This window comes from Sorex araneus, chromosome X, assembly GCF_027595985.1.
Source record: "Sorex araneus isolate mSorAra2 chromosome X, mSorAra2.pri, whole genome shotgun sequence".
Taxonomy (NCBI): domain Eukaryota; kingdom Metazoa; phylum Chordata; class Mammalia; order Eulipotyphla; family Soricidae; genus Sorex; species Sorex araneus.
In genome coordinates, this window is record NC_073313.1 from 98369693 (window position 1) to 98441781 (window position 72089).

At 42.2% G+C, this 72089-nt stretch overlaps 1 protein-coding gene and 1 non-coding gene across 8 annotated transcripts; one reads left to right on the forward strand and one right to left on the reverse strand.

Moving 5' to 3' along the window:
- Positions 1–22793: 22793 nt before the first annotated feature.
- On the forward strand, positions 22794–56534 carry CUL4B (cullin 4B). Of its 7 annotated transcripts, none has more exons than XM_055119961.1 (22): positions 22794–22885; positions 23634–24167; positions 26177–26292; positions 32515–32618; positions 33078–33147; positions 34010–34083; positions 34838–35000; positions 35310–35426; positions 36973–37055; positions 37734–37801; positions 38723–38841; positions 39732–39924; positions 40921–41025; positions 41200–41280; positions 41855–41965; positions 42518–42609; positions 43728–43835; positions 45510–45623; positions 46283–46388; positions 47880–48052; positions 50213–50365; positions 54363–56534. In XM_055119961.1, the coding sequence occupies exons 1-22, from the start codon at positions 22858–22860 to the stop codon at positions 54456–54458; spliced, it is 2808 nt and encodes a 935-aa protein (XP_054975936.1). In that variant the 5' UTR covers positions 22794–22857; the 3' UTR covers positions 54459–56534. The 7 variants fall into 7 exon arrangements, with proteins under 7 accessions (XP_054975936.1, XP_054975937.1, XP_054975938.1 ...); XM_055119962.1 differs by having other exon boundaries at positions 42518–42603; XM_055119963.1 differs by having other exon boundaries at positions 35337–35426.
- A 13931-nt stretch (positions 56535–70465) lies between these two features.
- LOC129400488 (U6 spliceosomal RNA) lies at positions 70466–70572 on the reverse strand. Its single transcript, XR_008627722.1, has one exon. It is a non-coding gene; the product is annotated as a U6 spliceosomal RNA (small nuclear RNA).
- Positions 70573–72089: the final 1517 nt, after the last annotated feature.

A 72089-nucleotide genomic window follows, 5' to 3' on the forward strand; every position in this document is an offset into this window, starting at 1 on the left:
TCCCAGCATCCCATATGGTCCTCTGAGCACCGCCAGGGGTGATTCCTGAGTGCAGAGTCAGGAGTAACCCCTGTGCATGGCCAGGTGTGACCCAAAAAGCAAAAAGAATAAAAAATAAAAAAAATAAAAGGACTTCTGCTCTCAGCAGGCTACAACGAGCCTCCCAGCACCACGTGACTCACCCACTTTGTACCCCCCTCGCTGCCCTGTGAAATCATGTATGAAGGTCAGGTGCAGAGTTTCCATGTCACTGCGGTGGGTGGGGGGGTCAGGCAGGAAGGGGGTTGAAATTTATGGGAAAAGAGGGCGCCCTGGGATCTATCCTGTCTTTCCCTCATTGGAAAACGAATGGAGGTGCCTGGCCTATTGGTTTTGGCTCCAACAGAAACCAACCGGCGTCAGTCGAGTGGGGAAACCCTAGACAATTGGCCAACTCTACTGTCAATCATCCCTACCAGCCGTTGGAAACCGGAAGCCCGCCCTTCGTCTCGGCGGTTGCCTTCAGTTTCTCGAGGCATCTTCTAACGGCCGTCCCGGGGCATCTCTAACGGCCATCCAGAGGAGAGGGACCCGCGCCGGTTGGTCCTACTAGGACGGTGAGTTAAACTTCTCCTGATGGTTATAAAATATACGGGAAAACAAGCCGTTTAGCATTTCCCGACTGCCCGCCAGCTTTCTGACGGGAGAACGTGAAGGGAAGACATTTGCCTCAAGCGCCTCTTAATGTCTGTGCCTTCTTTCGCCAGGACTTCCAAGGACTAGATCCACGTAAGAACTTGTTAGAAGTGCGGCCTTTGACACGTCTGCCATTTTAGGTCGGGAGTTCAGAGACACACCGCTTACAGCGGGAGTTGGGGGCCACGGTGGGATGGGGGCGGTGGCGCGGTGCGGGCGGTGGAGCACATGCCTCCCATGTGTGAAGCTCTCCATGGCTGGTGGCCGGTCTAATCCCCAACACCCTGCCGCCTGCCCCCAAAGCAGTGATTGGTGAAGCACCAGTGGGTGGTCGTCCACCGATGTGTCCAGAATTGGTGCAGCCACTCTGGTTTGAAATTGTACTTGGGCGGAAGCTCTGAAAGGTTTCCGGGATAGGGACCGGAGAGATAGTACAACTGGTAAGGTACTTAATGAGGCCAATCTGGGTTTGTTCCCTGGCACTGCATGGGACCCCTGAGCACAGAGCCAGGAGTAAGCCCTGATCACAATCGGATATGATCCAAAACCCGATCACTGTCACTGTCACCCCATTCCTCATCGATTTGCTTGAGCGGGCACCAGTCCAAAACCTGATTAAAATAAATAAAAGGTCAGGATTATTTTGAGGGGACCGGGTTTGGGTATTCGAGGAGCTAAAGCCCATGCCATTTTCGGTTTTTTTTTATTTGTTGGCTTTTGGGAGCCACATCCTGCAGTGTTAGGGAGCTACTTCAGGCTTGTGCTTCGAGATTGCGCCAGAGGTCTGGGGGAGAGAGTTTGTCTTTGCTTTTTCTTATAGTTTGCGCCTGGGAACTGGGGCTGGCTTTATGCGGTGCTGTGAATCTAGCTGGGGCTCCTACAAATCTTGTACTGGGCTGGAGCGATAGCACAGCGGGTAGGGCGTTTGCCTTGCATGTGGCCGACCCGGGTTCGATGCCCAGCATCCCATATGGTCCCCTGAGTCACCGCCAGGAGTAATTCCTGAGCATCGCCGGGTGTGACCCAAAATGCAAACAACAACAACAACAAACAAATTTTGTACTTCTAGCCTTTAGCAGTATGACTCTGGCACAAGTGATCTTTTTCTAAAAATGTTTTTCTCCATTTGATGTACTTTTTGGTATTTGAAGCACCTCACATGATTGACAATAAATACTGTTTATGATAGCAATTCATGTGTACAGTGTTCCAATACCACACCCTTCATCAGAGTGTCCATGTCCCTCCACCATTGTTTACATAATATCATTTTCTTTGGTTTTTGGGTCATATTCAGTGGTGCTCAGGGATCACCCATGGTAGGACTTGGGGAACTCCTTATGGGGTGCAAGGGATCGAACCAAGGTCAGCTGCATGCAATGCAAACACCTTAACCCACTGCACAATCTCTTCAGCACTTAAACCATGTCAATGTAAAACAGTGCTTAAGAGATTAATGGGGGACAGGTGTTTAGTTTGTGAATAGCTGATCCCCTTTTGATCTCCTCCCCCTGTTGGATCTCCTTATCCCCAGTTGCTCTTTCCATCTATGGCCCAAAAAATAGCATTAAAAACAATTGCTGAGAATATATTTAGAAAGCTTGAGTCAGTCATTAGAGTATTCATGAAATCCAACATAATGAAGTCGTAATCAGAAATTAATAGTAAAGTGGAAAGAAATTTCCGAAGACAATTGGGACCAGGATGGTGGGCAAAAGGGCACTTCTGCTTTTGCTTTGGTTGTTGTGCAGTGAAAATGAATTCATAAATTGTTTCAACAAAAGATTTAAAGTTTGGGGCTGGAGCGATAGCACAGTGGGTAGGGCGTTTGCCTTGCACGCGGCCGACCCGGGTTCGATTCCCAGCATCCCATATGGTCCCTTGAGCACCGCCAGGAGTAATTCCTGAGTGCAGAGCCAGGAATAACACCTCTGCATTGCCAGGTGTGCCCCCAAAAAAGCAAAAATAAACAAATAAATAAATAAATATAAAAAAAAAGATTTAAAGTTTAACATATTTATCTTTTGTTGATATTTGGGGGCTTGGGGGGGTTGGGGCCACACCATGTGATGCTCAGAGATGACTCCTGGCTCTGCACTCAAGAATCACTCCTGGTGGTAATCAGGGGACCATATAGGATGGGGATTAAACCTGGGTTAGCCGCATGCAAGGCATTATCTGCTGTACCATCTCTCTCACCCTTGGTTGACTTACAGTGAATAATTTTTTTCAGTTTTTGGTTCACATTTGCTTGCTTACTCCTAGTTCTACACTCGGTACCTTACTCCTGGCTCTGTAGGGCTCAGGGTACCATATGTGGTGCCTCAGATAGAACCTGGGTTAGCCTCAAGGCAAGTACCTTACCTGCTGTACTCTGGCTCCAAATACCTACAAAAATTTATATTTAATTTTTCCAGGTCTGGGGGGTGCTGGGTGCCCCATATTTGGGAATTATTCGTTCTTAAGTTGAATAATATTTAGTGCTGATAATGACATGGAACAGCAATGTTTTAGTGACCACATGCTAATTTACTAAATAGTTCTTCAAAATATTGAAACCCTAAATTGTGGCAGTGTATGCACATTTTGGGAGGATAATATGGCAATCTATACATCTTTTCAAGGTTTAAATATGCCTTCCTTGAGGCTGGAGCAATAGCATAGCGGGTAGGGCGTTTGCCTTGCATGTAGCCGACCCGGGTTCGATTCCCAGCATCCCATATGGTCCCCCAAGCACCATCAGGAGTAATTCCTGAGTGCATGACCCAGGAGTAACCCTTGTGTATCGCCAATATGACCCAAAATTAAATAAATAAATATGCATTCCTCTTGGTCCACCTCTATTACTTTAAATATATATATATGTGCACTTTTACACATGCAGAAAAATTAATGTTACAGATGTTCATTGGTTCATATTTGTAGTATCAAAGAAAGAAGGAAAGAAAGAAAGAAAGAAAGAAAGAAAGAAAGAAAGAAAGAAAGAAAGAAAGAAAGAAAGAAGGAAAGAAAGAAGGAAAGAAAGGAAGGAAGAAAAAAGAAATGGCCAAGCAGTCAAAGGTAGGGAAATGATTAAAGTGAGATTTTAGTATAAAATAATATGCAACCATTAAGAATAATGATTCAGGGTTAGGGAGATAATTCATTGGTTAGGGGCCCATGCTTTTCATGAACTGGGACTGAGTTTACTTCTTGGCACCAAGTGGTTCCCCTGGCACTGCCTATGTCACAGAGCCTGAGCAGATTCACATCGAGGTGCTCTAGGATTGAGCCAATTGACTTGATTGGCTGAGTATACTTGAAATGGCCTCAGGCCCCCTGAGCACAGCTTGGGAGTCTCCCCAACAAATGATGCAGAGCTCCAAGTACTTTTAGTGAGATATCTTTCAGTATGTTGTTTTTTATTAACTGATTGGGTTTTGCTTATTTTTGGGAGCTGCACACAACAATGTTCAGGGGTTACTCCTGGCTCTAAATTCAGGAATTAACTTCTTGTGGTCGGTGCTCAGGGAACTGTATGGAATACCAGGGATCGGACCTGGGTTGGCTGAGTGCAAAATAGGCGTCCTACTAGCTGCTGTACTGTTGCTCTGGTCCAAAGTTTTGAAAGAAAATTGTAGCCCTATTTGGGTTTTGTTTGTTGGTTGGTTCTTGGTTTGGTTTTATTGGCTATACCCAACAGCGTTCAGGGGTCAGAATTTGGTGTTGGGGATGGAACCTGGACCTCCTGCATGCAAAGCAAATTCTCTAGTCTGTTAACCTGTCTCTTCAGACTCCAAAATACTGTGGATAGGGCCACTCCTGGCAGTGCTCAGAGCTTATTCCTGGGGGTATTCAGAGGATCGTATCCAGTGCTGGGGATCAAACCTAAGTTAGCCAATGAATGGCAAGCCCTTTACCCACTGTACTATCTCTCTGGCCCCAACATGTTCCATTTTTCAAGTAATCTGTGGGTCTTTAGGTTTTTCCTTCCTGATCCTACAAATTATATTCATATTTATAGAACTAATAATAAAAATCACAGCAACCCAAGTCCCCATCTTGGGAACCATGGAAAATCTATTCTTCCAGTAGGTTGTAGGACACTTCTCTGAATAATTTCACAAGAAATACTTAAGTGTTCCAATAATCAGTCCTGGTTGTTTGCTATCCCTCCCAGCTGTTCTTTCTCTTAAATGCTATGCTATAATGTTCAACAGGCCACTTGCTAACTATACTTTCTGAAAAAGTACTATATAATTTTAATACATCTAAAGGAATACATGATATTATTTATGGAACATAAGAATAAAACATCCGGGGCTGGAGTGATAGCATAGCGGGTAGGGCGTTTGGCTTGCACACAGCCGACCCGGGTTCGAATCCCAGCATCCCATATGGTCCCCTGAGCACCGCCAGGAGTAATTCCTGAGTGCAGAGCCAGGAGTAACCCCTGTGCATTGCCAGGTGTGACCCAAAAACCAAAAAAAAAAAAAAAAAAGAATAAAACATCCATGAACCTATCATCAGCTTAAAAGTGAGAACATGACCAAAATTTTTTAATTTGCCTTAATTCTCTCCCTTCCATAAAGCAACCCATGCAATGGATTTTGTGTTTATTATTTCTTTTTTCATATTTATATTTAAATTTTTAAGCACTGTGATTTACAAAGTTATTCATAGTGGAGTTTCAGGTGTACAATTTTACATCTATCCTATTGTTGGTATCAATTTCCCTCTACCAATGCCCCCACTTTCCATCCCAACCCCAATCTGCCTTTTTGATGGGCAACATTTTTTGTTTGTTTGTTTTGGGGCCATACCCAGCTATGCTCAGGGCTTAATCCTGGCTCTGCATTCAGGGATCACTCCTGGCAGTTTTAGAGGTGTCATATGGAGTATCTGAGAACAAACCTGTGTTAATCACATGCAAGACAAATGCTGTACCCACTCTACTATCACTCTGGCACAACAGGCAACATTTTATGGTTTGGTTATTGTAGTTTTGACATCATGCTTTTAGTTTCATTCTATGATTCAGTTATGTCGTTAAATGACACCTCTTCACCATCAGTGTGTGCACTGTCCCTATGTCCCCCAATTCCTCCTGCCATTGCCTTCCATCTGCCTCTTCACCCCTTTCACTTTCTTTCCTTTGCTGTCTTCAGTTCCGTCATCCAAGTTCCAGGGTAATCTAGGTCAAACCCCTCGGGGGCTGGAGCAATAGCACAGCGGATAGGAAATTTGCCTTGCATGCAGCCGAACCGGGTTCAATTCCCAGCATCCCATATGGCCTCCAATTACCACCAGGAGTAACTCCTGTGCATTGCCGGGTGTGACCCAAAAAGCAAAAACAAAAATCTTAGTCTACCCCCTTTAGTGATTTGCTTGCCTTTGTACGCATATAAGTGAGTTCATTTGAAACTTGTTTTTCTTCTGTATGTTTTAATTTTTCCCACTTTCTATTACTTTCTATTTTTGTTTAGATTTACCCAAAAAGTTACCCATGATCAGTGTCTGTAGGATAACATAGCCTCAGATAGTTTAGGTTTATTGGGTTACTCCCATCACAGTGCTCCCATTCCTCTTTGCTTATTTGTAGCTTCTTTCTTAGTGTTCTGTTGACTTGTAAATACTGTTTTTCTCTTCTCCTTGAGTCCTTTGCATAGTTTATTCAGAGCAATGTCCTTTTTGTATGGACACAGGAAGACTTAGCAAATGCTATGCTTTTGTAAGCTTATGTCATTTGACTCTACATGATATTTTCCTCCTGGGCATCTGTTCTCTCAACCTAAGCCTCAGCTGCCCTTACTTCCTAGCACCCCCAAAAAGCAGGGTCTGGACGAGGGACAGACGGACCCAGGGCAAGCAGTGAGTTGTGTGCTACCCTGGCATCGAGATGGGCCTGGCCAAAGTGCCTAATGCTTAACTATAAGTTAAGAGCTTGATCATGGACAAATGCTGTCATGATCCAAACAGTAATAAGTAGATTTGGACCCTGCTAGGGTGAGGAATGATTAATCTGGCCTGAGTGCTGTGGCCTGAGCCTGTGGCAAGATGTTGCCAGGAGAGCTGCCTCCCAAGCCTCAATGTATCTCTTGCTATGTTCATACAAAAATAACTAGTATTAAGATGTTAATAAGTGTTTGGACTAAGGAAAAGATAAAAACCTTAAGAGTCAGGATAGGCTTTGGAATGCCCTGCCCTCAGGAAGGGCTTTCTTATGTTGATTTTGCTACCTGGCTGGGTGTAGCCTAGAGGGCAAGGAGGGAGAGACTAGTAGGAGGAGAGCTGAGAAGCGAGAAGTGAGGGAGGCTGCAGTAGATCCAGAGAGAGGCCGGAGCTGGGAGTGTGGGAGATGAGAAAGATGGAAGATTGAATAAACAGTAACTAATCAGCAACCAGCTTGGTCCTCGTTCTTCCTTCGCCTGTCCTTGGACAACGGCTGTCCCGATCCAGCCCACACACAGTGTTTCCAGAGCACTGAACGCGGGCGGTGAGACAGAGCCGCCCGGAGAGCCGGTGAGTGCACGCGCCCCTCGGTGAGCTTTAGTTTTTTACAAGTGTCCTTCTGTAATTTGCTTTTGTTGTGGTAGTGGTATTTCTTTCTGTGTTGTTCTGCTGTCAGAGTTGTTCTTGGTGTAATGTGCAGCATAAGAACAAGCAGTGGCAGGTTGCGCTTGAAGTGTGGTGTGATGTTAGGGCTTGAACTCGCAGCTTCACGTGTGCAAGGAAGTTAATATACTGCGTAGTCACGAGACCCCTGGATTTGTTTTATGTATTATTTCTGTGGTCAGAGAAATAGTGCATGGGTTAAAGTGCTTGCTTTCTGCCCTGCTAATCTTGATTCAAATTCCTGGTATCACATATAGTATCTCAAGTACCGCCAGGGTTCACTCATGATAGGAATAGGAATAGATAGGAATAGTCACTTGAGCATCACTGTATGAGGCCCTCCAAAAACATTATTTCTGATTTATGCAAACAGCTATAACTCACTTTTAATTGCTATATAGTATTCAACTGTATGAATATAGCACAACTTATTTATTCTCTTGGTATTCTTTGAAATATGTGTCAGTGGTGCTACAAAAAGAAAATTCGTATTTAACTTTCATTTTATTTTATTTTTAAATTTATGTTCACTGTATCACTGTTATCCTATTCATCGATTTACTCGAGTGGGTGCCAGTAATGTCTCCATTCGTCCCAGCCCTGAGATATTAGCAGCCTCTTCTTATTCGTCTTTCCCAACAATTGGAGGCTCTTTTCAGGGTCAGGGGAATGAGACTGTTATTGTTACTGTATTTGGCATATTGAATACGCCACGAGGAGCTTGCCAGGCTCTTCTGTGCAGGCAGGATACTCTTGGTAGCTTGTCGGGCTCTCAGAGAGGCAGATATATATATATATATATATACACACACACACATACATATATATACATATATGTATATACATTCCCCTTTATACATAAAGGGAAATATATAAAAAGTTATCTTATGTTTTAAATTTTACATTTCATAAAGTTGTTCACAATAATTGATTACATTCAATATTTCAACACCAATCCCACCACCATTACACCTTCCCACAACCATTATTTCGAATTTTCTCACCACCACTCAAGCCTGCCCCACAGACAGATGTTTGATAGTATATTTTGTTATGCTTGTTATGAATAGCATGAGGTGTTGTGTGGCTGCAAAAGTGGCCACAGACTCCAAACAGTATATTCTTGACATGTTTTGAATCACTTCTATTGCCACCAATAAACTTTATCCATTTTTCTATTATTTTTTAATTTATTATTGTCATTTTGTTTTGGGTGGTCAACCCAGCACTGCTCAGGGATTTCTAATAGTTTTATAGTCAGGGAACATAGTTTTGTGGTCAAGGGATTCCGGTGAGGGTTAGGGGTCTGTATGTGGTGTCGGGGATCAAACCCGGGTCAGTGGCAAGCAAGGCCAGAGCCCACTGTACTATCACTCTAGCTTCTCCAGTTCTCTGTTTTAGTGTATTTAACAGTAAGGGTTTTTCCCCTTCTGCAAATCACTAAATTAGAAATAGCTTTAGACTCTACTGTCCATATGGTTTAGTGCAATATTTGAGACTACAGAATTCTATTGTTTTAGAACAAAAGTGACCATAGACAGTGTGTAAATGAATGACTAAGGCTGTGTTCCAATAAAATGATGAAAAAATAGGCAGCTGACTGGAATTGGTGCACTGGCCCTTTTTCCCACCGCCTGCTCTAGTTCATTTGAATTTCTGTAGCAGTGCTATTTAATATCATGGTCACTCTGCATCTGTATTATCTCATCCACTGGTGACTCCTTTCCCATGCTTCAACACTAACTCTCCTCCAAACTGTATGATTCTCTGCTCCGATGTTTAAGGCTGATCCCAGGGAATAAATCTAAATCCTGAACCAGTGTGGTTCAAATAATAAATACTAGCAGTAGTCAAAGCTCCAAGAGCAGTAGGGCATAGGAATAAAAGCTGGTAAAGAGATCTAGGAGCTTCTGTATTGGATGTGAAACATGAATGTTGCCTCCTTAAAATTTCTGTTAAAGAAATTTTAGCTTTCCTTAGAATTAGTCTTCTGGCATTTAAGTGTGTGGCAGGGCCAGAAATATAGTACAGCAGGTAGATCACTGGCTTTGCATGTCACCAACCTGGGTTTGATCCCTGGCACCACATATAGTTCTCTGAGCACCACCAGAAGTGATCCCTGAGCACCACCAGATGTGTCCTCCAAACAAAAAATATGTTGTATATTTAACTTGTTTGGGGGGTGGGGGAGATTTGGGGGTCACACCTGCCGTACGGAACTCAGGGCTTACTCCAGCTCTGCACTCAGGAATTACTTCTGGCAGTGCTCAGGGGACCATATGGGGTGCTGGGGGTCCAACGTAGGATTTCTGTGAGAAAGGCAAATGCCCTACCTGCTGTATTATCGCTTCAGCCCCAATATTTACCTCTTTTATGCCCCTGTGCTCCCTTCCATCCCCCTTGCCTAATTCTCAGTTATTTGGGGGGATTTAAACTCATTCCTTTTTAAATTCCCCACCACCAGCACACCCTATCTTCCTAGGCTTCAGGTGTCTCCTTTATTTTCCTACCAAAGTCTTTTCCTCTCCTCCATGCAATTGTCTCTTTGACAGGGCCAGTTGAGAAGCGAATGAGGGAAAGGGTTGTCTTTTGCATGCTCAGTGACCAGATCTTTACGGGATTGGGGATTGTCACGCAATATAATAATATTATTACATTATATCAGTATTCGCCTGGATTTTTGCTAGGAGGTACTACTAGCTTCTATCTTGGGTGAAGATTGCCCATTGACTGAGGGCCCAGCCAGGAAAGGACTGTAGAATCAAATTGTCATTGTCTCCTTGAATGTATACATTGTTTGCTGCTGGGTCCTGTCTGCATGATGGTGGACTAAACGGAATCCAAGTTGGATCTCCATTTGGACTCTGTGATGACCTTACCTCATAAAAGGAATTATTTTTATTATTTTTCATTTTCTTTCTTCCTAGGTAGTGTGACCGAATATCTTTGCTGAACTTGTCTACTTCTGATAATTTTGTGGCATGTCACTTGCTAAATTGCACACTGTGGGAAATGCTCTACTTGGAGTTACAGGGAAAACTGGACTTGGTTTAATTGTGTGATATGTGACTCGGGCAAGTCATTTTTGGTTTTGATTTTGGTTTTGAGCCATACCTGGCTTACTCGTTGGCTCTAAGCTCAGGGGATCACTCCTAGTGGGGCTTGGGGGACCCCATGTGGTACTGGGAATGGAAAGTGAGTGGTCATGTGCAAGACAATGGCACTGTTGTCTCTTTGCTCCTGGCAAGTCCTTTTTAAATATTTATTTATTTACCTTTGTTTGGTGGCCACATCCAGTGGTGCCCAGGGCCTACACCTGGTTTTGCACTCAGGGTCACTTCTGACCATGTTTGGGAAACCATTTCAGGTACTAGGGATTGAACCCGGGTTGGCGTCATACAAGGCAAGCTCCCTACCCACTGTACTATCACTCTGACCCCTGGAAAATCACTTTTAACTTTCCCTGAGTCTGTTTCTCATCTGTAAAGTAGGGGTGCTGCCTGACCTATTTCACAGTGTGCTATGAAAACAAAATAGAATTGTGTGAAAGTGTAAAATCAGATCAACTAAAACTTTGTATTTTTAATAGTTTTTTCTGTATTCCCTTATGACATCTAGCACCAAGCCTTACCAAGAAAAGTTGCTCAATGGATTTTTGTTGAATGACCAAATATATTGGCAAGAGAAGTAATACTATTGGTGGGAATAAAGGACAGTTAATAGAGCCAGGAAAAACAGATCACTTAAAAAAGAAACATGTATATGTTAAATGATAACTTAGAAGTTGTACATTTATGAATAGCTCTAAAGCTACACAAGCTACACTCCCAAAGTCTACTCTTTGTTTTGCTTATTAAAATGCTTAAATTGGGGCTGCAGCATAGTACAGCGGGTAGGGCATTTGCCTTGCACACGGCCGACCCGGGTTTGATTCCCAGCATCCCATATGGTCCTCTGAGCACTGCCAGGGGTGATTCCTGAGTGTAGAGCCAGGAGTAACCCCTGTGCATTGCCAGGTGTGACCCAAAAAGCAAAAAAAAAGACTGCTTAAATTGGGGCCAGAGAGACAATACAGGAGTTAAGGTACTTGCCTTACACGCATCTGGTTTCTATTTGACCCTGTGATACCATATAGGGTCTCCTAGCTCTGCATCATATGGCTCCAAACAAAAAAAACATGGAGAACTACATTCCAGAGTGGCCTACATGCCCCCACTTCTCCCCATCTCTCCCCTTCCTTCAAATATCCCCTCTCCTGTCTTTCCTCATTCTTTCCCCTTCACTCCTCTTTGTTCATCTCTTCTTTTCTCTCTCCCATTTCCTTTCCTCATCTCTTCATTCCTGTCTGCTCTCCTCCCCTCTTTCCTCCTTACCTCCCCTCTGCTCTCTCCTATTCTCCCATTTCCTTACCTTTCTCCTCGCTCTATCCTTTTTTTCTGCCTGATCTCTTTCCTCTCCACTCCTTTTCTTTCCCCTCCCCTTTCACATTCTTTCTCTCCTCTCTCCACCCTCCTGTACCTCCTCTCCCCACCTCTGCCTTCTCTTGTTTCCTCGCCTCACTTTCCCTTCTCCTCACTCTTATCTCCTCTCCTCTTCCCACTCCTCTCTTTCTTCTCTCTCCTCTTTCCTTCCCACAGTCCCCTCAGTTCCACTCTCTAGTTCTTCTCTGCTGTCATGTTTCCTCTCTTCTCTCTGTCCACTGTCTTCTCTCTCACTTCCCCTCTCCTTTCCTCTTCTTTCTTCTCTCTCCTCTCTTTTACATTTCCTAAATAGAACCATGCAACTCACAAAATTACTTAAACTCTCCTTTGACATGATTTTGGCTGCAGAGTGTAGCTGCAAAACTTGGCTAGATCTTAAATATATAGTCATGGTAAAACAGAATTGGCCCCAGGCAGTCCTTTGTGAGGCCAGCAAATTGTAACTCAGAATTTTTTTCTCCCCTTGACATTAACTTCCCCTCATCATCTCCCATTGCAAAGCCTGCTTCTAGTTCTGCCTCCTTCCAGGAAGGTAGAGTTTTTTTTTAATTTATTTATATTTTAATTAGTGAGTCACAGTGAGGGTACAGTTACAGATTCACACATTTTCGTGCTTGTTTTCCCTCATGCAATGTTTAAGAGCCTATCCCTCCACCAGTGTCCATTCTCCGCCACCCATGAACCCAGTATCCCTCCCACCCCCCCAGTCCCATCCCCCACACCCCACCCAGCCTCTGTGTTGGGGCATTCCAATTTGATATCTCTCTTTCCTTTTGGGTGTTGTGGTTTGAAATAGGGGTATTGAATGGTCATCCTGTTCAGTCTCTAGTCTACTTTTGGCACGCATCTCCCTAGGAAGGTAGAGTTTTGTATTAGCCTTTCTTCCCAAGAAGCATTTACCTTATTGGTTCAGGAACTAAAAATCTCCCTGAATAATTTTATTTGAAATAAAAAAGTTTCCTGGCGATAAGGGCTATGTTTTAATGAAAGGGGTGAATAAATAATTGTAAAATATCAGGAATTAAAGGGACTACAAAGGCTAGGGTCTGTCCCTCGTTTTATACCCAGCCCCACATGGTCCCCTGAGCACTGCCAGGGTGGTCTGGGTACTCCCCAGCATTGCAGGGCCCATGAGAAGCTACATATCTTTAAGGCCAAGGGCCTCAGGTGCATGGATAGTATAGAGGAGTAGTATATCTGTATATTCAGACCGCAGAGTCAGCAACACTGAAGCAGCAGATCCAAACCACTACAAATTTAAAGATGTGCCTGTTGGGGCTGGAGAGATAGTACAGTGGGTAGGGCACCTTGCATGTGACCAGCCTGGGCTCGATCCCAGCACCCCATATGTTCCCCTGAGCCCCATGAGGAGTGATCCCTGAGCACAGAGGCAGGAATAACCCTGAACACCACTGGATGTGGCCCCAAAACTAAAAGAAAGCAAATAAAAATTGAAATTGCCTGTTGATCTGGAGTGAAAGCACCCTACAGTGGGTAGGGTGCTTGCCTTACAAGGGAGCGACCCAGTTTCAATCCCCCGCACCTCCAAATGGTCCCCCAGGCACCTCCTGGGAGATGATCCCTGAGCGCAGAGGCAAGAGTAGGTCCTGAGCACCACTGGGTGTGCCGCTCCCAGAAAAAGAACACAAGAAAAAGTAACTGTCAAGGACGCAGGCTGGGGGCTGGAGCAATAGCACAGCGGGTAGGGCGTTTGCCTTGCACACGGCCGACCCCCCGGGTTCGATTCCTAGCATCCCATATGGTCCCCTGAGCGCCGCCAGGGGTAATTCCTGAGTGCAGAGCCAGGAGCAACCCCTGTGCATCGCCGGGTGTGACCCAAAAAGCAAAAAAAAAAAAAAAAAAAAAAAAAAAAAAGGACGCAGGCTGGGGGAAGGTGTGGGCGGGCACCTGGGGACACTGGTGGAAGTTGACACTGGAGTAGGATTGGCACTGTAACATAGTATGCCTCAACTATGAATAGCTTCATAAATTACAATATCTTTAATTAAAAAGCCAAAAGAAAATTAAAGCACTGAGAACGACACTGAACTTAGGCCTGGTGGCTCCTGAGGGCCTCTCCTTAGGGCCCAAGCATGGAAAAGTCAGACATTCATTGCCCAGACCTTCCGCAGCACTTCACTGTAGCCCTAGTTTACAAACAAAGTTAGCTCTTGAGCTGGAGAGTGCAGCGGGTAAGGCACCTTGAGTGCGGCCAACCTCAGTTTAACCTCTGGCCCTGCATATGGTCCCCTGAGCCCCACTGGGTGTGGGCCCCAAAACAAAATGATATTGGGTCATCTATCAATTTCTGAAACCCTCATGGTTGAGTCCTAGTCACAAATATTCTTCTTTATTTATTTATTTATTTATTTATTTATTTATTTATTTATTTTTTTGCTTTTTGGGTCACACCCAGCGATGCTCAGGGGTTACTCCTGGCTTTGCACTCAGGAATTACTCCTGGCAGTGCTTGGGGGACCATATGGGATGCCGGGGATCGAACCCGGGTCGGCTGCGTGCAAGGCAAACGCCCTACCCGCTGTGCTATCGCTCCGGCCCCACTTCTTTATTTATTTTATGTATTTTTTTTCCTCTTGGAGAGCCCAGCAAGCTACCGAGAGTATCGAGCCCACGAGGCAGAGCCTGGCAAGCTACCCGTGCGTATTGGATATGCCAATAACAGTAACAATAAGTCTCTCAATGAGAGATGTTACTGGTGCCCACTTGAACAAATCGATGAGCAACGGGATAACAGTGACAGTGACAGTATTTTTTATTATGCATTTTAATCATTTAAAACATAGAGTGAGGAGAGTAGCTAGAGAAGATGGAGCATTATTTATGCCAACATGATTATAGTTGTGTTTATGTGTATTTATATACCAAACTACTATATCCCACCACTGCCAAATCACTGTCACTGTCACTGTCACCCCGTTGCTCATCGATTTGTTCAAGCGGGCACCAGTAACGTCTCTCATTGAGAGACTTATTGTTACTGTTTTTGGCATATCCAATATGCACGGGTAGCTTGCCAGGCTCTGCCGTGCGGGCGCGATACTCTCGGTAGCTTGCCGGGCTCTCCGAGAGGGGTGGAGGAATCGAACACGGGTCGGCAGCGTGAAAGGCGAATGTCCTACCGCTGTGCTATCACTCCAGCCCACCAAATCACAATTTTTTTATTTAGTGGACACTAAAGGCAGTGTAATTTATTTTTTATTTTCACCCAGGTGAAAACCTGGGTTTTCAGATGTTTGGGCCTTTTGTTTTTGTTTGTTTGTATGTGAGCTATTTGTGGGTCATGCTTCTCAGTGCTCTGGAAACTGTGTGGTGCTGGGGGACCAAACCTGAACCTCTAGTATGCAAAGTATGCTTTCAGTCCACCATGCTCTTTCTTACCCTTGCTTTTTATTTCCTTTTTTGGGGTCACACCCGGCATTGCACAGGAATTACTCCTGGCGGTGCTCGGGAGACCATATGGGATGCTGGGAATCGAACCCAGGTTGCACGCCCAGGTTGGCTGCATGCAAGGCAAATGCCCTACCCACTATGCTATGGCTCCAGCCCCTACCCTTGCTTTTTTTTTTAAAGAACACCTCCCTCCCATGCAGTTTAGTTGTTCTGTCCATATTGGGACTATACATTTAAACCAAAATGGGGGTTGCTTTTGAAAAAGAATCTGTGTTGGGGCTGGAGAGATAGTGTAGCAGGTAAGGCACTTATCTTGTACATCAGCTGGACAGTGGTTTAATCCCCTGAGTACAGCCCAGAGTAATTCCAAAATGCAGAGCCCGCAGTAACCCCCCCTGATTATTGCCAGCTGTGACCCCCCATCCCAGAAAAGAAAGAAAAAGAAGCAGTGTTGAATGTCATTGGAAGACAAATCTTAAAGCAGGGATAGAGGTGGGGGAACTGTAGAAGTCATTAGTAAAATGAGCAGGTTAAAAATAGGCCTGTAACTCCATAATAAGTGCTTGGCAACACTAAAGGAAGAAGTAAGTAATTTGTAGCTGATCAGGTCCCCTGTACCCTAAGCTAGGGAAAACAGCCTGGCCCTCTTAGCCCTTAAATCTGCTTTCCAGATGGTTACTGGGTTTGACAGTAGATAAAAATCTCTTGTGCTGCAGGGCTGAGTTCTTAAATAGTAGATATTCTTGGGTCAGTAAATCTTCTTTGGAGAAGATCACTTTACATAGAAGATAAATGTGTTTGCTAAAACTATGAGTTCTGTGTTAATCTTTTACATTTAAGTTAGAACACTAAGGTCAGCATTTAAGTTTCTTTGCTTACTAAAACATATCCAGGATGGACAAATAGTGATTTCATATTTGCTAAGTTTGGTCTCCTCAGCCATCCATAGAAGCTCGTTGATGTTGATAGCATAACAAAGCCCTTATTATGATGAATGCTTACTAGCTCACCACTTCTTGGTTTGCCTTACATGTATTTCCCTGTTCCAAAGAGGGTACTTAAGGAGCATGGCTAGAGAAGATGGAGCATCTTCTACTTAGCTTCTATCTCTTCTAGACACCTCCTACACAATATCTGGGGAAACATCTTTGGTAGTAACATAAGAAAACAGTATTCTGTTCTTAAAGAATATCCCATCCACAGGTCACAAAGATTCCTGAAATTTTTGTCCACCGACTGAAAAGATCCTGTTCGGAGATGGCTGAAAAGAAACCACCAGATCCCCAGCAGAAGCCCAGTAATCAAAAACAAACACCAGGTTACTTTTTTCTGTTCTAAATTGATATATGCATAAATAGAGGCCGGTATGTTCACAAATCTATTCCCCTCTCTGTACTTTTTTCTTTGCATGTGTATTTGCCTTTATAAATAGCTACAGATTTGTTTACTTGGTTAAAAGAAGACCAATAATAATAACTCATCTGACAGTGTTGTAAAATTTAATTAATGTTTCTAAGGTATGAGTTGAACTCACAAGATGAAAGATTCTGTATATGGAATTAGGTGTTAAGTGCCCAATCTTGTTTCGTCTGATAATAGCCTTAATTGTATGGTGTTCTTTATTACTGTGGTTTCAGGAGTCGAACCTTGTTGTAAAAAAAGTGTTTTAGTGTTGAGAATATCTTTAATGTTGTTTGACTAATGTTGCTTGGGTATATAAAATATATACTTATGTTTCAGCTATCTGCAATTAGTCGATTCCTGATATAAAAGATATTTTATAAAGCTAGATGAGATGACTTTTTTGTTTGCTATTGTTTTTTTTTTTTTTGTGGTACTGCAGTTAAACCTAGGGCATTGGAACATTGGAGGCCTGTGCTCTACCACCGAACAACATCCCATTTAAAAATTTTCTTTTTAGGGGGCCGGAGCGATAGCACAGCGGGTACAGCGTTTGCCTTGCACGCAGCCGACCCGGGTTCGATTCCCGGCATCCCATATGGTCCCCCAAGCATCACCAGGAGTAATTTCTGAGTGCAAAGCCAGGAGTAACCCCTGAGCATCGCTGGGTGTGACCCAAAAAGGAAAAAAAATTCTTTTTAGGGGCTGGAGGAATAGCACAGCAGGTAGGGCGTATGCCTTGCACACGGCCGACCCAGGTTCGAATCCCAGCATCCCATATGGTCCCCTGAGCACCGCCAGGGGTGATTCCTGAGTGCAGAGCCAGGAGTAACCCCTCTGCATCGCCGGGTGTGACCCAAAAATAAGCAAAAAATTTTTTTTCTTTTTAAATTGAACAGGATGCAAGAAGACACATAGTTTCTGGTCCCTACACAACATGTAGCAATATCCAAATGGGTTGTGTCTAAAAATGTAAATGTTATATTTGAAAATCACTGTTATGAACCAGAGCAATAACTCAAAGGGCAGAACATATGCTTTGCATGTAGGAGGTCCAGATTTCATCCCAAACACAGTATGATCCAACTCCACCCCACCAGAAATCATTATTTACCCATGTTATATTTACAAAAATGTACCCATGTTAGAGCATACTTCAGGCAAGGAATGAGATAGTAAAATGTCAAAAGTAATCATAAGAAAAATATTTTCCATACAAAAGTTAAAACAATGTAATGGAAGGCTTAAATAGTATGTCATTGAACTGTAGGGTCATTGATCACAAGCTAGGTAGAACTCAAGAGGTGTTTTGTCTTGTTTTTGGTGCCATGTATCAAACCCAGGGCTTCACACAAGTGAAGCATGGCCTCTTCCCACTGAGCTATACCCTTGGCCCAAATCTGTGCTTTTAGAATCAACATGTAACCTGTAAGACTGAAGGGCTTAGATAATCATGCTGGATTGAGAATGTAGTTGAATGTTTATTTATTTATTTACTTTTTTAAAATTTTTGGGTCACACCCGGCGACGCACAGGGGTTACTCCTGGCTCATGCACTCAGGAATTACTCCTGGCGGTGTTCAGGGGACCATATGGGATGCTGGGAATCGAACCCAGGTCGACTATGTGCAAGGGAAATGCCCTACCCACTGTGCTATCGCTCCAGCCCCTGTAGCTGAATGTTAACACGACTCGACTCAGCTATCCTTCATGTTAATATGAAAGTCTATCTTGATACAGCAAAAGTGGCTTTTGTCTTTATGTCCATTCCCTTTCAGTTACGCTAATATTTGTAACTTTAAAAAATAGCACTGTGGGGCTGGCACGATAGCACAGTGGATAGGGCGTTTGCCTTGCACGGGGCCAACCTGGGTTTGATTCCCAGCATCCCATATGGTCCTCTGAGCACTGCCAGGAGTGATTCCTGAGTGCAAAGCCAGGAGTAACCCCTGAGCATTGCCTGGTGTGACCCAAAAATTAAAAAATAGCACTGTGGGGGCTGGATCAATAGCACAGCGTGTAAGACATTTGCCTTGCATGCAGCTAACCCGGGTTCGATTCCCAGCATCCCATATGGTCCACCGAGCACCGCCAGGAGTAATTCCTGAGTGCAGAGCCAGGAGTAACCCCTGAGCATCGCGGGGTGTGACCCAAAAAGCAAAAAAAAAAAACAACCACTGTGGAGCCAGAGAGATAGTAGAGTGGGTAAGGCACTTGGCAACCTGGGATCATTCACTAGCATCCCATATGGTCCCCCAAGCCTGTCAGTTGTGATTCCTGAGTACAGAGCCAGGATTTACCCCTGAGCACTGCCAGGTATGACTCCAAAAAAAAAAACAAAAAATAGTACTTTTATATATCTTTCTGAGGAATATTAACTATATGAATTATAATAACACTGTTCATTAAATCCTGAAAATTATTGAAGATGTGGCAATATTTTATTCTTGTTCACTGAAATATTCAGTATTTAATAGTTTATATAGTTGTCCAGAATCTTTTAATTACTCTGCACTCAGTAATCAGTCCTGGTGGTGTTCAGGGGGTCATGTGGGATGCCAGGGATTAAACCCAGATTGACCACGTGCAATGCAGACGCCCTACTGTTTATTGGTCCAGCCCCAGTTGTTCAGAATCATGTGAAATGTGATACACAATAAAGCAGTGCTTGATGTTTTAGGATATTTTTTCCACAGCCTTCAGTTGAAGAGTTTAGTCTTTTTTTACACAGTAATAGGAATATGGTACAAGATAGGATATATAGTACAGCAGGTAAAACAATTGCCTTGCCTGTGAGTTCAATCCCTGACAGTGCATCGGACCCCAAGATTACCATCAGGAGTGATCCTGAGCACAGAGCCAGAGTAAGCACTGAACATTATGAGGTGTGGCCTCCCTCCCCCCCCAAAAGAGGAAGAGCAATATGGTAGATTTAAACTGAAAGAGCTCAGTATGCCTGCTTTCAGGACTCTCTCCCTCACGTCACAGTGATTCTGGGAACCTAAATTCCTTTGGAGTCTTGTTGTCAACCAGCTGTCATCAACACAAAGCTAATAATGGCACCGGCCTAAAGTGGTGCCTTTTCTAACCGGATTTATTTATTTATTTATTTGGAGGCCACATTTGGCAGTGCTCCAGGACCTTGAAATACTGGGGTTGAACCAGGGGCTGTAGCCTGATTAATTTTTCTTTTTGTTGTGTTTCGGGAACTCGTGGGTTGCTCCTGCCACAAGGGGCGGGACTTGAACCCAGACATCTGGCATGCAGACCATGCGCTCAGCCCCTATAGCTATCTCTTTTGGCCTTCGAATATTTAGTTTTGGTTTCTGAGTACACACACCCTGTGGTACTCAGAGCTCACTCCTGGCTCTGTGCTCAGGGATCACTTCTGGTGGGCTTAGGAGACCATATGGAGCGTCGGGGATCAAACCGTGGTCTGCCGGTCGTGTGCAAGGCAAGCACCTTACTTGCTGTACTATTGCTGTGACCACAAAGAACATTTTAGCCCAGGAGTTTTATACACTATAGGACAAAAATAAGTGGACCTGTCATTTATTCTTAGCCTTCTGATTCCGCTGTCTCAAACTATACAGTGTGGTATAAGCCTGCCTTGCCTGGAGATCCCAGAGCATGACACTGCCCACAATCATGTCACTTGCTTACATTCTTTGACAATGGGGCCATTTCCACCAATGCTGGGGCTGTGGGTTATCCCTGGGCCACTCCCACCGATGCCCGGCGATGCTAGGCAGAGCAGACAGCGGAGCAAACTTTGTGGTGCAGCGGCCTTGGAGGTGCTGGGCTCTGGTAGTCTCGCGTTGCCGTGCCAAGCTGTCTGGTACTCCAGCCTTGCAAAGATGTACTGTGAGTTTCTGAGGAACTGTGGTGTGGGGTCCGTGCGGAGTTTAGGTCTGCTCGTGGTGCCCAGGCCCTGCTGTAAGGTGGTCTTAAGAGTTGCCCAGATGCTGTGGTGGGCACCCCATGTGTAGTGCATGGGCTTGCTAGCCATACTCAGTTGCTCTGCCCTGCAGGGGCTGTGTGGTGCTTAGGCTGCAGTGAGAGACTGAACAGGGCTGTCTAGTGTTCCGGGGCACTGCAGCAGTATCTGTGCTGTGGGACTGTGAGGTGTTTAGGGTTATATCAGACTGTGCTGGAGATGTGGGAAACTAATGGTGCTGGGAATTTTACCAAGGGCCTACCATTATGAACAATATCCCTGACCCCACTCCTCTGTTTTCATTTTATAGCTTGTGGTGGGGGTGGGGGTGGCAGCCACACCTTGTAGTAGTGAGGAATCACTCCTGACAGTACTCGGGCAACCATATGTGGTTGCACTGCACTGTTGTCCCGTTGTTCATCGATTTGCTCAAGCAGGCATCAGGAACGTCTCCATTGTGAGACTTGTTGTTACTGTTTTTGGCATATGGAATATGCCATGGGTGCTTGCCAGGCTCTGCCATGCAGGCAGGATACTCGTGGTAGCTTGCCAGGCTCTCTGAGAGGGATGAAGAAATTAAACCCGGGTCGGCCGCAAGCAAGACAAACACCCTGCCTGCTGTGCTACTGCTCCAGTCCGTATGTGGTTATGGGGGCTCAAACTGCAGTCGACCACATGCAAAGCAAACACCTTAGCCCCTGTACATCTCTGCGGGAGACTAGTTTTCCATTGCTCTTAAAAGCCCAGCTTGCAAGGCTCATCTCATTCTAGAGTGGATTTCACATTTCTGAGGTTCATTGTTTGAGACACTCCTGAGCACTCATGACACTTCTAACAAGACCTACTTTTCAGCTTGATTTTACTTTCCATATTTTCAGATAGGCCAAATTCTTTCACAACGGGCATTTGCTTTATTTGTTTCCACTGCGGAAAATGCCTTTCAACCTCTTCCCTCCTTTTCTTTTTTTTTTTGAAACATCCACTGTGACACCCAGAACAAACATTCATTCCTCTGTGAAAAGATTTCAAAATCCCTCCCGCATTTCTGATTTCCCCAGTTCCTATAGCGCGTTGTTGTGGAATGATTGTTATATCTTGTCATGTTACATAACATCATGCTATGCAAATTTATTAAATATTATGTGGAAATTAATGGTTTGGGGGGAGGGGGTTTGGGTCATACTCTGAGATGCTTGGGAGCTACTCCTGGCTCAATACTTCGGGTTGCTTCTGGTTCTGCTCAGACTGTCGGGTGCCAGGAATCAAATCAGGGCTCCTGCATGCAAAGCATGCCTCCCCCATTTTGAGCTATATATACATGTATATATAGCCTTGGTCCCTAGAAAGTAGTTTTGAATCTTCCCCCACTGGCTTCTCAAGGGCAGGGATATGTACTTTCTAGTATGCAAACTCTTTCAATACATACTCTATTCAATGTTTTTGCAGATGAAATAATCTACAAGTTGGTAAGCTCTGTTACATTGTATTCTCCAGCTCCCTCCAAATGAAGACTAGTTAAATAAAAACAGGAGTTTAAAGGTTTTTCAGTGTTATCAAAATTTAGAGGATTGTTGTCATGAGCAATTTATTTTAAAATCTGGGCTCATTTTGCTGACAAAGTGTATGGACTGAGATTTGATAAAAAGAAGTGGGTCTTCAAGTTTTGCTTGGTTTACAAATTACTGGGCTAGGTGTAGTCAGAACTGTGAGTAGGGGGTAGTATTAATTACTACTTTCCAGCTTTTTGGACTTAGAAAGCACTCCTAATTCTGGCCAGCCATCTTAGGAAATGAATCTGATAGGAAGGTAAAAGTATTTGCAAGTACACTGCTGAGAAAAAGGTATCCAACTCAGGCCCTGTGCAGTATTTTGTCAGTGATACCCTTGATTGACAAAGAAGAAATAAAGAGAGCAACGGAGTAGAAAACCTTCCTTTGCTTCTACCTACACCCTCTCTCCGCTCCTATCTTAACATCCTCCCTAGCTGCAGGCAGGATGGCAGGGCTGCTGGCCTCTCTCTGGCTCGACTCCCCTCTCCTGAGAACCAAGCCCTCCTTGTTCCTTTATCTCTTGCAAAGTTTCCATTCTCCCTCGCCGACTTTTCCCCGGTCCCTGTTCCTCCGCTTTTTCCCAGCGAGTCACCCCGCCCCTCGCCGTCACGAGCCCTCCCCTTAGGCTCCTTCCCGCTCCTTCTCCCGCCGCCTCCGCCGCCGCCCCGCCCCCGCCGCGTTCCGAGGGCTCCAATCGGGAGCTCCGGAGGTGTCCGCGGGGCCCGCCTCCTCCCTCCCCACTCTCCCCCTCCCCACCCTCCCCCCCCCACTCCAATCCTGCGGACCTGGGGGCTCGGATCTGGGAGCTATGAAAAGTGTCTGCACAGTCACTTCCGGTAAGGGCGCTGCGGCGCGGAGCTCCCGGCGGGACCGTTACGGGGCGGGCGGGCGGGCGGCGCGGGTGGGCTGCGCGCGGAGCGGGCGGCGCGGGCAGGGGAGCGGGGCTGTGGGGGGGGGGCCGCGGCGAGCCGGCCGGGGCGGAGGCGCGGTTCGCCCGCGTGAACGGCCGCGTTCCCGCCGCCTTCCCACGGGCCGGTCCCTCGGCGCCCGCCGCGCCGCCCCACCCCTCCCTCCCGGGCCGACGCCGCCCCGCCCGCCGGCCCGCGTGACCGGAAGTGGCGCCATCTTTCCGCCCGTGCTATTGACAATAACAAGCCCCGCTTCCTCCCCCCCCCGCCCGCTCCCCCCGGCGCCGCGGCTCCCCTCCCGGAGAGAGGGAGAAAAGGAGGAGGAGCCTCGGCCTCCCTGACTCACTGAGTCGCTCCCGCAGCCAGGGGGGAGCGAGGCCGGGAAGCTGAGGAGGGGGACAGCGCGGCCGCGTCCCTGCCTGCCGCCCCGGCGGCTGTCCCCCCTTCGTCCTGCTCCTCTCGGGTCTCAGCCTGCCGCCTCCCCAAACCTCCATTCCCGGTCTGGCCCCCTCCCCCTCGCCACTTGCCTCCGCTCGTCCTCTGTGTCTCTCCGCTCATCTCTCCTCCCTTCCCCCCCGCCACCGCCGCCACCTCTCTCTCACGCACGCAGGCATCCCGGCGCAGGGCTCGGATGCGCCTCTGCCCGTTGACCCCGCGATTTTCATGTTCCCCACAGGTTTGCCTTCCCCCAGTACCTCGGCTGCTGCCGCCGCGCAGGAGGTCCGCGCCGCCCCCGATGGTAATCCCAGCGCCACTCCGCCCACCTCTGCCAAGAAGAGAAAGTTGAACAGCAGCAGCAGCAACAGTAGTAACGAGCGCGACGACTGCGATTCCGCCTCCTCGGCCTCCTCCACGCCGCTGCAGCCCCGCGATTCCGCCTCCCCGTCCACCTCCTCCTTCGCCGGCCCCGGGGCCGCCGCGGCGTCCAGCAGCCACACGCCCATACAAAAGCGGCTCCGCTTCGACGAAGCCCTGGAGTTGGTCGGCTTCGACGCGAAGATGGCTGAGGAGTCCTCCTCTTCCTCCTCCTCCTCCTCGCCGACGGCTGCGACGTCGCAGCAGCAGCAGCAGCTGAAAAATAAGAACCTACTCATCTCCTCCGTGGCCTCGGTGCATCACTCGAACGGCCTCACCAAGGCGACCACCGTCTCCAGTTTCGCCAGCAGCAAGCCGGGCTCGGCCAAGAAGTTAGTCATCAAGAACTTTAAAGGTAACGATGGCCCCGAGCCGTGATCACACTCCAAGGCTTTGACACCTGCGTCCCCACGTGCTCGGTGTTAATGTATTAGAACAGGAGCGGGGTGGCATGCCGCGCTCCGCAGGGTCGGTGGGCGCGGAGAGGGCTGCTTTCGCAGGTACAGGGGACACGGAGGGGCTTGTGAAAGCCTCTGTTGAAGCGTACGCGGGGGGTTTCTGCGGTGTTTGGAATTCTGTCTTGGCATATTGCATCCGATCTCCTGTTCCTCATCACACTGACCTTAAGTGTGATTGATCTGCATTTCACAGGTGAGAACTTTGCACCCTAAAGGTTTGTTTCAGGTGCACACTGAACCTTGTCGCTGATGTTCTTTTTCAATTTTGATGCTCCAAAAGGCCGTATTCTCTAGTCCCTAGAAATGCAGGTAACCGTGGTGAATCATGTGATAATCAGAAATTCATAGATTTCTGGTGTCGAATACTGAATTTTTGAAGCTCATTGTCAAAACAGTATTTAGGGAAAAATTCTTTATGCTCACTGCATTTTCTTTCCAAAGGTAGAGTTTAGGAATGAAAAATACGGTGTAGATAGAAGTAGAAACTCTTTGTAGCACTAGTCTAAAGATAGGAAAAATTACTACATCTATTTACTTTGCCCCAGTACTGGGGAAAAGTACTGACCTGCAGTTTTGAGGAGATTTTGTTCATTCTGAGTTTTAGATATGGAGTTAAAAGCGTTATAAATTTATTGAGCCAAATAGAAAGTCAGCAACTAAGAATATAATTGGACACAATATTTGTCTGTTGCGTTTCTCTTTCTCTGACTTTTCTAGCACCCTAAACTGACAGGTTTACTCTGGAATGGTTATTAAATGGAGAATTAAATGAATGAACTAAAGTAATATTTACCAACTGCCTTGTGACTAAGTGTTAGTGTAGAAAAAATTAGAATCTTCATGCTGTATTTTCAACAGTGGGAAAATCAGGAGTAATCTCAATTTTGTCTCAAGTAGGCAGTTATAGTATTGTTTATTTTTAACCCTTTTTCCATCTATCTTCTCCCATCCTCAGGCTCTCAAAAGTGGAGTAATCTTTCTGATTTGATAATAGATCATATTTAAGTAAATGTGAATAGTAATTGGCTAATGGGTACACTGTTTCACTTGAAAATATAGCCAAGGAGTTTTACAAACTATGCTCGTAATTAGATTTGCAGACTGGTTCCGTATATATGTTTTCTCTTTCTCCTAAAATAAAAACAAATTATTAAGACATTCGGATGTTTCAATTAAAAAATATTTCACTCATTGCTGTCAGTGAAGTTTACATTAAAGCCCAGTATTGCATGCTTCGTTCCATTTTAAAGATGATGCGTGGTTTTCAAGTCATTTGGGTGTTTTTATTTTTAAATTTTTGCTATGTTTAAGTATGTAGTTTAAAGTAAAGCCCGATTTAAGATTTATGTTTCCATCTGTATGTGATACAAAATTTGGGGTGAGATAGATGTATTGTAAACCTAGCTTTGCAAAAGACTGGCTATGGTGGCTGTGAGGGGCAAACCTTACTCAAAGAGTCAGCCTCAGTTTCCTCAGTTGTAAAATTATTAATACCTTCCCTAGGACAGTATTAGGGAAATGAAGATGTTTGTAAACTACCTTCAGCATTTGTGAGCATTTTGTATTTTAAATACCACGCACAAAATTCACGTTGATTTCAGTTTTATATATAACAAGATTGGGACTGCTATTTTTGTCTGTAACTCTTCTATTTTCATTTTTTGAAGTGATACATTTAATAGAGAAAGTCATCTATTTTAATAGGTGATCCCAATGACTTGAGCAGTACTGTGGCATTTCAAATTTTATCCTTTATACTAAGCTTAGATATAGCAGTTATTTTAATATTTAGGCATAATAATTATAAAGATCCACAATTTACCCTTAAAATGCAGTCAGCTTACTATATTTTGTGGATTCTTCCACTCATGTATCTTTTTCTCATGCCCTTTTCTGTATCATCTAGATAAGCCTAAATTACCAGAAAACTACACAGATGAAACATGGAATAAACTAAAAGAAGCAGTGGAAGCTATCCAGAATAGTACTTCGATTAAATACAATTTAGAAGAACTTTATCAGGTAAGTATAAGCGTAAAATGAGATGTATTTGGATTATACATTCCAAAAAAGTAAGATACTTTAGTAGATGTTCAATCTCCTTCTAATTTCACAATTTATGCTTTTTTTCATAATCGGACCACAATCTCTCACAAACTAGAGGTACAGTATCGTGGCATAAGTTATGCTTTTCCTTGAATCCTTCTGGTTATGTTTTATAATTGGAATACTTTGTAAAATAAAAGAGTCACATCATCTAATGCAGTACTGTAGCCTAGATCCCAAAGATGATTTCTAGTGCAGCGTTGCTCCAAAGCCTCAACGTATTCACATATTCTCCATATATTTCATTTTATTTTTTATTAGTAGTCTCTTGTCATTTTTTCTTGTTCTTTATTTGGGGAAGAGTTGTTGAGGCATCCACTGGGTTTATTGGCATGTATTCCCTGTGATCATAGGGCTGATGACTGATTGAAACTTTTTTCTACAAAGGTATTTTGCCTTTCTGTATTTTTGTCACTTTTTATTACAGTATCAGCAGTTTCATATAAAACATGCTTAAGAGTTCAATAGCTTAAGTTATTATGTTAGCTTAATTTATCATAATTTGTAGTTTTCATCAATTTATTTGAGTTTTAGAAGTAATGGACAAACCTTAAACTAGGAGTCACAAGACAAGTTTGATATTTAATTTTGTCTGCCTTTACCCTTGTGATCTTGAAAATACTGAAGTTCTCAGCTTCAGTTTCCTCTGTAAAATAGGGGAAAGAATAACCCGCTCTCTCTATTTTTGTGGTTGCTGAGAAGAATCAAATGCAAGTTTTGTGGCAAAACACGTGGCAGCAGTATAATATATAAAATGATGTCACCATACTGTCTCATAAGTCCCAGTGTGACATTTTCACTTGTAATGTGTCAGTTGAGATGACCAGTGTCTGTTGCTTGAAAAATAAATGAGTCAAGGCATGCAGAATACTCAGAATGATGCCCAACACATAGTCAATAAAGATATCTACTATAATAAGCATTATAATCCTATCTAAGTGTCAGGTAATATTACTGCTCTCTTAAGGATAAAGCCCACCTCTTTTGGCTATAATGTTATATAAGTGACTCCTGTGTTGTTCAATAATAAAAGCAGAATTATGGAATTAAGAGTTTGAAGATCCTTAAGAGATCCAAGAGTCTAATATCTTTTTCTGCATTTCAACCTGCAAGTAAGTTTATTTTTATATATCACACATTACAGAATCCTTCATGAAGTAGACAGGGTAGTAGTTATTATCCACACTCCTATTAATGAGGAAACCTGACAAGGTCTAAGGCAAGTTAAATAACATACCCTGTCATTTGTTGACCTGAGCAGGGGACTCAAACCGATACCAAAGTTCCTGGTCCACTGCACTTTCACTACCATACTGCCTCGCTAATAGACTGCACTTCAATACTTGTGTGAAGCACATAATTTTATTTAAGGAAAAAAGTTATCTTTATTTCCAAAGAAAGTATTTTTTCTCATTTGTACATTTGGCTCTGCTAGTGTTGCAGTATCTTTAATTTCAATAATGTACAACTTTTCTATTTAAATCTTTGATCATGATTGTTAACAAATCCTATCTAGTTTAATATTTTTCCCAGAGCTTTTAATTAAAAAAAATCCTCATGATAAATGTCTGTTAAATTCCTGTTTCAAGCGCTCATCACATTCTTTGGTATTTTTGCTTTCTCATACATGAGAATTAATAGCTGCTGTTTTTCAGTTGCACTTCTTCAGCCTAATATCAATAGTCAAGCTTTTTCCACTTTACATTTTCCTTCGTACTTTATTTCTTCTGCTCAAGTAACTTCAGAAGCACACGTTTTTAGTTTTTATTGTTTCCTTCTTAACCATAAAGCTTATAAATAATTCTTGGATTCTTGTGAGAGAGATTATTCTTGATGTTCAAGTTCTGCAAAGCATGTAGGGGTAAAATTATTTTTATCATACGGATTCCAGGTGCTTGTTTGATTTTGACTAGATGTAATTTAAAAGTACTCTCCTAAAAGTGAAGCAATATAGAAGTATGCAGTATACTTAATAAAAGTTCTCCCCACATCCTATTCTCGAACCCTGGAGTAACCATTTAATTGGCATACAGTAGTTCCCCCTTATTCATGTTTTGATTTTAGTTACATGCAGTCTACTGAGGTCTGAATATATTAGTACAATAAGATATTTTGAGACGCCAGGGATATATAGCTAAGTGCATAGTGTGTCTGGAATCCTTGGTTTGCTCCCTGGAAAAGGCAGTTGTAGAATAAGGCATTTTGAGAGAAATTATAGATGACTTTTGCTACCATGCGTTTGTTTAATTGTCCTGTTCTATTAGGTACTGTTAATATGTGTTAATATGTCATCATATCTAATTTATAAGTTAAGTGTTACAAGAGGCTTTATTTATTTATTGGAAAACAACAGATTTTTCATGGGGGCCTCCATGGTTGCACACAGTGGCATGGGGGGACCATGTGGCACTGAGACTCAAGCCCTAACAACTATCCTATCTTTTGCCCTACTTCCTCTAATAAGTTTTTTTATTTCTACACAAGATAGTGTAGTGCAGTTGTGGTAAACATCATTTACATTTGATTTTAGATTAGCATTCTACCTGAGTTTCAAAATTATCTTTCATTGAAAAGGTTAAAATCCTCTAAAGGGGACGTAATTATTTGGACTTGGTTTTGTTGTTGTTATTTATTGGCTTACGTGTTCGTTTTGACTACAGTTAGGAATATGATTTAAGTGTACTGATTTTTTTGGTGAAGCAGGACAGTTTTTATTGAAAATTAATTTAGAAAGATATGAGGGGAGAGAGAAGGGAGTGTTCAAGAGAGTACAGGCTTCTGCAGAGTAGAAACAGGCAAGCAGAGAATAATATATTTTTTTAGTACAAGTGTCCATGTTTTAAAGGGGACTCTCAAGTTGTGCCAGGGGCTCAGGGGCCACCATACATGCTCTGTCTTTTAACCTTGCTATGACCTGAGGATGCACTGCTGCTTGGGGCCTGCAATGCACAGGGTCCACATACCCAGAGGTGTAGTGGAGAGCCCAGAACTTGACTTACTGATGCTCTGATTGATATAGATCATGGTGCCAGGGTCGCATCAGATTGTGGTTGCATGCTACTCTGTCTCCCTGGCCCCTGTCTGTTTTGTTTTGTTTTGTCTTGTTTTGTTTTGGGCTATGCAGTGGTGCCTGAACTACTCCTGGCTCTCTAATCCAGTCACCCCTGTGGTGCTGGAGACTGATGGACCGTGCAATGCTAGATCTAACCCAGGGCACCTACATGCAAATCTTTGCATTCCAGCCCATTGACCACTGAGCTATCTCTCTGCCTCTAATTCATTTTTGTAGTCTGACTTACAAAGAGTGCAAATACTTGTTTTAGGGTTACAGTATTACCATATCTGTAATACATTAATAATTACATTAATGAATAATTAATAAATACATTACCCCACCACCAAATTTGCCAGTATTCCTCTGTCACAGTCCATCAGTCCATTTCAGCCCACCCCCAACCTTAGTTTGGTAACTTTAGTTCTGTAGTCAGAGTCCTAAAGATTTCTTTCATTATATACTATATATAAAAGAGTAGCTGGTATTTGTCTTTCTCCTTCTGACTTATTTTTCTTAGCATGAACACCCTTCAGTTCCATACATGTAGCAAAAAACAGGATTCCCATTTTTTCTTATATGTAGCTATTATTTTTGAAGCCAGGCTTAGTCTAATAATGGGAGTTTGTGTTTATATATTTTTGTGAAATACTAAATAATGAACCTCTTTAGTAATGATTTATCATTGAATAGATGACCACAATACTGCAAACAAATAGTGTGTCCATCTTAGTATAGGTTATTATCGTAGGAAATATGATTGCATAACTGGTCGTTGACTGTAAAATAAATGCTTAGCAGATATGACTACCTATTCTATGTAAATTTGTATAACTGATGTCTCTTGATTTTTAGCTTCATCTGTCATGTGTTAGACCTTGCTCCTCTTTTCACTGAATTACGAATACTATACCTGTTCTTTTACAAATATGTACAACTACAAATTGCATCTTTTTTGTTTTGTTTTTGGGCCACATCTGGTGGTGCTCAGGGATCACTCTTAACTATATTCAGGGGACCATGTGGGGTGCTGGGCCTTGAACCCAGGTCTGTTGTATGCAAAGCAGGCACTCTCCCCTCTGTCCTGTGGTTCTGGAACCACAACTACAAATTTCTTAGTCCCTGATAATTTGTCTTATTTAAACACTTTTTTTATTACAAGCGAGAAAGAAAAAAAAAAGGTTTCGTTTTGTGGTTTCCTTCATATGACTTTGTAGCGTTTGATATATTTTAACTATGTTTTTTCAGCTATTACTGGATATGATGAGGCCATTTAGATTGCATTGCTTTATCAGTTTTTTTAGAGGTTTTTCTTTTAGGGGTGTGTGCTTTTCCTTCTTTAAATATGTGGTTTGAAAATTAAGACTTAACTCATTATACCAATGACCAGTGTTTAGCACACCCTGGTGGGAATATAGTGTATTTTTGTATAGTGCTAAATCAGAAAATTTTTTAGATTTCCTCCTTTACTGTACTTAATATTTTTGTACTATGTATTTTCGTCCTCATTTTAATTGTTTCTACTTTATTTTTACCCTGATTTCCCCCCCATTCTTTTCCTTGTCCCAAATGGATTATTATACGCTGTTACTGTTTCTTAAATCCTATATTCCCAAAGCGTCACATGGTCACCAACTATAATTTTGCATTTCATTTGCTTTGTGTTTGTTTTCTTTGGGATGTTTTTATTTTTTATTTTTATTTATTATTAAATCACTGTGACATAGGGCATTACAAAATTGTTTATGATTGGGTTTCAATCATACAATGTTCCAACACCCATCCCTTCACTAGTATAATTTTGCAGCATAAGTGTCCCCAGTTTCCTTCCCAAACCCTCAAGCCACCCTCCCCACCCTAGCCTGCCTCTGTGACAGACACCTCTCTTCTCTCTCTCTTTCTCTTTCTCTCTCTCATTTTAGGCATTATGGTTTGCGATACAGATGCTGAACGGTTATCATGTATATCCCTTTACCTGCTTTCAACACTCAGTTCTTGTCCAGAGTGATCATTTCCAACTAATATTGTCACAATGGATCCTCCTTTATCTTAACTACCCTCCATGTCCCACACCATCAGCCAACCATTGAACAGTCCTCCTGGCCCGTCTTCCCTGGCCTAGGATATTAGTTTCATATTTTTTATATCCCACAAATATGTGCAGTTATTCTATATGTGTCCCTTTCCTTCTGACTCATTTCATTCAGCATGATACTCTTTTGAGTATTTTTAAAGGCAAATGTTTTTTATTTTATATGTGTGAAATTTAGAGGGAGGGGCTGGGATTGGGAAGAAAAAAGGTTTAAGTCTTATTCAACATTTTTGGAGGGGCCACATCCGGTTGTGCTTCATGTCTCATTCCTGGCTGTTCTTGCAGTGCTGCAGGACCATATGGTGCTGGGGGCCATTATAGAATCCTGGGGATCGAACCCAGGCCAGCATAATACCTTATTCTCAGTGTTATTGCTCCAGCCAATCAAGAATATTTCTCTTTTAGGGGCTGGAGCAGTAGTATAGCAGCAGCTAGTACATTTGCCTTGCACTTGGCCCCCATATATTCCCCTGAGCATGCCAGGAGTGATCCCTGAGCACAGAGGCGGGCAGACTAAGTCCTTGGTACCACAGGGTATGGCCCAAACAACAAAAAAATTGAAATTATGTTTTTAAACTCGAAGTGGAGTTCTGTTACTGATAAACAACTTTGAGAGGAGGGGCTCTCGAGTTGTGCTGCAGAGACTGGAGGCCCCTGCCAGAAAATCTCAGCTCAGGGGGCCCAAGGATGGGTTTCTGCTTGGGACCCTGCTGCAGTGATCAAGCACCACACCCAAGGGTTCTGGAGGCTACACAGGATGCTATTCAGTGGGCCTTGTGGTACATACGGGGGGAGTCAAACCAGAGTCAGCCACATCAAGGTATGCACCTTATTCTCTATATTATCTCTTTGTCCTAATATTTAACACAACTTTTATATGTGTGTGTTGTTATAAATTTGGGTGTGTTCACAAGGGAGAACTTTGCTTGATTTCCTAATTCTTAACCTATGCAATTATAATAAATATATTTATTCTTGTATTTAATCTTGGCAGGCTGTGGAAAATCTGTGCTCTTATAAGATTTCTGCCAACTTGTACAAACAACTGAGACAGATTTGTGAAGATCACATCAAATCACAAATTCTCCAGTTTAGAGAATATCCTTTCAAAACAAAAGATCTTATGATTTTATTTCCTCCTTCCCTAACCCTCATTATTTCCAGTTTAAATGGAATGCCTGAAGTTTTTAGAAAATTTTTGCTCATTTTTTTCTAGAAAAGAAATAAATTTTTACTTTTCAGCTTTTGTTTTGGTTCAAAAATGTCTACATTTTAAATAGTTATAATAAGATATTCTTACATAATTATCTTTTCATTCTAACATTTTTACTTGAAGAGAAACTTCGAAGGGAAATCATAAGCTGAGAAGACAATGCTTATGTGTATTTTAAAGGTATTTTTAAGTGGGATCTATTTTTTACACGTTAATAATTTGTTTTATAAGAAAGTGCTTGTTATATTTAGTGTGTATGGTATTCCATGATTATGACAAATGTCACCTGACATTGTTTATATTAATTACACTAAGCACCTCAAAATATCCTTAACCTGGCTCACGGATTCGTTGGATAGTGTTCTTTTCCTAAAGAATATTGATAGATGCTGGCAAAACCACTGTAGACAAATGGTAAGCTGGAAGAAGCATATTTGGGTTGAATATTGTAGATAAAAGTAAATTTCAGCAAATGTAGGAATGTTCTAAAAGCTTTGCAATAGGGTGTTGCCTTTGTATTTGCTCTTGTTCGGAATTAGAACCTTGGTTTGGTTGATAAAACTCTTTAAGTTAAAGGTAAAAAGAGTGTCCTTTTAAAAAGGTACATCGTTTATCAGTTTTAATGGATATCCTGTCGTTATCTGGGTTACCCGTGAAGATCCGTAATGATCCCGCATTTTAGTTAATTCAGATCACAGCAATTTTTCTCTTCTTTACCCAGGATTATTTTATACCTTACGTTCTGCAAAGTAAAATCTTAAAATTGACACCTTCCTCCCCCCAAAAATAGATACAATTTGATGTGGTTTTGAGTTATAATGGCAGTGCTGATGGGTCATTCCCAGCAGTGTTTGAAGAGAGCCTGGATCAGAATTGGGGCTTCTGCTTGCAGAGCCTGCGTTCCAGCCCTTGGAGCCATCTGATCAGCTCATACGTGTACAATTTAAGCCACTTTCACCCTCAGCACTGTTGGCAAGGAAGAATGGTGCGAAAGTCCCCTTGATTCCCTTTTAACTATTTTGTTACTTCTCAAGTTGCAAATAAGTCATAGAACATATTAAATCTCTTTTCTGGGAACTGCAGCAAGGATTGAGACAGTTAAATACTTGAGTGAAGTGGTATGGAAATATTCTGAGGTGCATGTGTTTCTTTGCATATTTCATTCTAATTGTCTGGTATATATCCAAGGATTCCTGAAATTTTACTCTTACATTATCAAAAGCAAATATTTCAGCTTCACAAAATATAAAAATCTGATTTTCCTTTTCATTGGCAGATAATGATCAGAAGCATATTTCTCTTTCTGGATAGAACTTACGTTCTTCAGAATTCAATGCTACCCTCCATTTGGTAAGGATGCCAGAAAATTAGAAAAAGGTTTTGTTACAAATCATACTTAAATCTTAATTACACTTACTGAAGAAAGTGATACTGTAAATATTCTCTAAAAATTCACATTTGACTTACAGAATTTTAATTTTGCCTTCTTAATTGTTTTACCCAATTCAGTATTGGAGATTATTATATTCCCTAAGCATACATAATTTATGAACTTTCTTTGTTAACTCATGAAAGTGTAGTTTGCAATGTGAGTGTATAGAATTTTGTTGCTGGTGTCAGTCTGCTCTTTTTGTTAACATTATGGAAAATTCTATGTATATACCAAAAATAGACCAGTATAATGAACTCTTTCACCATGTTCCTAGTATCTAATTAAGCAGTTATCAGAGCATACTTATTGTTGAATACTGCAGTCAGATAATAAATGACCAACTATGCCTTCAGTACCTGTGCAGTAAAGACCATTTTATGTATTTGAACTAATTTTGCCTTTTTGATTTGACCAAGGGAGAGCTCTACCAACCGAAATAATAAAACAAAACTTAGTTATGGAGAAAGTCAGAATTTAGCTTCTGTTCTCATTAAAGACAAAATGAGTTTCCTGCATGTTTTAATGATGTTACTTAAAATTAAATGTGTGGATTTTATCCCTTTACAAATGCTGCTTCAAACCCTAAAGTCTTCATTAACATTTACTGAGAAAGTTAAGCATCTTCAGAAGTAGCATTGTAATCAATTAACAATATTATATCTTTTATTTTAGGGATATGGGTCTGGAGTTATTTAGAGCTCATATCATAAGTGATCAGAAAGTCCAGAATAAGACAATTGATGGCATTCTCCTCCTGATAGAAAGGGAAAGGAATGGTGAAGCCATTGACCGGAGTTTGCTTCGAAGCCTCTTAAGCATGCTTTCTGATTTGCAAGTAAGTTAACTCACCTACTTCTTATACTACAAAGTTGATTGCCATACCCATTTTGCTACGTTAGGGGCCAGGGTGGTAGTATAGCAGGTAAGGCACTTGCCTTGCATGTGGTCAACCCGAGGTCAGTCCCCAGCACCCCATATGGTCCCCCAAAACTGCCGGTAGTAACTCTGAGTGCAGAGCCAGGAGTGGTCCCTGGGAATTCCATAGGTGTGCCCCCAAAACAAAGCCTACCATTTAGATATTTTAAGAACTACAGTTGTAATGCTGTTGGTGCGAGAATATTCTGGATACTTATAAATAAGTTAGCCTTTTCATTCTGTATCGCCCTCCCAGATTTATCAAGATTCTTTTGAGCAACGATTTCTGGAAGAAACTAATAGGCTCTACGCAGCTGAAGGCCAAAAGCTGATGCAGGAAAGTGAGGTATGTATAAGTCATGATTTATATACTTACTGTGTCTCACAATAGACCATATGTGTTTTGGAGGGTGGGATCTCACCAATGCTGCTGGGGCCTCCAGGGCCGAGGTAGTTAGGAGGACAGACAGTGACTGAGGATGAAACTCAGAGCTGTGTGGATTCCAGGTACGTATTCCAGCCCTTTGAGCTATTTCCCCATAAAGCACACCATCGGGCGCGCGCACTCGTGGGCTCTCCCCACGTTCGGTGCTCTGGAAACGCTGTGTATGGGCTGGATCGGGATGGCCGTTGGCCAAGGACCGGCAAGGGAAGAACGAGGACCAAGCTGGTTGCTGATTAGTTACCGTTTATTCAATCTTCCATCTTTCTCATCTCCCACACTCCCAGCTCCCTCCTCTTATTTACTCCAGCCTCTCTCCTTCTCTAGTCTCCTCCAAATTGTCTCTCCCACCTTGCCTCTAGGCTACACCCAACCAGGTATCAAAATCAATATAAGAAAGCCCTTCCTGAGGGCAGGGCATTCCAAAGCCCTTCCTGACTCTTTCTTAAGGGTTTTTTTTTTCCTTTCCTTAGTCCAAACACTTATTAACATCCTAATACTAGTTATTTTTGTATGGACATAGCAAGAGATACATTGAGGCTTGCAAGGCAGCTCTTCTGGCAACATCTTGCCACAGACTCAGACCACAGCACTCAGGCTAGATTAATCATTCCTAACCCTAGCAGGGTCCAAATCTAGTTATCACTGTTTGGATCATGACAACATTTGTCCATGATCAAGCTCTTAACTTATAGTTAAGCATTAGGCACTTTGCCCAGGCCCATCTCGATGCCAGGGTAGCTTGCCCTGAGTGTCCCGTCCCTCGTTGGGACCCTGCTTTTGGGGGTGCTAGGAAGTAAGGGTAGCTGAGGCTTAGGTTGAGAGAACAGATGCCCAGGAGGAAAATATCATGTAGAGTCAAATGACATAAGGTTACAAAAGCATAGCATTTGCTAAGTCTTTCTGTGTCCATACACGAAGGACATTGCTCTGAATAGACTATGCAAAGGACTCAAGGAGAAGAGAAAAACAGTATTTGCAAGTCAAGAGAACACTAAGAAAGAAGTTACAAATAAACACAGTGGGAGCACTGTAACGGGAGTAACCCAATAAACCTAAACTACCTGAGGCCATGTTATCCTACAAGGCAGTCCTTTTTATCCTCCTCTTAAAGTTAGAGTTCTGGATCCTAAATTCTTTTTTTTTTCTTTTTGGATGACACCTGGCGATGCACAGGGGTTACTCCTGGCTCTGCACTCAGGAATCACCCCTTGCAGTGCTCAGGGGACCATATGGGATGCTGGGAATCAAACCCGGGTCGGCCACGTGCAAGGCAAATGCCCTACCCACTGTGCTATCGCTCTATCCCCTGGATCCTAAATTCTACCCATAATTTTTATTATGATTAAGCCCTGTATTTGACAGGGCTGCTTTCAGGTTCATTTGGCTTTGATACTTCCTGAATGATTTATGGGTAGGAAAACAGTAATACAAAACGTTATTGTTGTAGGTTCCTGAGTATCTTCATCATGTTAACAAACGTCTAGAAGAAGAAGCAGACAGACTTATTACTTACTTAGATCAGACCACCCAGTAAGTATTACTGACTTGTTGAATCACTCAAAGTACCTTAAGCATCCGCAAACGTGTTAGTAACTATTTTGATGTGTAACTGGAGGTTTTAACAGTTGTTTTCATAATACAAATATAGCTGTTTACCTTAGATGTAATCAGGGGTTTGGTTATTGGTTGGATCTATATGTTTAGGATAGAATATTAAAATAGTAGTAGAAATTGATTTGACCTTTGAAATCTTCACACCAATTAAAATTCAGTGATGAAAGAAGCTGCCTTTACTTATTTGGTAGAGGTACTGAGGATCAAACCTCAGTCTCATAAATGTGAAACATGTGCTCTGCCATTGAGCTACATCCCCTGCCTCTTTTGTGCTCTGTTAAAATATTATCAACCAAGAAGTTCCTGTAAGCAACATAAATCACTTCTTTACCTTCCTAATAAAAAGCAGACGCATTTGGAAAAATCCAGTTATGGCATGACCACGCAAATATTAATTTTATGATGTAAATAAAAATTTTTAATATGCAGTATTCTCTTCTAGTGAGTATAACTCACAAATTATACATGGGATAGGAATACTAAAATTAATATAAAATGTACTATTTGATTCCTTCCCCCTCCCTCGCCACATCCTCAGGCTTTACATTTTTAGCAAAATCAAATGCCGATGATCCTAACTTTGTTTCCTTGTAGGAAATCATTAATCGCTACTGTAGAAAAGCAACTTCTAGGTGAACACTTAGCAGCAATTCTCCAGAAAGGTAATTGGCAGTTATTAAATAAGAGATTTTAAAAGATTGCTAGCATGTGGCTGATTCTCTTGAGGATGGATACAGTCTTCTCTGTCCCCTTTTTCACCACAGTAAATTTTCAGGAAATACCTTTCCTTAGCTTATCATTCAAGTAAATGGGATCAGAGAGGTTCAGCAATACCAACAAAGGAACAGTACAAGTTTGAGAATCCTTGACTTATTTGTAAGACCATAAAGAAAGACATTTTTGTACCAGTTTTTGTTTGTAGCATATGAAATCAAACACTTCCTCTAATCCCAAGTGGTCTTATAGAATAATGTGAATTTTACTTTATTAATGCCACAAATAGGCAGTACCTTTTCTATCCAATCACCTTTTTCTTTTCCTTGTTTTAAATTTTACTGCTTTATCATTGGGTAATAGTATTACATATATTTCAGGAGTCCATCTTCACACTTTATTTTTTCTTTCGTGTAAGTGGATATATTTCAGAATTTTATAGTTACCTTAGTGTTTTATTTTGAAATGTATTTCTTTTAATATAAAAAGACATTCAAATCTCATATAAAGCTGGCCTGTGAATTCATGGCCTTTAATATACCAATTAGATTAGGCCATATCTAATATTTTGAGATACAATTGGTGTATACTAATGCCTGATATGGTGCTTATAATATGTATTTATGTCAGCCAGTTTTTATAATTTTCTTTATGCATCTGATCTGGCTTGAAAATAGCACAAACTGTTACATAATTATTTTTATAGACTAAGTTTGTTATATTTAGTTTTAACTCAGAAATGTGATTTTAATTCAAAGCAAATCTCTACAGACAAACTAATTATAGTTCAGGCCTGTATTATAATAAAAATTTTAACTTTCTTTAAGATACTTGACATCTTGGCTCACTACTTTTAAAAAAAATTTCAGGTTTAACTAATCTCCTTGATGAAAACCGGATTCAAGAATTATCTCTACTCTATCAACTTTTCAGTAGAGTTCGAGGTGGAGTTCAAGTTCTTTTGCAACAGTGGATTGAATACATTAAGGTATTGCCTATTACTCCCCACCACCTCATGGTTTATAATCTGTAAGCCCAGACTCCACATGAGCAAAACTTTTTACTTGTTAGATCCAGTTTTGTTTTGTTTTGTTTTTTAAAGTACTGGGAACTTTGGGGACAGTTAACCTGATAATGATGGTTACGTGGTAGATCAACAATAAAACTTATCTTTCTATGGGCCGGAGCTATAGTAGAGCAGGTAGGCACTTGTCTTTCATGTGACCGACATGCATTCAATCGCTGGCACCCCATATGGTCTCCTGCGCCCACCAAGAATGATCCCTGAGCACAGAGCCAGGAGTAAGTCATGAGCATTTCCAGGTGTGACCCCGCCCCAAAATACCTTTCTTGATGTCAACATGATGTAGACATGGTTTCTAGCTCCAGTACTTACAGCAGTGAACATAGGATGGGACAAGACAAATTCTGTATTCAAAATTTTGTTGTGGGGCTGGAAGCACAGCGATAGTTGAAAGATGTTAAGGTGCTTGACTTCCATGCTGCTAACTCTAGTTTGATTCCAGCACTGCATAGCCACCAAGCACTGCCAGGAAGTGTGCCCAACCCAGCCCCTCCCCAATTCATTATTTCCTTCGTTCCAGATTGCCATATTTTTCAGTTTCAAATTTAACTTTTTCAAAAGTAGATAAGAGAGCTCACTCATTTATAATACCCTATTATGATAATGTACCTCACGGTCATTCCTTTAGATACTTGTGATAGTAGGTAAACGGTCTATGAGTTTTTTCACTCAAAAGTAGTTTTTACTTTTCTGAGTTCCTAAACTGCTTTATTTTACTTTTGGGGGCATTTTAGATATGTATTAAAACTTAAAATTTTGAGATTGTTTTCATTGTATACAAACTTGTTTTTCAGGCATTTGGCAGCACTATAGTAATTAATCCAGAAAAAGATAAAACTATGGTTCAAGAATTGCTGGATTTCAAAGATAAGGTGGACCACATAATTGATGTTTGTTTTATGAAGAATGAGAAATTTATCAATGCAATGAAAGAAGCATTTGAAACATTTATTAACAAAAGACCAAACAAACCTGCTGAACTTATAGGTACTTTTCTAATAATTTAATGTTATTTTATTTGTAAAATTGCATTAGTCCAAATTTTTAGCAAGGTTGTGGTATATTAGTTGATTCAGGGTTGCTTAACTGATGGATTCTAAGACTCTTGATATAAAATAAGACACTGGGCTCCATTTACTTTTATTGGTAATAAATTTGGTGTACCTGTTTCGTAAGCCTATAGTAATTTAGAGATGAGTGGTTATTTCTGAGTGGTCTTAGGGGTACCAGAAAAAGTAGAAAAATTATAGTTGTTACTGAGGAAATAATCAGGATAAAAGCAAGCGTAATGATCTGCACCCATTTAGTGGAAGGGTGTGATACATTGAAGTTCGTTTCAGTTTTTCTTATCCAAATACCAATCCCTTACTTTTAGGAAGAGGTACCTAAGAATCTCTAGTGTCCTCTGTCGATAGGATAAATTTGTTGGCCTATTAATCCTTCTACTTAGGGGGAAAATTTTGCCTTTGTAATATATCTGGTTTGTTTTAATAGAAAATTAATGTTTAAGATTGCTTAGCATCAGTGTATAATGGACACTCCAGAAGATTGCCATGTCTTCAGTGACTGATTACACCAGCACCGGGCTGTATGTATATAATACCCCGCCCCACCCCACCCTCCAAAAAACTGGGTACCCATACTCCATTTTACTGAGCATCAGTATACTAGAAGGTATGTTAAATATCAGGAGACTTGGATTTGAATTCAGTCTTTGATACTTATTATTTTAGTGACATTTGTAGTCACTTGATCTTTCCTCCCTGTCTTTGGAGACTGGAAAATGCAGCAAGGAAAAATATGCAGCAAGGGCCCAGGGATGTAGCTCAATAGTAGCCTTGTGTTCAGTTTTGAGGTCCTACATTCGATTGTCAGCACCAAACCTTAAAAAAGAATCTGAAACATTGAAAAACAGTATATTGTAAACCAGTATATTTGACTGTGTATACTGTGATCAGTAAACAAACTTTTTCCCCATTTTAGCTAAGTATGTAGATTCAAAGCTTCGTGCAGGCAACAAAGAAGCCACAGATGAAGAACTTGAAAAAATGTTGGATAAGATTATGATCATTTTTAGATTTATCTATGGTAAGTATTTCGTTTTGATACTTTTCTATCAAAACAAAGCACTCAACAGAAAAACTGGCAAGTATAATGAACCTGGAGAGAGTGCTTATTTGGAGTTAGATATTTAAAATTCTATTTAATTCATTGGGGTTCTTTTGTTTTTCTTTTTTTTGGGTCACACCCGGTGATGCTCAGGGGTTACTCCTGGCCCTGCACTCAGGAATTACTCCTGGCGGTGCTCAGGGGACCATATGGGATGCCGGGGATCGAACCCAGGTCGGCCGCATGCAAAGCAAACACCCTAACCCACTGTGCTATTGTTTCAGTCCCTCATTGGGTTTCTTAAGGAATTTTTTTTAAATACCTTGTGCTTTTGACTTATCCATTATAAGAACCTTGACTTTCGCTACATGTTTTATTTTTTGTTTGTTTGTTAATGTTTTGGTTACACACCCAGCAGTACTCAGGGCTTACTCCTTTCTCTGCACTCAGGGAAACCATATGGGGTGCCGGGGATTGAACATACAAGGCAAAATGTCCTAGCTGTTGTACTATCTCTCTGGCCCCCTGCTACTTGTTTTAGTATTGAGAGTATTGAAACCAAAGTCATTGGTTAACTAAAGCTTTCTAAAGAAAATTTAATGCAGTCTTAATTCTTTGTAGCAAGGAGTCTTCTGAAATATCAGGCTCAAAAGATCTTCCTCCATTTTATTTTTCTTTGCATTTTACAAACTTGGATAACTATATATATAAATTGCTTGGAGTAATGTTGTGATTTATTAAGCCCTCTGAGGAAATTTTGTCAACTATTTTTTAAAATATTTGAGTTGTATTTTCTTATTTAATATAGGCAAGGATGTTTTTGAGGCCTTCTACAAGAAAGATTTAGCCAAACGCCTGTTAGTTGGGAAAAGTGCATCTGTAGATGCTGAAAAATCAATGCTCTCCAAACTTAAGCATGGTATGTTTTCATTTTCTTTTCTTTCATTTCTGAGGGAAAATGTTTTCTTTTAAACAATTGGTTGCTTTCTTAAACATCGATACATGTTTTTACAATGAAAACATAAATTGAGTAATAAGGTCATGAGATTTCCAACCTCTCTTATACATACCTACTGCACCTTACTTTTAAAATAAATAATTGGAGACAGAGTGATAGTAAAGCAGGCGGGGCAAATGCCTTGCATGCGGTCAACCTGGTTTTGATCCCCTGCACCCTGTATGGTCCCCTGAACCCTACCAGGAGTGACCTCTGACTACACAGCCAGGAGAAAGCCCTTAGCACTGCTGGGTGTAAGCCCAAAACAAAATAAAATCATCATTATTTGTATAAAAGTAGACCATATTACAACAGAATTAAAGAGTTTAAATTAATGGGGCATACACTTTGAGGTAGAGGTTCTTTTTATTCTTAAAAATAGTTGCAGGTAATTATAATTTTTGCATTTTATGTTTCGATTTCATATTGTTTCTACTACTTAAAATACTATAAATGTATGAACATCTTTAATAGAATGTGGAGCTGCTTTTACCAGCAAACTTGAAGGAATGTTTAAAGACATGGAACTTTCTAAAGACATCATGATTCAGTTCAAACAGGTAAAAGTGAGTTAAACTCTTTAGTTCCTCAAATTTAAATATGTTTCTTTACCTCCATACTATGTTTTATACTGAAAAGGATAAATAAAAACATGTATTTGTTGTAACACTTAATAGCAACTCAGATGATATTCACAGTAGAGAAAAAGATCAACCATGAAATGTGAGTATATTCAGCATATATTCTCAGTCTACACCCAAGATAACACAAGCATAGCAATAAAATACATAAAACTAAGATCTGAGTGAGCAAATCTGTAGCTAGATTGTGAGAACAGGATTTCCCCAGTATCTAAGTACTGTTGGTGATTTGCATGTTTAGAGGTGGCAGTGGGGAGGGAAGAGAAAAGGTTTTATTACCTTTATAAGTGGTTATATAAGATCTTTGGTGACATTGGGAATGAGAAGTTCTCTTCTCAGTTTTGAAGATGTTGGTAGAAGATAATTTTGAAATATTTAAGGGCACTAGTAGTAGTGATGGCTTTAATTAGATTTATTTTCTAGACTTTAAGTAGTGATTTATTTACTATTGCTGAGGTGAGAAATAAGAGTAGGAAAAGATGACTGGAACAAGATCACTATCAGTAAGGGTTCTGTAGTAGCTGCAGAATAGTCCTAAGTAGCTGTAGAACAGGGTTTATGTGCTCTGCCCTTTCCCCCCTCTTCTTCCTTCCTCACTTCAGGTCACTCCTTGCAAACAGGCAGTGAAGCAAGTGAAAGACCCGTGACTTGGTCTGGCTGGTGGGTTGAGGAATGGGGGTTGCTGCAAGGTGTTCCGTAGGGTTCTCCAAAGGTGGGCAAATCAGGTGGTATTATGGGGGGAATGGAGAAGAGATCCTGTAACAGCCCAGCTGGATGTGAGAAATTATTTAATAGTACCTGTAACATTGTCAGGTGATTTTTTTGTGTGCCATTTGAAGCGAAATGCAAGTTAACCTATGCACTTTCCTTGTGTACTTAATAATAGGTTTCATCTATTTACAGTAACTTTAATAGCTGCTTTGTATTTTAAGAATGGTCAGTATTTGCATGTGATTTAATAATAGCGGGGTTTCTTGAATGGGTCATTATGAAATGACAGATGCACTTTTTTAAGACCAGTGTCTGTTTTTATCTTCTTACAGTATATGCAGAATCAGAATGTACCTGGGAATATTGAGTTAACTGTGCATATCCTTACAATGGGTTATTGGCCAACTTATGTGCCTATGGAAGTTCATTTACCAACAGAGGTAAGATTTCTGTCTAGGTTTTGAATTAAACACCCAGAAGAAGCACATAGTATTTATCTTTGGCTTATCATAAAAAATAGTAAACATCCTGTGTTTGGAAGTGTACCACCACCAAATACCATTGTCTTCATATTTTCCTCTCCTCGTTTAATTAGAGTACAGTTTATGATGCTAAATTTCCCAATTCAGTGCCACAGCGATAGTATCACGGGTAGGACATTTGCCTTGCATGTGGCTGACCTGTGTTCAGTTGCTTGTCATCAATATGGTCCCCCATGCCTGCCAGGATTAATTGCTGAGTGTAGATCCAGGAATAATCCCTGAGCATGCAAAGAATGGCCAAATTAAAAAAAAAATAAATTAAAAATTAAAAAGAAAAAGAATGGCCAAAAAAGCCCTCCCCAAAAAAACTCAAACCTCCCAGTTCAGCACTACTTTCCCTGACTCATCTTTTATTTTTCCCAGATGGTCACCTGGGTGTTGATTTGATATGGGATGGATATTTTAGTAATCTATCAGGATTGAAGCCTAGAAAGGGGGTTAAGGTTAGAGTAAGATTGAAAATACTCCATGGTTAGGGATGACATCATGAAATTTGCTTGTAAGTGGATAGACATGGGGAGTATCATGCTATGTGAAATGAATCAGAAAGAGAAGGACACATACAGAAGGACTGCACTCATTTGTGGAGTATAAAATAACATAACACAAGACCAATACCCAAGGACAGTAGATACAAGGGTCAGGAAGATTGCTTCATAGTTGGAAGCCTGCCTCCTGAGCGGGTGGGGAGAAGGCAGCTGGAATAGAAAAGGGATCACTAAGAAAATGATGGTTGGAGGAATCAGTTGGGATTGGAGATGTGTGCTGAAAGTAGATAAAGGACCAAACATGATAACCTCTCAGTACGCACATTGCAAACCATAATGCCCAAAAGTAGAGAGTATGGGGAATATTGTCTGCCATGGAGGCAGTGGGAGGGTGGTAAAGGTGGGGGTATACTGGGGATATTGGTGGTGGGGAATGTACACTGGTGGAGGGATGGGTGTTTGATCATTGTGTGATTGTAACTCAAACATGAAAGCTTGTAACTGTATCTCATGGTGAATCAAATTAAAAATTTTTTAAGATGACAACAAAAAATACTCCATGATTATGGCCTTAGAAGTATGGGAAGTGAATTTCCCTCAAAAATGGGGGAGGTAAACAGAAAAGCGGCTTATTTTGAAAAATGTAAGAAAGACAGAACTTTAGAAACTGTCCACTTTTATCAGGTGGTAGGAAGAGAAACCTGTGAAAGAACTCAGTTGAGAATGAGGTCAAGGAACCAGCAAGTTTAGACGCACAAACACCACCAGAGAAATTATCCAGATTCAGAAATTGAATAGAATATTCTAGAATTATCTAAGAGTATGCACACTGATAAATACTATTAGATTTTGTAGCTATGTAGCAGATCCATTGATCATTTTGTTGTGAGATTATCTCCCATTTGTTTTTACTTTTAGGAGCATTTAGGGACACATCCAGTGGTGCTCAGGAGCAAATTATATAGTCTTATAAACTTTCAAATACTATTAATCAAGCTGTGTTTATATGTATATGAAGGTATAGATGAGATGAATGTGATACTGGATACAGAGTTTAAACAAACCTTTATTTTATTCACTGCAGATGGTAAAACTTCAGGAGATCTTTAAGACATTTTATCTGGGTAAACATAGTGGCCGAAAACTTCAGTGGCAGTCAACCCTCGGCCACTGTGTACTAAAAGCAGAATTTAAAGAAGTAAGTAGATGTTCCCAAAATTTAAAGTTCACTTTCATCTTTGATGCTGAAGGCATTCCTCTTGAGTCCAAGGTTTAAGATGTTTTATACATGTATCCTAAATGTCTGCATGACACCTGATAGTCACAGTTTTGTGTATAATCTGAGTGTGATTTTTCCCATAATTCAGTGTCCCTGCTGCAAAACCACAAAGCCTTTCCTTCTATCCTTTTTTCCCGCCTTTAGATGTATGATGTTTGGACACAGAACATCTTGTTGCTGGCATCTAAAAAATAGAGTGGTGTTAGGGGAACATCTCCCATATCTAATTTTAAAACCCATAGAGCCTTTTATGACTAATTGGATGCAAGCAAGTAGAAAATGCATTTGAAATAGATAGATGTCTATAATGATAGATTATTATTAATTTTTATTACTGTGTTCTCTTTAAATTTTAAGATTTAATAAAATACCTGTAAAACGTCTCTCAGCCCATCCCCCTATTTTGGGTAGATCACACTTAAACCTTACACTGAACATACTGGCTTTTCTGGATTATGTTAATCCATGTTTCTAAATCCACTAATTAAAATAATGCTTTTCCTGTAAGAGATTAGGTATTTGATTAAGTTTAATGTGCTTTTAAAAATAATGTCCAAGCACTGCTGTTTTTCCAACAGGGGAAAAAAGAACTTCAGGTCTCTCTCTTCCAAACGCTGGTGCTGCTAATGTTTAATGAGGGAGAGGAGTTCAGTTTAGAAGAAATCAAGCAGGCAACTGGAATAGGTTTGTGTTAAATCAATCTAACAGTAAGCATGTGGCGTTCATTATGTGCACTCTATTCTTAAGAGCTCTAAGGGGCTACGAGGGAATAATTGCTCTCAATCTTGTAAATAGAATTATGGGATAAGAGGGAAATGACACTAGAATAATTTTAAAACCACGTACCAATCTGTGGAGCCTACTTGGAGTATATCGAGTTTTCTGCATATACTCCTGGAGTGCATGGGCTGGCGAAACAGTACAGGGGGGGAAGTGCTTGCCTTGCGTGCACCTGACTCAGTTCAGTCTCCAGTACCACATAATCTGAGCACTGCTGGGTGTGGCCCACTCCCCTCACCAAATTCCACATAATAAGAGATCATTGTAAACTGGCACAATAGGAAAAATATTCATGAGGGATGTTAATCTTAAATTGGGCCTCAAGCTTTAGTTAAACAGGAGGCATAGACACAAAGGGAAATATCGAAATTGGAGATAGGCATGACAAATGTGTTGACAGTCACAAAATGTTTTGAGGGGGGACACATCCAGTGGGGGTGGTCAGTCCAATGCCAGAATTGAACTTAGAATTCACACATTTGTAAAGCTTGCCCTCCAGCCTTTTAAAGTGTTTTCCTAGCCTAGAGTTAGTAGGCAAGATGTGGAGAACCTTGTAAACATAGTAAAATAAACCCACATTACGGCATCTCAGATGTGTAACATGAACTGTTTGAACTAGTCTGGGATATAGGGCGCTTTGGAGCGTGAGGAGATAGTTCTGTCCACAGTTTAACCAGGTAATTTAGATGTAATAAGGGGTTTAGAGTAGAATTAGGTCAGTGAAAATGAGGGAGACATTTCTAAGGAAGCAGCTACTGGATATGTGGTGGATGATTCTGGGGTACACGGAGATGGTTCGAAGGACTGGAACACATGCTTTCTATGCTGGGACCTCAGGTTCAGTCCTTGGCACTATATGGTCCCCTGTGTGTAATCCAAGCCCCTTAAGTGATTATTCCAGGGCTATAACAATTGGAAAGAGGATACAGTGTTGTGGGAGTTTCATGGGAAAGATGATTAATAAAATCTTGTACATAGTGGAGTAGTTATTAAATCAGTTAGGTTCAAGGTGTCTTTTAAATGCAGAGCTGAACGGGCTGGAGAGTTCAGAGATTAAGGTACTTATCTTAAGGTTGACTCTGAATCTTCCCTTAGCACTAGTTATGGTCCTCTGAGCACTGTCAAGTGTGGCCCAACCCCCAAATGTGGAACTAAAAGAAGTGAGATGTCATTTTTTGAGATTTAGTAGTTACCTACTTAGAATGATCATTGAAGTGTTTAGAGGACACCCAGGAAGAAAAGACATTGGATGGAACAAAGAGGAAGTCATTAGTGACCTTGAGGGAAATCAGAAACACTTAAAAGAGGAATGGGGGAATATGTAGATGGAGGTTGAATGTAGCTGTTCATGTTGATGAGCTAATAACAAAGTAATTAAGCCTCTTTCTTCTTCAGAGGATGGAGAATTACGGAGAACACTACAGTCATTGGCTTGTGGCAAAGCCAGAGTTCTGGCAAAAAATCCAAAGGGCAAAGATATTGAAGATGGTGACAAGTTCATTTGTAATGATGATTTCAAACACAAACTTTTTAGGATTAAGATCAATCAGATCCAGATGAAAGAAACGGTATTTCTTTAGCATTCTCCTAGTCCTATTTGCTCTGGAATTATGTGTTCATAATAAAAATGTATATAAAGTTTTTATGCCTATAATATCACAATAGTATTAACAGTCTCTATGATTAATGGTAGCATAAATAAACTTAAATATTTGGTTTTGGAGTTTTAAGAGAGGGAGAGGTACTCATTTGGTACTCAATTATTGCATACTCATCATAATTTTATAGTCTTTGTCTTTTGAGTTTTTTCGTGCCATTAAATATATGTACAAGATGGCAGATGGCTATACAGTATTTTTTAAATGCCTGTTATATCTGTTGTTAGCAACTGAACATTCGTTACCTGTGTCTTAATCTTTTTGATCGTTCCCTTGTGATAAATTTATGGAAGTAGTTCTTTTGAGTTAAAAAAGTATTAAAAATGTAAGGGTCTTCATTAAAATGTAAGGGTCTTCATACATATGTCTTCATACATACATACAAAGCCTTTCTATATTTTAGAAAGGCTTTGTCAATTGATACTGTCCTTTTAAAAGCTTTTTGACTTGCTTGGTAAAAATCTGAGGAATTTAGTATTTCTTTCTTGCTTTTTTTTTTGCTTTTTGGGTCACACCTGGCAATGCACAGGGGTTACTCCTGGCTCTGCACTCAGGAATCACCCCTGGCAGTGCTTAGGGGACCATATGGGATGCTGGGAATCGAACCTGGGTAGGCCGCGTGCAAGGCAAACACCCTACCCGCTGTGCTATTGCTCCAGCCCCAGGAATTTAGTATTTCTAAGTGGTAAAGTACTTGCTTTGGTTGCAAGGTGACCTGGGTTCCACCCCCAACACTGCTCCCCCCCAAAAAAAGGCTTTTTAATTTCTAAGAAACTTATTACAAAACCAACAACTGTAGTGTTCAGTTCCAACAAGATCTAATAATACTTGATAGAAAGTTTTAATGTGGGGCAACTCAGCATCTCAAACAAGTTCCTGTCTTTTCCACATTCACATTGAAGGCAGTGTAGTCCCTTACAGGATTTCTGTGTCATGGGCCAGAGAAATAGTACAGGGGTTAAAGCACTTGACTTTTATGTTGCTTGCCCTGGTTCAGTCCTGGCCACCACAGAAGGTTCCCTGAGCACTACCAAGAATGAACCCTGAGCCACTGCTGGGAGTGGTCCAACACCCCCCCCCCAGCACCTAAAAAAAAACACTCATTTCCTAACTTTTAGAACTAACTTTTAGAACTGTTAATGCTGTACCAGAAACTAACTGCAAAAACTCAAGACTATTCTTTTAATTATGGTGCTAAAGTTATTTTGAATTAGTGTTAGACTTGTAAATTGATTTCCAAGCAACTACATTTCTGTGGGTCTTGAACTATGTTGGAGCCAGAGCAGTAGTGTAAAGGGTAGGACACTTGCCTCGTATGCAGCTGACCCAGGTTCAATCCTTGGCATCCCAGTCTGAGCCCACTAGGAGTGATACCTGAGTGCATAGCCAGGAGTCGCCCCTTAGCATTGCTAGGTATGGCTCAAAACACAAAAGAGGCACTATGAATTTCTAATTTTTGTACATTACCAAATGTTTCTTTCAGCTTGGCTCTACCTAATTTGTACCATATCTTGAGTCAGAAATTGGTCAGTGGCATATAAGCCAACATCATACATAAATCTAGTCAACAACAATGGGGCTGGAGCAATAATACAGAGGGTAGGCACTTGCCTTGCATTTTGTCAGCTCGGGTTTGGTCCCCAGCATCCCATATGGTCCCCCAAGTACCGTCAGGAGTAATACCTGAGTACAGAGCCAGGAGTAACTCCTGCGTGTAGCCAGGTGTGGTCCCAAAACAAACAAAATAGAATTCTGGTCAACAGCCATCTAAGGATTTTAAGGATAGAAGAAAATGACAAATTCCCTGTCAAGTCATCTGTTTCCAGAAAAGGAACTCAGAGATGGTATTGGTATGTTAACTAATATTGATACTACTACTACTGGTACAGGAAATAAAGGAGTTAATAGTTGCAGGGTTTTTTTCTGTCATAGTGTGTATTTGCAAATTTCCTTTAAGTAATTTGAAGACTTAACAGGTGTTGCATATATATCCCTTATATGTAAAATGTGTAATAATAAACAACTTTGTTCAGGTGGAATTCCTAAATTTAAAATCTTTTTTTCCGGTAGGTTGAAGAACAAGCAAGTACTACAGAAAGAGTATTCCAGGACAGACAATATCAAATTGATGCTGCAATTGTTCGAATTATGAAGATGAGAAAGACCCTTAGCCACAATCTCCTTGTTTCAGAAGTGTACAATCAGTTGAAATTTCCAGTGAAGGTAGGTGCTTCTGTGTTTTCATATTGACCTTTTTATAAAGGATTTTCAGACAGGAATCTTACAGTTTAAAAGTTTTCATTTGTCACATACACACACACACACACACATCTCATTGCTCATCAGTTTGCTCGAGCGGGTACCAGTAACGTCTCCATTGTGAGACTTGTTACTGTTTTTGGCATATCAAATATGCCATGGGTAGCTTGCCAGGCTCTGCCGTGCGGGGGAGATACTCTCAGTAGCTTGCCAGACTCTCTGAGAGGGGCGGAGGAATCAAACCCGGGTCAGCCGCATGCAAGGCAAATGCCCTACCCGCTGTGCTATCGCTCCTGTGTGTGTGTGTGTTTGTGTGTGTGTGTGGTGTGTGTGTGAGAATAGGGGCCAGAGAGATAGCTCAATGTGTCGTGGGTTCAATCCCCGGCACCCCATAATGATCCCCAAGCACTGCCAGGAATGATTTCTAAATGCAAAGGCTAGAGTAAGCCCTGAGCATTGCCAGTGTGGCCCAGCTCCACCCCCTCCAGCCAAAAAAAAAAAGAAAGCATTTTATACAGGCTCTTAAACTTGGGGTCTGAAGATGTAACTCAGTAGTAAAGTAGGTGGCTTGCATATATGGGACTCTGGGTTTGCTCTTTGGCATCCAACCTTTGCCCCCTCCCCCAAAAAAGAGCTCTGCCACCTTACTGTTAAACTTGTCTTTGAAATTTTCAAGATCATTATTTCTTTTGGGCCTCTGTTATTCCCACTTGAACCACCTTGGTATTTGACAGGTTCAGATTTTTCTAATTGTTTAGTTTATTTCATAAACTAATTCTCTGTTTAGTTACGTAGTGTCAATTTAAAAACTGCAGGCCCGGATATTAAGGTACCTGCCCAGCAGCTTTGGCTGTGACACTGGTTCTAATCCTAGCACTGTGCCACGGGTATGACCCTCAGGACAAAAATCCATTTAATAGTCCTCATTGGGCATATTTTTTTTGAAGTTCAGTTCTGCCTAACTGCAATTGGTCATTGTATGGATGTGTTCCAGTATAAATGCCCAGGGCACAGACAGTGTAGTGTACTGGGCTGTCTTTCAAGATGTGTTGGTTTTTTGTTTGTTTGGGGGCTACACCTGGTAGTGTTCAGGGGTTACTCCTTGCTCTTTATTCAAGGATAACTCTTAGCAGTGCTCAAGGGACCAAATTAGGTGCTGTATTAGGGAATCAAACCAAGATCTGCCATGTGCAAGGCAAGGCCCTACTCACTGTATTATTTCTTTGGCCCCTGTTTTTCAAGTTTCAGAAGATTCCTAAACTTGTGATAAAAAACACTTACTAGGTGTTTTTTTTTTAATAGACTCTTGGTTACTCAAGTTCTCATGAGCTTGGTGCTCATGTAATAACCTCTTTCACCTTGCTGAGGTTTTTTTTTTTTGGTAAAATGAGGATACTTAGATGGAAAAATCATGAGATATAAATGAGATGACGTATATAGAAAATATAGCACTGGGGGCCAGAAGTAGGTAGTACAAGGTTAAGGTGCTTATCTTATATGCACTGACCACAGTTTGATCCTCAGTACCATGGGAAGTAATTCCTTAGCAATCATCAGCTGTGCCCTCCCCTCAGTAAATAAATTTAGCTCTGGGCCTGGCACATAGTAAGCATTTAATAGCTATTTTTTTTTCTTTTTGGGTCACACCCGGCAATGCACAGGGGTTACTCCTGGCTCTGCACTCAGGAATCACACCTGGCGGTGCTCAGGGGACCGTATGGGATGCTGGGAATCGAACCCGGGTGAACCCGGGTTGGCCACATGCAAGGCAAACGCCCTACCCGCTGTGCTATCACTCCAGCCCCATTAATAATTAATTTACTATAATAAGATTTTTCTCTCTTGGAACCTAATACTATCATGCTGCCAAACTCTCATCTTCTCCTTTGTCAGTAAAGCTTTCTCCTCCAGCTGGAGAGATATTCATGATTAGGAAAGTTAGAGGATCCCTATTATGAACTTAGTACAGATGCTCTAGGTTTTTATTTGTTTTGGGGTCACTCCTGGTTCTGCACTCAGCAATCACTCCTGGTTGTGCTTGGGGGACCATATGAGATAGTGGGGATAAACTTGGATCAGTCACATGCAAGGCAAGTGTTCTAGCTCTCTTTCCCCGCTCCAGGTTATTTTGATTGAGCGAATACCATGTGGATTTTTAAACCTTAGAAATCTTGAGTAAAATAATGCTTAGAATTTTGACTGTTCCTTAGACTGCTTTCTCTCTATACGTCTTGATGAAGTCTCTATTTTACATAAACTGAAAAACCCTCTGTAAGCAAGCAAGATTATATTCTTTTGAATTAAACTAGATACAATAGCATTGGTATTTTGTCATTTAAGAACTAAGAATGCAATCATGAGGACAGTTTATAAGCTTTCTCAGGATTTTTTTTAGCTTTGACATTATATTTTACGTAGCAAAATCATTGAAATAGAGTGAGATAAATATGACATACATATTCACGAATCACGATATCCCATTAATCACTGATTTCTCGGGCGGGCTCAGTAACATCTCATTTCGTGCTTTCCCTGAGATCTTGGAAGTCCATCTCGACTTGGCCCTCCTAATGATGTTGCACTGGGGGCTCTTCAGGGTCAGGGGAATGAGATTCAGCTTGTTACTGGATTTTGCATATGAATACACCATGGGGAGCTTGCAAGGCTGTCCCATGAACTTTCTCAGGATTTAAAACATAAGAAGGATTCAGAAATCCAAGTCTTTTATAGTAGGTAGTTAAATGTTACTTTCAGCCTAAAATATGAAGGTCTAAATTATGGAGTACTTATCAAACCATTTGCCTTAGTGATATTTTGTTTGTTTTGCTGTTTTGTTTTGGGGCTACACCTGGGAGTGCTCAGGGGTTACTCTTGGCTTCTTGGCTGTGCACTCAGGAATTACTCCTGTCGAGCTTGGGAAACTATATGGGATACCGAGACTCTCCTCCAGCCCCACATTTTATTCTGCTTGTAAATTGTGATTTTCCCAAGAAACAGGAATATAGCTAAACAGTAGAGTACTTGCGAGTGTGTAATGATTTCCCAGTACATTTATTTTTTTATTTATAAAATGCATCCGAAGTGTGAGAACTACCTTTTGCCCAAAGTAAAGGTCTACTTATTTTTTCAGACTATCTTGTTAAAACTCCATAGTATTATTTCCCTAATGTGTTACTCAGGTGAAGTTAGGTTAAATTAGTCTTTCATATTTAACTGTGAATAAAGTAGCTAGTTCTTTGAATGCCTCTTTAAAATAGAAAAGTGATGTAACAATATTTGACATGTGTGACTGGATATGTATAGTATAAGCATAATGCATTTCATAACTCAGCTTCTTTTCACTGCACTTAGCTTTTTTTAAAATGAGGAGTACCTGCTCTACATATTTGGGGCCCAGGGATTGATCCCCAGCACAAAAGAAAGAAAAGCAAGCTTTTAAATTAAGCCCAAGTTGGGGATCTGCATAGGGGTCAGAGGCTCATGTTTTGTATGCTCAGGATCTCAGTTCAATCTCTGGCCCCTTAAGAAACCTGAGGACTAAGTATGGCCTTGGTGGTCTCCAACACTAACACATGAGACCCAAGGAGTACCTCCTTCTTGGACTTTTAGCACTGAACAAAAAGCCTGACTAGAGTCTCCAAGAGAAAGTATCTCTTGGAAGGCTCCCCCACCTCAAAGAGATGAAATAGTAAATACAAACTTTTCGTTTTGGTTTTTGGGCCAAACCTGCAGTGCTCAGGACTTGCTCTTGACTCTGTTCATGGATCCCTCACTGAGGGCGGGGCTCAGGGGACTTCTGTGATGCTTAGGATCAAACCCAGCTCAACCACACGCAAAGCAAGTGCCCTTCGTACTGTACTCTCTCCAGACTGAAGCCCAAACTTATTTTAATTGGCATTTGGTAAATGGATTTGAGCTTGTGATTATGAACTTTGCACTGAAAGTTTGCTTTCTCTTACAGCCTGCTGATCTTAAGAAGAGAATAGAGTCATTAATTGACAGAGATTATATGGAAAGAGATAAAGAAAATCCAAACCAGTACAACTACATCGCATAAAATATTGGCCTTGGGAGGAGCATTTGGTGTCATACAGTAGCCAGTGAATAACTAATCTGTTGATCCTGTATTATTTGACTTGTTTTATACTACCAATGACCAAATGAAGCAATGTAATGGAGTAGTTGAGGTGGACTTTTTCAGTGGTTAACATGCCCAGTTAAAGAGTAATATTTACCTTTAAGAAGAATGTTGTTGAACTCTTTGCATGTTATTTAGTATGATGTGCAGAAAATTCTTAAGAAAGTACCTGGTCTTCATAATTCCTCTTTGGAACTGGGGAAGAGGTTCCTATGCCTATTAAGACAGAAGGGGGGTTCTTATACACCATTAATTACTAAGCAAAAGGTTTTTTTGCTTAAAATGTCATTTAAAGATACTTAAACTGCATGCAGACTTTATTTACTGTACAGAGTTCTGGATGTATTTATCAAATAGAAAAACCACCCTGGACTTGGTTGTTCACCTGTTTTGTGATTTCCCTTGAAAAGAAAAATAAGTTGTCATAGCTAATTGATATTTTACTAGGTATTGTTCTGTTACATTGAAAGGGATTTTTTTCAAAAAAGAGCTTATTTGGAAACAACTTTTCAAGTAGAGGGACAGTTGCTTACTCTTATATATACACATCCTAGAATTTTCCACTTATGTCTATGGAATGTGTGTATATAAATTAGCCCTAAGTTTACTGTGCTAATTAACAGGTACTTATAAAAAATAGCTGAAATAGAAAATTGCTGATGGAGTTGTACTAGAAGAATATGATAGGAGAGAAAAATCCCAACTCTTCATATTAAAAATTAATACTATTTGAAAATTGTAAAAGAGACCAAAATAATATGTTTTGTAAATTCATTTTACAAAAATTACAAGAGTAAAAATTCAACTAATTCTCAACTTCCTTTTGACTTTAATTGTTGTTTGATCAGTTTTGTCTTTAACTTGGACCAATTGTAGATTGTTACAGACTTCCTAGGATTTACCATTCCTGTTTACCAAAGTTAGTTTGGGGAAGCATCCCAGCTCTCCTCCTCACTGGTAAAAAATGCCCTTTCTATTCTCATTCGAACTTTCGAAAGCCTTAGACATAAACATTTTCCTCACATAGCCCTTATTTGGGAATTTCAAATTCTGTCATGCAGATCTTAACTCCGTTCAAAACTGCTTGAAGATTTAAAAACTCTCACAGCCACTGGACACTTTTCAGGAAAATGTCCTGGGATTGTTCATACATAGAAAATAGCAAAAGTGTTTACCGTGTAAGTGGATTTTTTGATTCTTTATTTTTCCTTGGAACTTTGAAGAGGATGGATCTTGAAGGAAAAGCAGAAAATTTTGTTTTGACTTTTAATATCAAAACTGCTTTAATGCTTTTTGCAGCGGTATATATCCTAGAATATTTGGAGCCATTAGTAACAACCTAGGTCCTAACCTTCAACTGGAGGAGACTTTTGGCTCTTGTGTCTGCTATTGTTTCTTCAGCTCTCAAAATCGGCTATAAAAAGTTGCCTGTTTCTAATTGTACCAACTTAAACAACTGTTGTCTAATCATCTGTGGTACATAGAATGCCTTTTTAATGCTTTTTGAGCAACCATTGCCTGTATTTCCGTAGCTCCTCCCTGGGTCCCATACATGAGCTCATTTGAGAATGAATATGCCTTTTTTACCCCCTCTCTGTAATGGACCATCTATGTCAGTGTTGAAACATCTCTCTGATGGTGTCAGAGATGTAGACTACATCATAAGACCTGATAGTTACTCTCAAGGAATTTCTAGATAGACTTGGTCCTGTTAGGAGGAGACTTGGTGTCACTTTTGTTATCTGGAGGCTGGTCCCCTCCCTCCCTGAGGCTTTTCAGTTTTTGAAAACTTGATGCTCTTTCAACTGAGAAAATTGGTGTGGCTATTAAACAAGTTGAGGGGAGCTGTAAGAGCAATTAAAGATTAATGCAAACAACATGGAAAATTGTGAATTTCAGTTGTTGTTCTGTATCAGTTGAATTTTTGTGCTCTTTTCCCTGTGTACGTGGTGGTTCTATTTTTCTCCAATAAAAGTTTTATTTAAAAAAAAAAAACCTTTTTGGCGCAGATCTTGAAAATGCATATTTTCTCCTTTTGGTTGTTACGGTTTACTGATTGTGCTTTATGGATGTGGATGAGGGGAGGGGATGGGAAAGGGTGGTTAAAACCCCCAGGAATCCTGAAGGGTAGGTATTGTTAAAGGTCATATTGTAAGAATTGAGTACCAGTATAAACACTGTTTTACTCAGATGCTCAAAACTCAGTTTCAAGAAGTGAGTATGAAGCTAATCTTAAGTCATGGGCTAGCAGGAAGATCATTAAGTACTCTTTTAGGGCTGAAGACATGATCTAAGTGTTAACACTCACACCTTGTGTGCAGTGAATCCATTCCATCGCTCGCACTACATGGTCCCTGAGCATCAAGCATCCCTGAGTGCAACCTTGAAGGCCCTGAACATTGTGGGGTGACCCCAGTAATTTCCAATGCTGCAGGGCCAAGTAGCACCATATCCTCAGTCCTTCACATTGAAAAACCTGACCGGTTGGCTACGAATCATGACTCCATAACTTACAATTCCCCTGCCCCTTAGAATACTGATCACTGTCATCCCGTTGCTCATCGATTTGCTCGAGCGGGCACCAGTAACGCCTCTCATTGGGAGACACTGTTACAGTTTTTGGCATATCCAATACGCATGGGTAGCTTGCCAGGCTCTGCTGTGTGGGCTCCATATTCTCGGTAGCTTGCCGGGCTCTCCGAGAGGGGCGGAGGAATCAAACACGGGTCGGCCGCGTGAAAGGCGAATGCCCAACCGCTGTGCTATCGTTCCAGCCCTTGGAATACCAGAAAAATAATTATTTTTAGATAACATGATTTTCAAAGAAAAGTTTGACAATAGTTTCAGGCATGCAGCGCTTCCAGCTCCAACACCACCAGTGGCTCCACGTTCCTTCCCACCCTCCCAATGTCTTCTTGACACACATTTTTAAATTATTATAGCTTGAATCCCCGTTTACAATAGTATTGGGTCTAGTGGTTTAGATATATATGTATACCAGTAGCTTACCTCTAGACCAAGGAGCCCAAGACCTCTGAACCTTTCCCTGTTTCTTCCAGTCCACCTTTTCTTGTTTCCCCCTTTCTGTTTCTCCTTTCTTGGCATTTTTATTTCTGTAATCTAGAACAGCTGGTTTGTGCACCTGTGACTCCTTCCATTCCCTAGACTTGTTATTCTGTTTGCCACAGATTAGTGAGAACATAGCATATTTTCTTTGTCGTTCTGATTTAAGATGATGAGATCCTCCAATTGCAGAGAATTGCATGATCTCAAAATTTCTTGTGGCTGCACAGTATTCTATTGTATATGTATCCCACATTTGTATAACCCAATCTGTCATTGGACACCTAGGTTATTTCCATAACCTGTCTATTAAAAACCACTTGTTTAGAGCTAGAGAGACAATTCAGTCTCTCTAGCTCTAGGCACTTGCCTCACCTATGGACAACCTGGGTTGGATTCCCAACCACCTTGTATGGTGCCCCCCAAGGAATAATTCATGAGCACTGCAGGTGTGACATCAAAACAAGCCCACTTATTTATAGATTGTTGTAGTTAGCAGTTTGGGGCTACATACACTCATAAGAAAGTGCTCCTTAAGACCCTTCTCGAGACTAATCAAGAAACCTCTTTTGGGGTTGTTTTGCTGCGGAGGGAGAGGTGACCATATCTGGTGGTGTCAGGGCTTTTCTGGGAGCACCTTTTGGATGAGGTCACTCCTGGTGTTCTCAGGAGACCAAATCCAAGTCTCTACGCAATGCGTGCATTCTAGAACTTGAAGCCATCTCGTCAGCCCTTCAAGAAGGTTTTTGAACCTGAGTCTACTGAATAGTATTAACATAAAGTCTAGCATACTCTAGATTTTTATTTTTTATTTGTGTACGGTTTTCAATATGAGTTTATCCTATTCAGGCATCTGTGTCCAAAGTTAAAAATTCATTTTTAAATCATTATCTGTGTGTTTTGTTCAGGGGCCACACCTGGTGGTGCTCAGGGCTTACTCCTGGCTCGGCACTCAGGGATCACTCCTGCCCGACTAGAGGGCCGTATCGGGTGCCAAGGATCAGGCCTCAGTCAGTCGTGTGCAAGGCAATCCTACCCTCTGAGTATGTTTTGGTTTTGTGGTCACACCCAGCAATGCTCAGGGGTTACTCCTGGGTGGTACTCAGGGAACCATGTGAGATGCTGGGGATCAAACCTGGGTCAGCTGTGTGCAAGGCAAGTGCCCTACCCGCTCTACTATTACTCCAGCCTCTGAGATCTTTCACTCTCTGCGCCTTCTCTTCCATCCAGGGCTGTTGATTTTGTTTCCATAACTCTTATTCGTTCACACACGTGCTTAGTGCAGTGTTCACCAGAGATCACGCCTCAGCTTGTGGTGCGTACACCCAGGCACACACTCCAGCACAGTGTTCACCAAGATTGACACTCCTCTCATGATGTGCTTGCACTGCACAACGTTCACCTGAGCGGTCACAGTGCTCATACCCATGATTGCCACTTGGCCGTGGTGCTTGCTGTGTCCTCTTTCTGCACTTCCACACCTGGCTAGAATCTGTGGCGGCGGGAATTCCAGACAGCAGAGCTGCCAGGATGACACTTGTCACATTGGCAACACCGAGGATTTGATCAGTGATTCACTAGGCTGTGACATTCCTGTAAGCCTCTTATCTGTAAATCTTTTTTTAACACAAGTTGGGTTTTGTTTGTTTTAATGACCATTCTGTTTAATGCTATGAGTGGCAGAAGTGTTATAAACATGTTCTGTTCCCTCATCTACATAAAATTGCCAAAACAAATGGTTCATTAAAAAAGAAAAGAGCAACAGTAATGGAAATTTGCATAATTAGGCTTCGTGTGGTATATCCTTGCTGATCCTTTGTTAATATTTCTCAGATTCCTACCCCCAAACTGCTTAATGTCTGTTGTGAAGAGATTTGTTTTGAATAGTGATGTGATAGAAACCCTTGGTATAAACTTAACTCTTCATTGAATTCTTTTCCGTACTGTCAAAAAAAAAAAAAAAGGATTTGAGGTCCAGGGAAATGATTCAAAGAACTGGAGTGTGTGATCTGCATTCAGGAGCCGGAGATTCAATTCTGCACTGCTAAGGGTGGCCCAACAGAAAGGTTGGAGCAGGGAGGCACTCCCTGGTGATCTAGAGATCACGCTTCAGGTTGTGATGCTTACACCCAGGCACACACTCCACCAAAAGGCTCACCACGGTTGACACTCCTTTTGTAGTGTACTTGCATTGCACAGTGCTCACCTGAGGAGTCACAATGCTCACACACAGTGATGCTGACAAAGCCAGGAATCAAAGCCATGGCCTTGTTCATGCCCGGGATTGCTTCTCTACTTCTTGACTCTTTCTGTTTTGAACAGGCCCTTCATAGACTTGAAAGTTTCACACTCCCATGAGTCAGAAAGAGAGGGACAGACATAGAAGGACTGCACTCATTTGTGGACTATAGAATAACATCACATGAGGCTGACACCCAAGGACAGTAGAGACAAGGGCCAGGAGGATTTCCCCATAGCTGGAAGCCTGCTTCATGAGCGGAGGGGAGAAGGCAGATGGAATAGAGAAGGGATCACTAAGAAAATGATGGCTGGAGGAGTCAGTCAGGATGGGAGATGTGTGCCAAAAGTAGATATTGGACCAAACATGATGACCTCTCAGTGTCAAGCCATAACGCCCAAAAGTAGAGAGAGAGTATGGGGAATATTGTCTGCCATGGAGGCAGGGGGAGGGCGGGAAAGGGGGGGATACCCGGGATATTGGTGGTGGGGAATGTGCACTGGTGGAGGGATGGGTGTTTGATCATTGTGAGATTGTAACCCAAACATGAAAGCTTGTAACTATCTGACGGTGATTCAATAACGTTTTTTTAAAAAGAAAAAAAATAGAAAGTTTCACACTCCTATGAGCCAGAGCGATACTACAGCAGATAGGGTTCTTATCTTACTCATGGCTGACCTGTGTTCAATTCCAGGCATAGAAATGATGCCTGAGTGCAGACAGGACTAAGCCCTGAGCACTCTTGGTGTGGCCCCAAAACTCTAAAAATAAAGTCTCACAAACTTTATTATGACCAACATAGTGAAAGAAATACAATTCTTTGTAAAAAAATAAAACTTAGGGTCCACACCCAAGAGTGCCATGTGGGTCTGGGGTCACTCACTGCCATGTTTAAGTTGGCACTGTGGGCCTGGCTCTTGCGGGTGGTGCTGGGAATTAAATTTAGGGCCTATTACCACTAACTAGCTTTCTGCTCATTGGCAGAACTTCTTTTATTTCCTGTAAAAGACAAAAATCCTGGCTGGAGAGATAAATACATACTTAGTTTGCCTGAAGCCAACCAGAATTCGATTCTGGGATTCCACATCGGCTTCCCGAAGCCCCACCAGGAGCGATCCTTGAGCGTAGAGTCACAAGTAAACTTCAAGCACAGTGAATGGAGCCTTAAAAAGAAATAAAACTCTACACGAAGAAATTTGAATTTAATAGATTTTCAAACTATAAACGTATCCCCTTTAGCCCCTAATAGTAATCAAATCTTAAAACTCATTTTCGGTGGGCCAGAGTACAGCGGGTAGGGTGCTTGCCTTGCATGCGGACAACTAGGTTCGATCTCCGGCACCCCAGGTCCTCCAAGTTTATCACTGCTAGGAGTGATTCCTGACCTGAGTGCAGATCCAGGAGTAACCCCTGAGCATCACCTGGTGTGGCCCAAAACAAAATTAAAAACCCTGATTTGGGGACTAGAGAGTACAACAGAAAGGCACTTGCCTTCCATGGCTCCACATGCGGTCCCCTGAGCTCAGTCAGGAGTGCTCCCTGAGCACAGAACCGGGAGTGATCTCTGAGCACAAAGCCAGGAGAAAGCCCTGCGTACAGCTGAGTATGGCCCTCCAAAATGCAAAACAAAAAGCCCCTGAATTTTCTATTTTTAAGTTGAATACAAAGGATTATCCCTAACCATCATGGGATTAAACTGTGAAGCAAGGACCAGAGCAATAGTACAGTAGGTTGGATGCTTGCCATTTAAGCAGATGACTGCGGTTCAGTCCCCCACACCAGAGTACTGGGTCCCACAAGAAGTGATCCCTGAGCAGAGTGTCAGAAGTAAGATGGGTGTGCCCCCCTCAATTTCAAAAACGTAATTCAGAAACAAAAGACTCCACCAAATCTCCCAAATATTTAAAAGGAAAGAGTATGCTTTGAGTCCATGGGAAAACGTGGGTATTTTAAATACATTTCTAAGGAGAGATTCGTAGGATTAAAGTCTTGCGTATACCTAGGTGTGGTGTGGTCATACTCAGAGCAGTGCTTGAGGTCTCTGCATGTGACAGTGGGGTGACACATGGCCACGGAAAGGTCTAAGAAACCAACTGGGATTGTACTCCAACCCTTTGAGCTATTTATCCCTTTGGTCCTAAAGAGGTGTGTGTGTGTGTGTGTGTGTGTGTGTGTGTGTGTGTGTGTGTGTGTGTGTGTGTGTGTGGACTTCCCAGTCTGCTGAGTTCGGGAATTCGCTCCCACAACCCCAGATGTACACCCTCACCCCAAAACTGTGCAGCACTCATGGATAGCTGCATCCTCATCCCCACAAATGGAGCCTTCTTGGGGCTGGAGCGATAGCACAGTGGGTAGGGCGTTTGCCTTGCACTCGGCCAACCCGGGTTTGATTCCCAGCATCCCATATGGTCCCCTGAGCACCGCCAGGAGTCATTCCTGAGTGAAAAGCCAGGAGTAAGCCCTGTGCATCGCCAGGTGTGACCCAAAAACCAAAAAAAAATCTTATCATTCAACAAAATTAACTACATCTCAAAAACATCACTGACAAACAGATATAGGCTAGAATATAAAATTAGTTATTGTAGCACAGCCAACCCAGGTTTGATTCCTCCGTCCCTCTCGGAGAGCCCAGCAAGCTACTGAGAGTCTCCCGACCACACGGCAGAGCCTGGCAAGCTACCCGTGGTGTATTCTATATGCCAAAAACAGTAACAGCAAGTCTCACAATAGAGGCGTTACTGGTGCCCGCTTGAGCAAATCGATGAACAACAGGACAACAGTGCTACATATATATCTATATTATTACAGTAACGTTTAGTATGAGATTCTGTGAACACTTTTGTGTAAGCTTTAATTTTGTTTTGTTCTATACTGAAGTCATATTTATTTTTTAATGTTTTAAAATTTTACTTTATTGAGTCACCGTGAGATACACAGTTACAAAGCGGCTCATGACCAGATTTCAATCATACAATGATCTAACACCCATTTGTCCACTAGTGTCCATTTCCCACCACTGATGACCCTAGCTTCCCTCCCTCCTGCACCCACCCCCCAACCTGCCTCTATGGCAGGTACTTTCCTTCTTTTTCTCTCTCTGACATTCTTAATAAATATTCAATTTCCACCCCAAGGACCTACAAAGGGAAAAGGGGCTGGAGAGATACCTCAAAGCGTTGGGGTGCATTATTTTGTATGCAGGATCCCCAAATTTGGTGCGTCCCCCAAAAAACACCAAAAAGAAAACAGAAGATCTCACCATAGACTTCTTCCATAATTATTAGAATTTTAAGTACTATGAACATAAATTCAAAACTTTGAGGAAAGTTAATGTGTTCCTTTTAAAATAAAAAAAAGTTGAAAAACCAAACTGAGGGGGCTGGAGTTATAGCACAGCCGGTAGGTTTGCCTTGCACGCGGCCAACCCGGGTTCGATTCCTCCGTCCCACTTGGAGAGCCTGGCAAGCTACCGAGAGTATCTTGCCCGAACGGCAGAGCCTGGCAGGCTACCCGTGGCGAGCGTACTCGATATGCCAAAAACAGTAACAACAAATCTCACAATGGAGCCATTACTGGTGCCCACTAGAGCAAATCAATGAGCAATGGGATGACAGTGACAGTGATTTATTTATTTGCTTTTTGGGTCACACCCGGTGATGTACAGGGGTTACTCCTGACTCTGCACTCAGGAATTACTCCTCGCGGTGCTCAGGGGACCATATGGGATGCTGGGAATTGAACCCGGGTCGACTGCTTGCAAGGGAAATGCCCTACTCGCTGTGCTATCGCCCCAGCCCCTAAAATATTTATTTTTAGCAGAGAAATAAGATGCATTATGTGTCTTTGTAGCTGTTTGGTCTTATTTGCTCAGAGCTTTTAGATTTTGTTGTTGTCTTGGGTTTTGAGCATCCCCCAGAAGTTACTCGGGGGCTACTTCCAGCTCTGTGTTTGGGAACTGCTGCTGGAGGGGTTAGGGGATCAGGCAGTGCTGGGGATCTGAGAGGTGCAAAGCACCAGCTCAGCCCACTGAGCATTCTTTTTGGATCCAAGAACTCTGTCACTTTTTTTCTGCCTGGGAAAGTTCTCTGTCAGTATTTTTTTCAAATAAGAATTGTGCCCCGAGAGCCAGGAGTAACCCCTGTGCATCGATGGGTGTGTTCCAAAAAGCAAAAAAAAAGAATTGTGCCCCGAGGCTGGAGTGATAGCACAGAGGTTAGGGCGATTGCCTTGCACGAGGTCAACCTGGGTTCAATTCCCAGCATCCCATATGGTCCCCCAGCACCTCCAGGAGTAATTTCTGTGTGCATGAGCCAGGAGTAACCCCTGTGCATCGCTGGGTGTGACGCAAAAAATAAAAAATAAATAAATTGTGTCCCTTTCACGCTTTTATAAACCCTAGATGCAAATTTTCTTTCTCTGCTGTCTGTATAGAACTTGTATGTCATCTTCTTGCTTTCAGTTCTTTTCGCTAGAGTCTTTTTGGATGTCTTCCACGAGTTTATATTCAAGCTCGCGGATTGAATATTTGGCTGCTTCCATTCTGCTTTTGAGCTTCCTGTATTTGGGGGGAGTTGTTTGCTTTTGGGTCACAACTGGCAGTACTTGGGGGCTACTCCTAAGCAGTGCTCAGGGGTCATTCCCAGCAGCGTTTGGAGGACTGTGTAACGCTGAGGATGGACCCCAGTTTCCTGCATGTAAAACATGTGCTCTAATCTGTTGAGCCATCTCTCCAGCCATCTATTCTCATTCTTAGTTCAGCTTCTGTATCTCTTTAGCTCAATGAATGGTTTGGATGTTTTACAAACTTTCCCTCATCATTTAGTTTTGTTGGAGTTCTCGCCTAGTAATCATCATTAGGACTGTTGCGGAAGTCTTTTGTAGGTCGTGTTGTGCCCGAGTTTCACATCCCCAATTGCGGGGAGACCTAGTCCACACACAACAATGCAAAAGCAAAGGAAGTTTATTACTAGCCCGAGCCAGAGCGAGCTCTCGCGAGGGTCCGAGTCTCATCCAACACAGTGGGGTCTTGACAAGGATCCCGACTCCAGGTCACAGGCAGTTTATATAGGGTTCAGAGTTAAGAGGCAATTTATATACTGTTCTATTTTTAGCATTGGCCCTAATACAAAGGTGGTCAGCAATGAGGCAATGGTTAGCAACAGTTTCTTTTTTCTTTTTTTTTTAAAGTTAACTTCTTTATTTTCAACATGGGATAGTTATGCCTTTTTCCCTTGGTTTGGAATACAAATTAGATGGGAAGCTTGGAAAATATATGTGCACAGTGCTTAGCACAGAACAATCACAAAATAAATGTTTTTTTTAAATTTTTTATTAGTGAATCATCGTGAGGTACAGTTACAAGCTTGTGAACTTTTGTGTTTGCATTTCAGTCATACAGTGATCGTTTACCCATCCCTCCACCAGCGCCCATTCTCCTCCACCAATGATCCCAGTATCCCTCCCCACACCCCACCCTGCCTTTGCGGCAGGGCATTCCCCCTTGTTCTCTCTCCTTTCGGGTGTTGTAGTTTAGCAGCAGTTTCTAAGGGTACAGTGACCCTTCGTGAGCTGCCAGACTAACTGCCTAATTCTTGGCAAATTACTCAACTTGGAGTTTACCAGAAACTGCAAGTCCTACTTGGGGGAAAGAGAAACTGAGGCCTAGCTGAGACTAATGTTAGCTGCAGCCTGTCGTGACATCAGTTTCGCCCTCCCAGGAGCTTGCATAGCTCTGTCAGCGGGAATCTTGCCCCAGCGGTCTAGGTGATTTCCTCTGTCTTCCCACTACGGCCGGTGCTCTATGAGAGCCGAGGCAGTGGGTGAGGGTTGTGGGCAGCAGGTCTGACCTGTGATCAAGAGTTTAGAGTCACCCATGAGTGCCTGCAACTACGTGTGATGCCAATCTCAAATGCCTATAGCACCGAGTTCCAGCAAGCCCGGGCAGTGACCAAGGGCTCAAGATCACAAGGGCCTGGGGCCACCGTGAGTCAGAATGAAGCACGCAGGCGTGCAATGAGCGGGAATTCAAATTGGCCGGTGCCAGACCACCGTCTCCATCACACAGACCTAGGCAGCGGCTGGGCAGGGTGGGCTTTAGAGAAATCTGGCTCTTCAATGCCAGCTAGTGACAGAGGCTGTGTCCAGAAGCTGGCAGGGACTGGCCATGGGCTACACGCCATCCCTGCGGGCTGTGTGGGGCGGGAAGGAGGCTTTGCTAGCTTTATGCTTTATGCTTCAGGGGACTTGCAGATCACGATCTGGCAGATGGGGACTGGCAGGTTTGGGCTCAGTTTGTGCTTGGCATAGGCACGCCTGATTGTCTCTCTGTGCCCAGCTAGTCCTCCGGCTATTTGCTGTGAGGGGGTGGAGCATGCCTCGGGGGATTAGCCCCGAGGGAGCATGACATCCAATGGAGTGTCCTCCTGGAGGTCAGAATAATAGTACAACGAGTAGGGCACTAGTCTTGCACCTGGGGATCCCTGGCACCCCAACTGGTCCCCCAAGCGCTGCCAGGAGCGATCAGGAGTGAGCCCTAAGTGCAGAGCCAGGAATGAGTCCTGGGCACGGCCAGGTGTGGCCCAAGAACAAAAACGAAAGAAATTTCAATTCAAGTTTGGGTATAGATTTGCTGTGCCTGGAGGACGTAACACAAGTTCTCCCTATTTGGCCATCCTGGCCTGTCTGTCTGCAATCGTGTTCCTTTTCAATTTTTTTAGGGGGCTGGAGAGATAGTACAGCAGGTTGGGCATTTGCCTTAAATGCAGCCGACCCAGGTTCAATCCCAGCACTGCATCACTGGTCTTCGGTAGGAAGCATGCCACTTGGGAGCAGCGTGCAGGGCACAGGACACGGAAGGAGGGGATTATGAAAGAACTAGGAGGGAAATATTAGACTGGGAGGAGATGGGGAGCTGGAAAATAGTGAATTGTGATGCATGAAACCCTATACCGCGGATAGGACGCTGGCTTGCACAAGGCCCTACCCCAGTTCACTCCCCGGCATCCCATGTGGTCCCCGAGCACAGCCAAGAGTAATTCCTGAGTGCAGAGCCACAAGTAGCCCCTGAGCATTGCCGGGTGTGACCTCAAAAAACAAAAAACAAAGAAAGGAAAAAGAAAGAAAAGAAAAAAGAAACCCTATCGCAATGAAAATATAAACCACAGCGCAAAAATTTATATTAAAAAAGCATTTCTCGGGGCTGGAGCGATAGCACAGCGGGTAGGGCGTTTGCCTTGCACGCGGCTGACCCGGGTTCGATTCCCAGCATCCCATATGGTCCCCTGAGCACCGCCAGGATTAATTCCTGAGTGCAGAGCCAGGAGTAACCCCTGTGCATCGCCAGGTGTGACCCAAAAAGCAAAAAAAAAAGCATTTCTCATAGGGGTAGGAGGGTGGATAGGAGGGAAATGATGGTAGGATGCTATTGGTAAAGGAAGTGTGGGCACTGGTAAAGGGAGCAGTGTTGAAACTTTGTATGCCTGACACCCAATCAGGAATAACTTTATAATTCATGGTGACTGAATAGAGAAAATTTTGGTCTTGTGCCACATGGACTGTGCTCAGAACTTATTCCTAGTGGGCTCAGGGATTGACCCTACGTTGGCTGCATGCAAGGCAAGTGCCTGAACCTCTGTATTAACTTTCCGACCCATTAATAAAAACAAGTTCATACTGGGTTCATTGGTGGTGGAGAATGGACACTGGTGGAGGGATGGGATTTCGAACATTGTATGAGGGAAACACAACACGAAAATGTGTAAATCTGTAACTGTACCCTCACGGTGATTCACTAATTAAAAAAATAATAAATTGTTTAAAAAAGAACAAAAAAAGGATTTGGGAATTAAATATACCACAGGAAGAATAAAAAGAAAATTGATTTCATTTTTATTGAAAGTACCTGCTAAAGTCTGCTAGAAATATCTGAATAATAATAATAATAAAGTGATAAGTTAAGTTTGATTTATAAATCACTCACAGTGGTTGGGCGTTCGCCTTTCACGCGGCCGACCCGAGTTCAATTCCTCCGTCCCTCTCGGAGAGCCGGGCAAGTTACCGAGAGTACCGAGCCCGCGCGGCAGAGCCTGGCAAGCTACCCGTGCGTATTGGATATGCCAAAAACAGTAACAATAAGTCTCTCAATGAGAGACGCTACTGGTGCCCGCTCGAATAAATCGATGAGCAACGGGATGACAGTGACAGTGACATGTCTCCAAAAAGTGCCTTCCACAGAGGCAGACTAGGGGTGGGGGTGGAAGGCGGGAAGCTGGGGACGTTGTTGCTTGGAAATGTACGCTGGTTAAGGACAGGTGTTGGAACACTTTATGACTGAAAGACAATCATGGACAACTTTGTAACTGTTTATCTCGGTGATTTAAAAAAAATAAAATTTAAAAATAAATGAAGTTTATTAGATAGCAAAAAAATTTTAAACATTTAAAAAAGTTCAACATCAGATTAAGAAAACTGAACTCGGGGGGCTGGAGCAATAGCACAGCAGATAGGGCATTTGCTTTGCACGCGGTCGACCCGGGTTTGATTCCCAGCATCCTATATGGTCCCCTGAGCACCTCCAGGAGTAATTCCTGAGTGCAGAGCCAGGAGTTGCCCCTGTGCATCGCCGGGTGTGACCCAAAAAGCAAAAAAAGAAAAAAAAAAGAAAACTGAACTCAATAGATAATTTAGAATCCACAGGAACAGACCCACACATCAGAAGAGGTTCTAATCTTACTGAAAAATAAGACAGAAATCATCTTCAGCACAAACGTGGGTTTTCTCTGCTCTAGGGGGTTCTTGAGAATTGTATGAGGGATTTGTATGCGAAACTCAGAAGCTTAAGAAGTTAGTTTATTGCACAGTCCACGTAGATGGGTCTGGGTTCCTCCCCAGTGCCCACACCTCTCCTTTTATGGCTTTCTCACACTGGACCCCAGCAGGTCTCTGTCCCCTCTGGTTTCCTTGGTTTTGGCCAAGTGTGCTGTCCTGCTGTCTGTCTGCCGTCTGTCTGCGTGTAAGAGCCCTGTGGACATACAAGCCCTGCCTGATGATTCTGCTGCCCGTCCAGGTATGAGCTCTATTTATTGACTGTAGGTGGAGAAAGGGAGGGAAAGAGGGAGGGAGGGAGGGGGAGACAGAGCATGCTAGTTGGAGATTTCCTTTTAATTTCGGTTTTGGGGGCACACCCAGCAGTGCTCAGGGTTTACTCCTGGCTTTGCACTCTAAGGATCCCTCCTCGTGGACCTTGGACTCAGGGATTGAGCCATGTGCCTTACCCGCTGTACTATAGCTCTGGCTTCCTTTTGTCTGCTACTATCTCCACCAACAGCTATCCCATTATCTATTTTGATTAGATAACTTTTTGATGTGCAAGATTTAAAGTGACCAAATAGATTAACTAGCTCAACTGATACCCCACCCTTCCATTCCTGCTGTATTACATTAAGGGAAATAATTTAAGAAAGTGATACCAGAATCCATCCTCAGAATTGACTATGTAGCTCTAGTTCCTGGTGCCCTCCCAGTCCATCCTGTGCTCCAAAGTAAACCATGAAGTGTTAATTCTCAGTGCTGGAGTGATATCTGAGGGGTTAAGGTGCATCTTTTGCTTGCCACTGCCTCTGATTTGATTTTTTTATGAAGGACATGAGTTTATTTTTAAAACTGTACCACACTGATCATGATGACCAGCATACACATTATGATGGATTTTTCTCTTGGGTATTTACACTGCAATATTTTAACATACTGAAATGTAATAATAAATAATAGGACCAAGAACATTAGAGAAATAAAGTTCTTAAGTGTCTTCAATGGAATACTATGCATCTGTTAGAAAAAATGCAGGCATGAAATTTACACATAAGTGGATCAATATGGAGAGTATCATGATGAGTGAAATGAGTCAGAAAGAGAGGGACAGACATAGAAGGACTGCACTCATTTTCGGAATAAAAAGTAACAGCATGGGAGACTAACACCCAAGAATAGTAGAGATAAGGACTAGGAGGATTGCTCAAGGCTTGGAAGCCAGCCTCACATGCTGGGGGAAAAGGCAGCTCAGATAGAGAAGGGAACACCAAGTAAAGGATGCTTGGAGGACCCGCTCGGGATGGGAGATGTGCGCTGAAGGTAGACTATAGACATGATGGCTACTTAATGCCTGTATTGCAAACACCCAAAGGGAAAGAGAGAGTAAAATGGAATGCGCCTGCCACAGGAGGGGGAGGGGCTGAGGTGGGGGTGGTGGGAGGGATACTGGGAACGTTGGTGGTGGAGAATGAATGGGCACTGGTGGAGGGATGGGTACTCAATCACTGTATGACTGAAACGTAAGCACAAAGGTTTGTAAGTCTGTAACTGCACCTCACAATCATTCATCTAAAAAAAAATCTGATGTCTTACCCCCATAATTAATATTTAAAATAGGGGCTGAAGAGATTGCACAGCGGGTAGGGCGTTTGCCTTGCACGCGGCCGACCCGGGTTCAAATCCCAGCATCCCATATGGTCCCCTGAGCACGGCCAGGGGTAATTCCTGAGTGCAGAGCCAGGAGTAACCCCTGTGCATTGCCAGGTGTGACCCAAAAAGCAAAAAAAAATAAAAATAAAAATAAAAATAAAATATTTAAAATACAGAATGCTTCAGGAATTTGCAGACCATCCTTGTTCAGGGGCCATGCTTATCTTCTTTGCATCGTTCCCATTTTAGTCCATATACTGCCAAAGTGAGCACTCTATTTTGATTCTTTCTTTCTTTCTTTCTTTCTTTCTTTCTTTCTTTCTTTCTTTCTTTCTTTCTTTCTTTCTTTTTTTGGTTTTTTGGGTCACACCCGGCGATGCACAGGGGTTACTCCTGGCTCTGCACTCAGGAATCATTCCTGGCGGTGCTCAGGGGACCATACGGGATGCTGGGAATCGAACCCGGGGCGGCCGCGTGCAAGGTAAACGCCCTACCCGCTGTGCTATTGCTCCAGCCCCTTTCTTTATTTCTTTATTTGCATTTTTGGGTCACACCCAGCGATGCACAAGGTTTACTCCTGGCTCTGCACTCAGAAATTACTCCTGGTAGTAATTCCTGACCATATGGGATGCTAGGAATCGAACCTGGGTCGGCCCCGTGCAAGGCAACCGCCCTATCCAAGGTGCTATTACTCCAGCCCCCATGTCATGTAAACATGTTAGGGTTTTGTTGTTGTTGTTGTTGTTGTTTTGCTTTTTTGGGTCACACCCGGCGATGCACAGGGGTTACTCCTGGCTTTGCACTCAGGAATTACTCCTGGCGGTGCTCAGGGGACCATATGGGATGCTGGGATTCGAACCCAGGTCGGCCGCATGCAAGGCAAACGCCCTACACGCTATGCTATCGCTCTAGCCCCGTTAGGGTTTTTTTTTGTGGTGGGGGAGGAGAGTTTGGGGTCACACCAGAGATTCTCCAGGCTTGTGGCACTGTTCACGGGAGCGATCTATTGCAGTGTTCATGGGACCATTTGTGGTGCTAGGCATAGAACTGGGGTCAGTCACATGCAAGACAGGGTGTTAACCCTGGTATGATATCTCGGCCCACAGACTTATTAGTGTGAATGACTCAGCACACATAGCCTTCCACTATTGGGTCTGCGATGTAACTCAGTGCTAGAGTATCCGTCTTGCATAAATGAGTTTCCAAGTTTGATCCCTAACACAGCCCTGGTTTGCCAAGTATGAACCCTTACAATGCCTTTGGATCTCCAGAGACACAAGTAGGGACACCCAGAGTACTGCCACCAAGTGTGTGAGCCCTGAGCATGACAATAACAAAGGGAAGGAGATAAAATAAAGGGAAGGAGATAAAATATTATTTTTTTGGGTGAGGGGGTGGTGGTGGTGGTGGTGGTGGTAGTGGTGGGGAGAGATAAAATATTATTAAAATGGAAGGAATACCTAAAACAAAGGAGTGCTCAATAAATATTAGCAATTACAATTTTTATAATATTTCATCTAATATAACATGACCTTGTTTTAGTTTGGGGGCCACACCCAGCAGTGCTGAGGGGTTACTCCTGGCTCTGCGCTCAATAATTACTCCTGGAGTTGCCCATGTGACCATACGGGGTCCCAGGGATTGAAGCCAGGTTGGCCTCATGTAAGGCAAGTGCCCTGCCCATTGTACTATCTCTCTGGTCCGAAAATGACTTATTTTGTACATTGGAGACTTGATGCTCTCTTAATCTTGCACAGAATTTATATATGTATGTAGATAAATCAATGGAG

Excerpts from the sequence above, each read along its gene's own strand:
- CUL4B (XM_055119961.1), top strand. The coding sequence starts at position 22,858 with ATGAAAAGTGTCTGCACAGTCACTTCCG. Across the intron at positions 22,886-23,633 it reads TGTCTGCACAGTCACTTCCG|GTTTGCCTTCCCCCAGTACC; the intron begins GTAAGGGCGCTG and ends TGTTCCCCACAG. Across the intron at positions 35,427-36,972 it reads AGCTGATGCAGGAAAGTGAG|GTTCCTGAGTATCTTCATCA; the intron begins GTATGTATAAGT and ends TTATTGTTGTAG.